At 41.5% G+C, this 63,852-nt stretch overlaps 1 protein-coding gene across 1 annotated transcript; it reads right to left on the bottom strand.

The window, feature by feature from the left end:
• Positions 1 to 17,449: 17,449 nt before the first annotated feature.
• On the bottom strand, positions 17,450 to 45,373 carry LOC108803170 (steroidogenic acute regulatory protein, mitochondrial-like). The gene is made up of 7 exons (XM_018575012.1): positions 45,273 to 45,373; positions 39,237 to 39,350; positions 24,201 to 24,334; positions 23,567 to 23,725; positions 21,758 to 21,942; positions 20,745 to 20,838; positions 17,450 to 17,691 (listed from the first exon to the last, which is right to left on the bottom strand). Exons 1-7 carry the CDS (start codon positions 45,334 to 45,336, stop codon positions 17,590 to 17,592), a joined length of 852 nt encoding a protein of 283 aa, XP_018430514.1. The 5' UTR covers positions 45,337 to 45,373; the 3' UTR covers positions 17,450 to 17,589.
• Between the last annotated feature and the right edge of the window lie 18,479 nt (positions 45,374 to 63,852).

Raw genomic sequence — 63,852 nt, 5'->3', positions numbered from 1 at the left:
ATATATACATATACATATATATCTTTGCCAGATCTGTCACTGTCCACTTTTTTTTCTATGTAATATTGTATTCATTATAAGCATTGTTATACTGAGTAATCATAACTGTAGCCTGTATCCAGACACAGAGCAGGACAGATGTCTTGTCATTTATTTAGAGGATCAGTCTGCCCATAATTGGTATTTCAGTTCATGTTTGAAAGTTCAATCACCCAACAGTTTCTTATGTTTCTGAGAATTCCAAGTATATATACAGACAGAAATTCACTGATCCGGATTCTCACATCAAATGTAGCAAGTAAAACTTGCATAGAGCACCCTATTCCAGTCCAATTAAATGGAAAAAAAATGTAGAAGAGAGTATGAGTTACTATTACAATATGAAGAAACCACAGGATTTAAATGTTGTTATCCTCATCCATCTTGTAAGATAGCTGTTATGCATGTATTTGTAAAACAAGTAAAAGATTTGTAATATGGTGTAGCTTGTTAATAGTAGTCAGATGCAGACAGTCCTGGATTTACTTCAGTAAAGAAAATACAATGCAGGCTAAATTTCAAAGATATCTTTTTTTCAACGCATTTTGGACTAAGCTTTGGAAGGAATGGAGCTTGTTCTGAAATCACAATGAAATAAAGTTTTCTTTAAAGTTTAGCTACACCAACTATACCAGTGAAACCTGCCGACAGGAGGAAGCTCCACGTTTGCACAGCCACCTTACAAGGTGTGGATAACCGTATTTAAATCCTGTTGTTGCTTCATACTGAGATTGTTACTCTTAGAAGCCCTTTTCCATGTACTCTCTCTATACATTTGTCAGAGGGCTTTGCTGGTGAAAGCTCTTCTTTACCTAAAGTGACACTAAACTCAGGAGATAAATCTTAAAAATACATTCAAGGACCGTAACTATTAACAAAAATGTATCTTATTTGTGTATCACTCAGCTGTAGATCCTCAAATCATCTCTGAATTGGTGCTGACACTGTCCTTCCTTCTGGAGAGTGACTACTTTTGTTCCCCATGGTCCCTGTGTGTGCTGTAAAGTAGCTACTGCTCCAAGCTTGCTCCTGTGATGGACTACAATCTCAATACAAATTAGTAAACTAAACATGAGAGTGTAGTCCATCCTGGGAGCGAGCTTGGAGTGGAGGCTACTTTACAACACACACAGGTACCAGGGGGAACAAAAGTAGCCACCCTCCAGAAGGAAGGATAGTTTTGGCTTCAATTCAGAGATGATTTGAGGATCTACAGCTGAGTGATACACAAATAAGATACATTTTTGTTATAAGTTTGTTATTATTATGTATTTGAATGCATTTTTAAGATTTTACTCCTAAATTTAGTGTCACTTTAAATATGTTCATACCTGCCCTGGCAAGAAAAAAGATGTTCCACTCTCCCTGTTGGATTCTTAACGTATTTTATGTAACATAGAATTTAATAGAAGGAGTGGGAACACCCTAATGTGGATGGAGGCACCCAAAACTCCACAATGGAGCTGTTAAAAATCATTGGGTGATTCAGCCCTACTGTACTGTCTCTACCTGTACTTGGAATGTGCATTTTGGATTGACTGAAATTTTAATAGAAGGGGCCATTATTTCTATCTATTTGGGGACAAAAACATGAATGTTAAACGTAATCCTGATTTCTGCATTACTCGGCATTGTTCAAAAACACCATGTTCTAGATTTACACTGACAAGATCACTATAATGCTGAACTCAAGGCAAACATCTAAAAATATATATGGAAGTTGTCTTCTGTTTCTGTTCATGCAGTCCTATGATCTACAAAGCCGTAAAAGTATAGCCACCCTGGTGACCTACTTTTCTTTGCTGAAGTTAAGCAACACAGCTAGACCACCTCCCTGTCCCCATCTTCTGACTGGACAGGAAAGCAACAGCGACAGACTACCGAGGTCATGTCTCTGCTCTCTACCCCTATCTGCATTTTCTTTGTTAGCACAAATAAATGCAGCATGCCTGACTGGTCCCAAATACTACCCCTCTCTCTCCTAGTTTCTAGTGTTAATGTATACAAGGAATTAAACTGAAATCAAGTCAAATTTATATATATAGATAGATAGATATAGATAGATATATCTATCTATCTATATGTATATATATATATATTTATCTATCTATCTATCTATTAGCATTATGTAAAATTTGTTTAATGGCAAAAAAAACCTTATCTGCACTCATTGGTGTTTTTTAATATCTGCCTGGAGTTCAGTTTTAAGTAATCTTGAATATACCTTGAAAAGCGAAAAACTAGATGGTATTACATTTTTTTTCTCTGCTGATGAAATTGAAACATTTCTATTAGCACTAAAGCGATCCACCAAAGATATTTAAATTAAATAATATAGCTGCTGTAGGATCATACATTGTAGCTGCATAGTACACTGTAATGTCTCATAGCTCCAATATGGTTTTCTGAAAGGATGTAATGTATATATCATGTAGTAAACAATGGACCATTGCTATTGCAATACTATTGCTAATAGCCAGTTAACTGTTGTATTTAGTGTTCCTGCTTTATTGTATTTTCTGCATAACATTTATTACTTTAAAGACATATTTATTTCTTAAGACTGCACTGTTTATTGAATTGCCTGTCTGCATCTTCACTATGTATGCTGTATTGTGTATTTTTATGAATGTTTTGTATTAAAATTTCATAATCCCAGTGTGAGTGCTATTGAATGGACTAATGGAGCACATATTCTTTGGTACAGAGGTCCAGCTGACAAGCTTTCATTTAGGACTTTACATCACAGGAGAACTATTTTTATTTGATGGAATAAAATTGAGGCTGTGCCCTGTTATTATCATCGGGAGTGCAATTATTTTCTAGTAATACAGACAGCCCAGAGTTTCTTTATATTCATAGATACATATTTGGATACTTTTGAAAATTATAGAACAGGTGAAGATTTCAATGAACAAGAATCCTCATGGAATACAGATACAGACAAAATAGTCATATAGGAAGATGTTAAAGTAGTATTAAACTCTCAAACTTTTTTTCAATAATGAATCCAGATTTTAAAAAAACATCCATTGCCCAGCAAAGTATTTCTTTCATTTTTGACAAAGCACTTATGTTTCTAAACAACTCCAACTCTCTCAGCTCTGCTTCCCTGAACTTCCTGTCCAGTACAAGATGACAAGGAACAGCTTTGTCTCCAGCAGCAATCCATCTACTAGCTTGGTGAAGGGAGGAAGGGGTAGTAGGGAGCAGGGGAGTGGTTTGCCTTGCTGTGCCTGCATGTTTGTGGAGACACACACAACTTACAAGGGTGGCTCCATATAACTATGTAAGGAAAAGGAGAGACCCAAAAACAGGATATCAGGACCAGTACTTAGGGGACCAGCTGATTCTGCAACTTTTATTTGCATGTTTGCATTGTTGTTTTGGATAGAGTGGGGAACAATTACATTTTTTTCAGGTTTCTATTTCTGTCTGTGTCCCCGCTAGAAAGGTGTTTCTTGCTCCTATGACACCTGTGCCAGAAATGGAGGAAGCAGCTGTCCCTGGGATAGAAAAGCTCAGAGAGGATAATAAAAAGATTGTCAAGCTCTACTCTATAACCCTTCCACACTATATGTGTTTTTGTTTATGCCTGTTTACCATTTGAAGATATTTCCCAGCACTCTCTGCCTTAAAGCAGACCTTTACCCATATCTTTAAAATAACAACAACCACACCTTTAGAAATGCTCAGTAATGACAATCTATAAACACATATGTCTAGATAATTGCAGGCTTTGCATTCTTTGCATACCTTATTTCCCATGTTTTCCAGTCTTCTGACAGTGACCATGTTTATTAAGGGCAGATTACTAGCTCTGCTTTTACTTCCTGGGTTTCTGGCACATGTGACTAGACATGTGACTAGGACATGTGACCATGCATATCAGCTCAGGGGAGGAAAATGCCTTTCCCTGAGATCTCATGAGATTACAGATGAGATTTCCCACCAATGCTCTGCTGGCGACAAGGCAATCCCAGTCTACATTGCTTTGCCAAACTCAAGTCATGTTGCCCTTTTTAAAGCAGGAAGTGAATGCTCTGCAAGTGTAAGTATTTCAAAATCACAGCATTTTACACCTGACATGTCTATGTTATTATTAGGCATCATACACAGAGGAATGCACTGGAAGAATTAGATTTTTGAGGGTAAAGGTCTGCTTTAAGAGGAAATCAGGGGCCCCCAATAGGAATACAGGTATTAAAAACACTATATCAGAGACTCCAACCCCAACCCATTCTATCCAAAACAGGAAAAAAACATTTTGGCTGGTTTTGAGTTTTGAAACTGGACACACTAAACAATATAATACAGAAGATTCTAAAAAAAGGACAGTCATTTGGCATTCTGGCAATACAGGACCGAGTTGAAAGAAGGAGTACTTGAAAGCCAGTGAAGAAGACAAAATTACAAAGATCTCTGTTGTAGCCAAAACAAAGTGAGAACAATGAAGTCAATCAATTTAAATGTCCTTTTAGTCTTTCAGAGAAGTGTAGAAATGTCAAGGCCTACCTGCTCAAATATTCAAGATAGAAATTCACTCAATGTACTGTGTAAAATAAATATCAGTTTAAAAAAAAAAATGAGATAACATATAAAAATAATTAACATTAGAAAAAAATAGTTTCTTGTAAAAGGATGAATTCATCACAAAGAGAAACAATGGTTTCTCTGCTTTAGATGAGGCAGGTTTCTATCCATCACGTGGTCCTAGCACCAGGTTATCATCAGGAATTAGCATAAAATGCAAAAAAAATTTGCATTTGGGAAAAATTTGCTGGTGCCTGGGATAAATGCAGGATGAAGTACACCACTGGAGCTGGCGGTGCCATCCCTTTTACTGCACCTTTCTGATAGTGACAGTACAGTCACTTCTCCACCCTTCTACTCAATGGCCTCATCCAACGACACCTCTGAACCACCAGTACCCTGCAAGTGTCAAAGAGCCTATACAATAGCCCAGGCAAAATGTTATAACACGGTTTTGTCACACAGCTGATATGCCTGCAAGACAGGAGCCACACTTGACCAGAGACCCTGGCAGCTTGTTCCAGGAAAGGTCATGCCTTTCCAATCTGCTAGCCACCCTTTGGTAGTGAAACACACGAACAATGTCTGGCACATGTTCTGAGCAGTAGTTGCTGGTCAGGGACCCTAGCTTCCAGGGTGTTTTCAGTAGGCCAGAAAAGTGTACGGCTACTTTAGGTGGTCCTACCCAGCAAGTATTCGCCTGGCTGAAATGTAGTGGCAACATAAGCTGTCTGACAACTTCCTGATATGCTCTACATCCACGCCCTGGAACTTGATGTTGGCCATGCTGCAGTGGCCAATAACAATTATTTGTGCAAGTTAAGTATTAATACAGGCTTTAGGGAGCTGGGGTTCTTTTCACCACATTAGTGGCTCTTGATTCAAGCCACGTGGACTATCTTGTCACCATTAGAAGAGTCTTAGGGGGTGATTTACTAACCTAAACACACGCACTAGGTGCGTGTGATTTTTACACAGCAAAACGTATTTATCAACCAAAAAGTCTCTAAAAGCATATTTCCACTTATGCCATATATGGAAAAATCATGCACATGATGCATATATAATGCTGCTTCACAGTTTAGACAAAAATGGTTAGCTCATGCATTTACATTCCTGCATTCATCAACACAAGCAACACAACATAGAGCTAATTTACACAACATCACCTTGTAATTCATGCAGGGCTTTGCACAACACACCTGCTGGGTGTGTACACACTACAAAGGTGTCTAGATTCCACCAATAGATCATGCTGGGAGGGAACACACTACAGAGGTGTATACTTGTTCGTGGCGTGTTTATAAGGTTAGTAAATCAACCCCTTAGTGTTATTAGCAATGAGGCAGGAAAAATCAATACAACCCCTGTGATGTTCCTGCTGGAGAACAAACTGCATATTGTAATATACTGAGCATTGGAGGCATAGCACCACGAGGAAATGAAGGATTTTCTTCTATCTCACAGCCAGCAGGATCCTTTGTCCAATGCCCCCATCCCTGTCACGCAGAGGCAGCAGGATGCAGAGGAGGAGTACAAGGAGGAGGGTTGGTGTGCTGGCGGTAAAGAGCAGGAGGAGGGTTGGGGTGCTGGTGGTGAAATCTAAGGGAAAAACTATGCCACCATCCAAAAGTGAGCACAAATTTCCCCACTCTGAAGATGTGCAGCAAAGAAACAGTTTTCTGCATTTCCTGATGGTAACTGGATCCACCACCCTTTAGGTATAGGGGAAGAAAGAACATCAAATGAGAAAATGCTGGCCTCCCTCCAACAAGGTGGCCTTGGTTTCACACTAGTGACTGAACAGTTAAAGCTGCCTTTTGTGTGTGGCATGTCACCACACACTTCTGCATAACAGTGGGGTGCTCCAAAGCATTATGTCCCCCCATCCTAGATGCCATGACATCTAGTAAATCCTCTTTATTAAAAAAAACTAGGTCTGCCAGGCTTAAAGTGAGAGTCAGAGGTTCTGCACAGTAGTAGCTTTTAGATTTTTTAAACATATATGAACATTTTAATGTTAATGTCCTAGGCTTAACCAGCACCTTATCCCTATTTAAACAATATGTTCCTTGCAAGCTAAGGCTGTCAGCTCAGCCACTGGCCTTGCAGAGGTGATAATGGCAAGAAGGAGTTATTTTGGAGATATTTGCACGTGTTCTCTGATGTATCCTTGGTCTCTTCTGACCATTTGGAGGAAGAAAATTGGAAGCATATTGCAAAAGGTGGACACAGATTCCAAATGAGTTGGAAGTCTTACTCAAATAACTCAATAAAAAAGAACAGTAAATAATAATTAAAACATACAATAGAATTGTAAAGCAGATCAATGAGAAATGTTTTTTTATTGAAGCAATCAAATTTAAAGTATGTTTATCTGTATTGAACTGAAACAGAAAATAGCCGACATAGACAGTGGATGCACAGCATGTTAGCAGCTTTATTAAGCTGGAATTTCAAAGGGAGAGGCAAGACATGTTTTAACAAGAAATATAAATCAGAGTTTATTGTTTCCCAAACAATAGCCCTAAATATTTTGCATTCAATGCTAAATACATAAGAAGATTTATTAGATCCTAATTTAAGAGGGAGAGATGAGGCAGGTTTTATTCTGAAATAAAAGTTTGAGTGTTTATCTCAGGTGTATTTAAGCGACAGCAGAGTTTAATCTCCCATATATTTATGGCTACCAAACAAACTGTTACCAAATCTTGGAAAACCCCCATGCTCAGTGATCTAAAAGTCAAAAACTGTACCACTGACGTGATGGTCAACGAGCAGTTAACTGCACTCTTGATGGACTCTCATGTCAAATTTGAGAAGGTCTGGGGAGCATGGATCTCATACACAGGCCCACGACATTTTGACCCAACTCAATTAACTGTCTAATTGGCCCATACCAATTATGCAGCATGAGCTCGCTGGACCTACATGAGCCTGCACTTGCTTTATACTTTTCTTTTCCATTTTAATCTTTACTTAGCCTTACCTAGCCCTATCACCCTCCTGTGTTAATCCCCTACCCCTTCCTCCAGTTCAATTAAAATACAGGTGAAACTTGAATAATTAGAATATCGTGCAAAGTTCATTTATTTCACTAATGCAATTTAAAAGGTGAAACTAATATATGAGATAGACTCATTACATGCAAAGCAAGATAATTCAAGCTGTGATTTGTCATAATTGTGATGAATATGGCTTACAGCTCATGAAAACCCCAAGAACCCCAAATCCACAACCTCAGAAAATTAGATTATTACATGCAATCAATAAAACAAGGATTGTACATAGAACAATATCGGACCTCTGAAAAGTACAAGCATGCATATGTACTCAGTACTTGGTTTGGGCCCCTTTTTCAGCACTTACTGCAATTACTTTTGCACGATGTTCTAATTATTCGAGTTTCACCTGTATATATAGCCCCTGACTATTGGGATTAGCCTCCCATGGGTCAGGCAAATATTACCTGTAGGACCAGATCCAAGGCCCCTCATAATTGTGGCCATGTTTGAAACTTGTGCAATCGTTAGACCGATTGGGATATCTGTATTATACATGGGACCATCTCATTTGTTCGTTAGGTCTCAATCTCAATGTAATTTGTTCTGTACGAATTAATATGGCTGCTGCGTCAGCTACGTTTTATAATGTATTCCTGCACTCTGTTATTGTTCCTTATACGAAAAAACCCAATACAAATTTTGTGAGTAAAAAAGTTTGAGTGTTTTATTTCAGTGAATACAACCAGGAATATTGTACAGCCTCAATGAACAATATTTAAGCAGTAGCAGGCATGTTTTGATTTGAAGCTTACTTTTGTTTTGCAGAAGTTAATCCTGAAATTTTGTATACAGTAGATTACATTTTCTGAATAAAATACCAGCCAGGTTTTAATCAAGAAATCAAAATTACAGTGTATTGATGTATTTCACAGAAAAAAGCCAGGCACTGTACAGACTTGATGTATAATTTAGTAGCCTGCATTTTCAAAGGGAGAGGCCAGGCAGAGTTTATTATGAAATAAAAATTAGCGCATACTGTTCAAGCCATTGCCAGTGGCCCAACCTAATGACCCTATAGTCCACTGAGTCCACTCCTAACTTCAAACAGTGGATTATATGGCTTATGTGCATTTTTCATTGGCAGATGCTGAACCTGTTTACCCACTTCTAGCTACATGTGCGGAACCCTGCCTCTTCCTTTAGGACTGCCTGACAATATGGACACAGGGGATTGCCTAGCATTATTAGCATCTAGTTTTCTTAGCAGCTACTTTAGTTGTGAGCCGTGTTGGAGTATGACTGTTCAGAATATTCCTGAGTTGAGCAGAAAAGAAAGACACCCCAAACACCTGCATCACACCGTAGACTCCAAAGGTTCTAAGAATTATATAAAAGGGTTAAAATTATAAATAGTACACTAATCTGTACTGCACAAGTATGTAGTGATGTGCTCCAAACAAAGGGCAGCCTTGCCTGGGTTAAAAACAAGTTCACACTGCTGAACCCCCCCAAAAAACGACCCTAGCAAATTATATTAAAATAAAATATAACTTCCTCAAAATAATAAAACTCAGGACAAAAAACCTATCCTAACACACTAAATCTCAACTCTGAAACACAAGTCTTTTTTGAGGGGTTACTTAACTGAAATTAAAAAAGATAAATATGAAAACGTCCAAGGCTTCTGGGAACTCTGACTGTGATAGGGAGGGGGTGGGAACATAAGAAGACCCCCTATGATTAGCCCTTCTAAACCACAGACAACAGTTCAGTGGCCAGAAAGTGCACTGTGGGCAATTAGTTGCTATAGACACGAACATACATATAAAAAGCTTACAATCTACTTCATAGCAGAACTCTGGTGTTTTGAAATCTCATGAATATGTACCTTTTTTCTTGGGGTCTTTCGGACAGTCACATAATTTCTTTGGGTCTTCTTTCTCTTCTCTCTATGGCAATGATGGGCTTTCTTCAATACTGCAGAGAGTGGCATTTGTTGTAATGATGTCAGCAACATCCTATACAGTATTGCACTGTGAGAGCATGTTCCATGACAGCCTGGGTTCACAGAAACAGTGGCAGAGCAGGGTTTCTCTGGACTACAGCACTGACAAGGCGCCTAATGAAGAAAGCTGCATTTTTTTAGTGTTAAGACACTTGCTCAAGATATTGAAAAAAATAACATCTGCCCTAAAAGAAACTTGTAGTGTGAGGGGGCTAGAAGTTGCCATTGCTTGCCTCTTCTGGATATACAAGTTGCTTGACTATCATGCTGTTTCAATGGCTTCAGTACTTTCTAAGGCACTGACCTGATACAAGTATGCAGATCAAAGAGTTCTAGCTTCCCTCTGACTTGATGATTGGCCCAGATCATTGACTCAAGAAGTAATAAGGACAGAGACAGCCAGGTAACAAGCATTTTCAGAAGAAAGTCAACAGTGACAGTCCCTCCTGTTTCTCTCACTACAAGTTTCCTTAAAGAAATCATATCTGCCAACATCGGTACAGAACAGTGTAGAACATTCTTTAAAAAAAGTTATCTTTAAATAAGTGGAAGATAGAGGTTATCTGTGTGACATTGAGTTAATGGATTGTAGAGAAGATGCACTTTGATGTTCCATCAATGAGGCGTGTGATTGCTTTGGTGAATGGCATAAGTCTGCGCTGTAAAATAAGCCGTGAAACAAGATACATTGAAGAAAAGAAATTTGTTTTTTAAAATCTGCCGTTCCTATAAACGAGTCTGCTCATCATTTTAGCAGTATGCCATGCATAAAGATGGGTTATCTTCCATTAATATTACAGGACAATATCACTATATCTATCGTTTCACAACATTTCATATTACTGGAAAATTCCGTTAATTTACTGTGCATGGAATAATGGAGCTGAGTGAATGCAGAAATTGATTTTGTTAGAAGCATGGGTAAACTACATTGCAAGTGTTTTGCTAAAAATATAAATTGCTTTTGTTTTTAAAGTGACTCTGTTGCTAAAATGAAATGTTTAATAACAGATCTTGTTATAAAGAAAACATACTTACCTATCCAGCTGCCTGTGCTACTGAATGCTGCTCTAATCCAGAGAAACTCAGTGGTTCCTCCTGCCAGTTTTTACATCGAGACATATATTATATAGTAGTAAGCTGAAAGTCCACAGGAGGAGCCATAAAACTCAGTAAAAAAAAAAGATTAAAGTTAAAAAAGCAGAAATATAAAAAACATTTAGGGAGTGATTTATAAGCTGCATTAATGTCACTATGTTTAGCCAAGAAGCATATGAATGTCCATTGCTCCTCAGCTCCATGTAATGGCCATAATGCACCGTGAATCTTGTTCGCATAGCTGTTTGCTATGCGGTTTGAGTTGTGGTTAGTTGTTTTTAATCTGTAATTATGCCCACTGAGGAAACAGAGATTGCGGCATTAGTGTTTCTGTAGAAGCTTTCTTTTTTTTTCTAAACATTTTTATTGATTCACATCAAGGAGTAATAATAATGCAGAGCTTTTTAGTACAGAGGTGCACATTACATAATATAATGTATTTTACCAAGGTAAACAGCATGCAAGAAAGGCACTGTTATTACATACGGGGTCAATTAAAGATCTGCAGTAGAAAGTAAAACATAAACAAAAACAAAAACAAGTTTCATACATGTCATAGCCGTTTACATATAAAATCTGTGGACAGAGTACAACGATATTGCTCAATGTTGTCATGGGTCTAGATTATGGCAGATCTAACGGCCAAGAAGGATTGCCTCCGATCTATTATGATTACGTCCTGAGAGATGTGGCTGGACCCAGCGTCCCTCTTCCAGAGATCATAGGAGAAATAGCGACAAAAGGAAGAACAAAATTAAAAAGTATAAATAAAAATAAAAGACACAAGACAGTGCCCAGTCGTTATGATGTTTCTAGATTTGTCAAAATACAGTAAGTACTAAATTGGAAGGGAGACAAGAGACTTTTCTGGGCAGAAGGTGGGAGGACAAATTCAATGAATGGCAACCATCTGGCAAGGAAGGTAGACGCTTTCTATTGGAGGTGCATTGCTGCGTTTTACAAGGTTCTTTAACTGGCTAGTCTCCTAGAAAGGATTTTGCCAGGACAGGAGGGAATTAAGATTTACTTTTCAATGGGGTTAGAGGGCTGCAGCATGAAGAGATGTTGTGTTTGCTAACAATTGTATGAAATGTTTTCAGAGAGTGGCCTATTGTTAATGTGTTTCTGAGATATGGGGAATAGAAATCCAGGGGACTTGTGGGAGAGTAGAAATGTTGTCCCCTAGACAAAACCAATTTATATCAGTTGAATGGCAGTTTTAATCACCCGGTGATACCTTTCAAAGCCTTGAACTCTTAACCCTTATTGGGATTGTAATTTATCAGGCGTTCGTGATCGCTCAGTTCTCGATCTCGATCAGTTCTCTATCTCGATCAGTTCTCGATCTATAGAGCCGACATGTGACAGCTGCAGTGTCACACATCAGCTCTAATTATAGGGATGAGTGTATTTCACTCTCCCCATAATTCTCCTTTAGTTCAAGGGTTCCTCTGGAGTGAAAAGGTGGAGAAAGGCTCAAATAGTCTATATATCAGCAATAAATCTTTGCTCCATTGAGCCTTAAGCAGCAGGGACATCCTTGTGTATAATATCAAGGTATACCATGCCACAATTATGTAATCACACTGCACAGACTTGACAGTGTCAGGGGCTTTTGCCCATCAGGTGTGCCCATACATATTTTAATTTGGCCATGTCACAAGTTGAACAGTAGGGGTGTCAGGCTTTGGTAGTTATGTTAGTCTAAGTTCCGGGAATGGTTGGCCTAAGTAAGGGGGTAACATACATGGATACATGATTAAATAAATGATTTAAATGTCCATTTTACTTCCATTCTAGTATCATTTTGGAAAACTGCTCTAGAATACATATGACACCTGTTGATCCAATACTGTCCTTAGCACTTCTTAATTATACACATGAGAAAATACACATGAAACCCCATATTTGTACATTACATTATTAGAGAACAATTGCTATTACTTGCAATTCCTTTCTTCAAAATTTCAAATGTATCTTGAGTCATTTTTTTAATGTTTTGAATGGTCTGAGCACGGGTTAGAACAACTACCAGGTTTTTACTGTTGCCTGTGTCCCCCAATGTAGACATTTACATTCTTTATTTGTACTGGTGACTATTGTTATAGGGACAGAAAGTGACGACAAGTTTTATATTTTACAGTTGTCACCTGAACAGAAGGTAACAGAAAATCTTTCAGTGGGGACACCTGTTTCGTTGACAACTGTCCAACTCATGTTGAAGATATTTTCTCTCACTTCTTGTTGTGCCTCCAGGACAAAAATAAAGTAAAACATGTAAAAATGTAAATCTACAATATAACTAATAATGCAACTTAAGTTGCTCCATTGGTTGTAATCTATATGCTAAATTTCTAATTTCATCCAGTTTATAGAAGAACTCCAGGCAAAACATTTATTAACTCTTGCAGTGGGGCCACCCCAGCACTGCTTGCTTTTGTCTAGGTGATAAAAAAAGTTATACCCACCCAAACCACCAAGCCAGCTGCTTGCTGCTTAAGTCTCTGAAGCCTGTTGACTCCTCTGCTGCAGCATTGGCATTTTCCTCGGCATCCTCACGTCCATACACAGTGTATAGAATGTGATGATTAATGGGACTGTTGAAGTGGAGGGGGAGAGTGATTCCAGAGAACAGTCTAAGAGCAAGCCAGCTTCGCGGTTCAAGTGGGCATAACTTTTTTTTAAGCACCTAGACAAAAATAAACAGTTAACTCTTGCAGTGCGGGGGTAGCCCCACTGCAAGGATTAATACAAATGTTGCCTGGATTCTTCTTTAAATTGGATGTGTCACAGCTACTGTGTACAAAGGGCAACCTGATGATGCAGTGGACTAAAAAAACAGGCCGCCACGTTGTTACCTCAAAAGGCCATAAAAGTATCAGGATCCTGTAAAAAAAAAAATCATAAAGGCAAACATTGAAATCAAAAGACAGATTGCTACAGACAGAGAGATAGCCCCTCCCAGAAATTCTTTAAAGGGTAAATCAAGCTTTTGAAAAAAAATACATGCATTTTCATAAAGAAAAAAAATGCATTTATTATTTTTTCTGCATAGGAGCCAGTAAAGCATTGCAACTGACCATACAGTTCACAGAGAAATCTCACCTCTCCAATTCTCCGGCTGCATCCCCAGCACAAAGATCCCACAGGTGCAGGCAAAACAAGTGCGTGTTCACCTCTATGATTAAGCCTGATCAGTGAAACGTGCAAGAGGACACTTGTTGTATTGGGGAGCATGTCTGTGGTATGCACTTTTGTATTACAAATAAATATTGGATTTATTATTTGAAGATCCGATGGTGTGTGGCTATCTTTTGAGCTGAGCATGATCTGACCATGTTTTATGGTACACCCTGAATATGGGTGTAACATGAAACATAGTCAGAAAGGTAGACTTAGCCTTTAACCACTCGAGTACTAGCCTGTACTGTATATCTCTTTAGAAGGATAGCATATAATCTGTAAAATTAATTGAATGTGCATGGGTTGGAGTAGTACATGCTTCCATAACGAGGGCTAAAGGAAAGCATCCTGAAAGCTCAGCCAGGCTGAGATATGCAACTTACATACATTTTTTTAAGTTGGACATTTTGCCAATCGTATTATCTTTGGACATCGCTTATTTCTTATGGAACCATCCCTTTAGTAGAAATTGCACTTGTTAAAGTGCATTGGAATTCAGCTTATTGCCAAACAGAAATTTCCTTATGGGAGAAACTATGGCCCCCTACTTTCCTCCTTCGAGAATGATCTTAGAGATTGGCATAGAATCACTTTAACATGGCTAGACAAGATAAACATAATAAAAAGGAACATTCTGCCAATAATTTTATTCCTCCTCCAGATGTTCCCAATTCCACATCCTAAAACTTTCTGTATCCAACAGAGAAGATGTTTTAAGCTTTATTTCGAAGTGCACAAAACCTAGACTGGCCTTTTGAATCCTCACAAGGCCCAAAGGAGAGGAAGGCCTAGGGCTTCCGAAAGTATATTGATACTTTAGGGTGGTATCTTTAGAGAAATCCTTGGCTGACCGTAATTTTGCCTTTGAGCATTGGCTCCCTTATACCCATACACACAGCCTAGGACAGCATGAATAGAACCAGAGATTTAGATTTTGCTCCCTCACCTTCTCCCCTTGCCAGCCTGGAAGGGTTACCATGGTTCACCCAAGGAAAACACTCCTCTATCTTTAGGCTGTAGGCAACAGATGGAAGTTTAAAAAAAGATTAAACTTACACGTTCTGCTGGGGAGGATGTGGCCAGTGCAATTCATACCTCCTTTTATGATGCTATTTTACCAAGATCAGACTTTTCTGGATTGAGACCCATACACTAATTGTCAATGTCATTCATGATGACATGCAAGACAATCCACTACCCTTTTTATGACACGATTTCCCAATCCTAAAAATGTGCTGTTCTTGCCTACTTTATTAATGCTGCCAAGGGTAAAGCAGTTGACAGAGCACACCATATTATGGAAGCAAAGAAGTGGGTACATCTCTGTAAAGACAAATATAATACATTTTACAATATCTGGGCAGCAGGGATCCCCTTCACCTCCACTATAAATAAAGTGAATACTGATTAACTTGGGGTACCATGCAAGCCACAGTCACCCTCCATTGTACTCATTGTGGCCTCAGTTATCCTTGTTCCAATCCCTTTTGACCTATGGTTAAAATGGTAAACTGACCCCAGGGATGCTGCAGTCAGTGTTAAATCAAAAAGGCTGATTTACTAAAGGACCTGGGGATGTTCACACAATGAAATATGTGAAGATTCACTTCAATTATCCAATCATGTGCAGATGAAAAAAGTAAAAGGGATTTTCTTTCACATGATTGGATAACTGAAGGAGCTCTATATACATTTTATTGTGTGAGCATTCTTGAATCCTTAAGTAAATCAGCATTAATGTGTACTATAATGTTTGTCTGAAACTAAGGGGGTTATTCACAAAGCTACCGAAGGCAGCCGAGTGAATAACCCAGTCGAAGTGAAGTAAGCTGATCAACGTTCAGCTGTTTACTCCGGCTCAGTATGGCTGATTTCCATGGTGCCAAGCAGAAAAGGCAAATCAATGAAAATAGTCAGGAAAAAAAAGGTTGAACAAAATTTAAAAAATATAAATAAATTGTAAAATGTAAAAATAAAGATTGAAAAAATAATAATGAAAAAAGACAACTGGGCGGATGTCAGAGACCATCTGTTAGTGCGCATGCGCGGGGTCCTGTTTTACATACCATTTGAAAACGGACACTTGCACCCAGCTGTCATTTGCGTGGCTTACGGCAGGCCTTCTGGATTCCGTTCGCCCCGATTCAGGTGTCAGTTCGGCTCCGTCGAGCCGAAGGATATGCCTTCAGCTCAGTTGAGCCACTCGACCGCCTTTGGCTGCTGTACGGACTATAGTGAATAGCCCGTACAGCAGTCCTTCGGTTCGACCAAACCGAAGGGCTTCGGCAGCCGAAGAGAACCTAAGGATCAGCCAAAGCTACGGCTGGATCCTTCAGCTCCTTCGTGAGTAACCCCCTAAATGTTAAGAAAAGACACAAACACGATTTCTGTGTAACGCAAGTGTTTATTATTCATCAAATTACCACACATTCATCAATTTGCACACTTCTAATTTTATACTGTATTCGTATTCCACATTAAAAAAAAAAAAAAGATCATATTAAAATAAGGTTGGATGTGCTTCTAAATGCAAAAAAACAGTTATAAATATTTTAAAATAGTAAAACTCTAGATTTTTAATCCAGGGAGTATCTAAATGCCTAAGGGGCTCAGGAAGATTATTTTCTTGTTAGAGTAAATTGGATGATGCTTTATAAGGGTTTTTTGGCTTCTTCTGGATCAACTGAATGTTCTGAGAATGCAGGGATTTTATTGCATTTGTCTTTTGGTTGAACATCTTGGGCACATGTCATTTTTTTAACCTAACTGTATATTTAAACACATGTGTAACTAGTAGTCATTTGCCCAGCAATAACCATAAATTGATCAAATATTTTTTTTTTTTTACTGTGCGTTCATATTAGTATACACTGATACAGTTAGAAAAAGGACTGCTGTAATGGAGTCCATATGCTTTGGGATACAGTCACGCTTTCTAATCACATGCATGCATTCTAAGTATACAGCCCATGCATGTATCATTTTAGTTAGCTGTATATTGAAGGATTGCCCAAAACATTTAATGCGACTTTTTATACATTAATTACTTTTCACCCAATCTAATGTTTTAATGTCTAAGGTGAAATTAATTTAATAAACCCTCTGTTCCTTTAAAATGTCCCGTGAAGAGAAGTTTAATTTTCTTTCAATTTCCCTATATATGATTGGATGTTTGATGTGAACATAGACACACTTCACTCTTTAGTCAGCTGGGTCCAAAGTATGTGCAATAGAAACTGAGTGGTTTATTTTATGCTTCCTGAGTGCTCATTTAGAGACTGCTAAAATAATAGCTTTTCACTTTTCTACCCAGCATTTATATTCTAGTAAATTACCCCCTTGGCATATAACAGCCACAAAATATATTTTTGGTTCAAATGTGAAAACAAGATTGTGTCTTCATTGTGGGTGCTGAAATAGTCCCTCAAAGAGATGCTCTTACTCACAGTAACCTATAGTGCGTGGTCTCTCTTTGATCTGACATCTAACTTGCTGCTCAGGGTCACAGCATTGTTTTCGTGTGCCTTAGGACATAAGCCTGTGAGCTTGAAAGACATATTTAAGTGTATATTATTTTCCCTTGATTGCAAATCTGCAATATTTCCCAACAATAAAACTAGGTCTGAAGCTAGCTACATTGTGATATGCATTACACCTATATTAGCTAACCTTCATAATTCCTTTTTTTCACATTAACATTATACATATAATAAAATAGGGTGCAACTCAGATCTTCTCTACTGAAGACAGGTGTCTCCTCAAATGTGAGATAAAATCAGCCTGGGACTGGGACAAGACCCGCTCTGTAACTGATTGAGGTATCCAGCCCTGTTGGAAATTTAAAAAACAAAGCTTAAGTAGCTGATTTAGACAGTATTTTGAGTAATTATGTACCATGGCAATACTATAACAAATGAAATGCAACCTGTAATGTTAGCTATATACACAAGTATGCAAAGATGTTAGAGAGAATACTCAAGAAAAAACACTATTCAGCAGTGCTAAGGACTTATATCCACAAGTGGTATGAGCATATGTTATGTTTTTCTTTTATGTAACTATGTACTATTAGTATATGTTTAGCAAACTTATGTGGTTATAACAGCAGATTTAAAACCTGAAGGCAACTTAAAGGGTATGCGATCCCAAAATTGCAGTTTCACTCAGTGTACTAAAGTATTCATTGTAGAAGCATCCGCAATAATTTTATTATAAACTAATCTCTGTCATATGACTGCTGTTCTGCCTTTGGCATTAAGGAATTATAGGCTAACCTACATGCCATATCAAAATCTGCCACAAGATGGTGCTGAAGAAAAACATCTCTATTTACAATAGTATAGACTGTTTTTCTATGGTAAAACTCCCAGCACCCTTCTGCTCAAAGAGAAGGAAACAAGAGCATTCTGAGAATTCAGCTTCCATTTTAGAACAGAGGAGAAGAGAATCCACTGCCATCCTGAGCACATATCTGGAGGAAAGTGCCCACATTCCCCTAGGGCAGCATCACTGGTATTGATGGACTTGTTTTTCTCTGTATTTGTAAGTTGACATTACTGTATATAAACCTGTTTTACATATTGATTGCATGTTTCTATGTTTTTTTTACCAGTTTCACCCACCCTGTTATGTTAACAAAACATCAAGATTTCACTCAGTCTGGCTTTTTGCAGAATAGGAGGGTTTAGCTGTATTTCGAGCTATATACAGGCCACAGGGTATGTGTAGCAGGGACAGAACAATGCTATTGTTTAGATTATCCATGACCAGTGAGGGCAAAGGGTGGAGATAATTATGGTGAAGGCAACTATGCACATCTACAGTTTCCTTGTGGAAGTCTCTGTTACTCAATGTAGAAAAAGCAGGACTATGGGCATGTTGGCCTATCATGGTCACCAGAAAACTATGGAACACTAGGCTTGCTTGCATGTGCACATCATTCTGCTGTTCCTTTTAAAAGATGAACTGTAAATGTGTGTCCATATTACCACAGGTCTGAGCCCATGGATAGAAATGACAGAAAGCAACATGAAGCTATGGAACAAGGAAAGGGACTAGCAGAATTAGCAGGTATGTATGCAGCTTTTAAAACAGTTTTAACGTTATTTCATTTTTTGTGTCCACATACACTCCAAAATTGCTGCCAAATGTTTAACTAGCATTGGAGCACTTTTTCTCTAGGCCTAATAGGTCAGTGATTCTCCCTTGGCCTTTTTGAACGTCACTAATAAAGAACCAAACATGTAAGATGCAGAGGCGTGAATAGATGTCTCATCCTGAGAAGCCATGTAATGCTCTCTTAGTTCCAGTCCGCTAGCTACAGGGTTATCCAATCATTAGACATGTGCGATTCGTTTCGTTCCGAATCGAAATTCGGATGAATTTTCGGAAATTCGGACATATGTATCTGAATTCCGAACTACAGACGGATGTATCTGAATTCCGAACTACAGACATAACGAATGCAAACGAATCCGAATTTCCATTTCCGAAATTCGGTAGCGGTAGTTCGAACGTTCGTTTCGTTTTCGGTTCTTATTCGTTTCTTATTTGTTTCGTTCGTTGGAGCAAAGTGACATTAAAGAAGGAGAAAAATATTTTTCCCCCTCAAATGTCACTTTGCTGCAAACGAACGAACGAAACAAATATGAAACGAATAAGAAACGAATAAGAACAGAAAACGAAACGAACGTTCGAACTACCCTACCGAATTTCGTCCGAATCCGAATTCCGAATCCGAATTGACTTTCCCACCCGAATCCCGAAAAACGAAAATAACACAAATCCAAATTTAAAACAAAACGAAACTAAACTAATTTTTTGGCAGTGCACATGTCTACCAATTATATCCAGACGGAGAGCGATTCAATGCAGGTAAATATCTGGCAGCAATGGTTTTCCAGACAGAAAACAACATGAAGGGCAGGCCAACCTAACGTCACTTTCTGACTTCAAGGCAGCTTCAGTGTGCTGTTGTAGTTATATAAAATATGTATCAATCCCCATTCACATATGCTGATGAATAAACAGTACTGCAAATATGCTGCTTCTATGCTGCTTCTTCTTTAAACCACTGACTTACCTGAAAATTGTATTGTTTGGTGGCAGTTTAAGCCCTCATTCACACTGTAATCGGCTCGCACGTTCAGCTCCGTGCAGCATGCAGGGGCGTACTGAGCAGCTCCCAGGAAGGACAGATGTCCTGCATGTGATTAGTATGCAGCCTCCGTCCTTCTCTATGGGACTATGTAGCCATATGGTCACCTCAAGTGCAGGTCCGTAGGGGTGTGTGTTTCCTGTCTTGGACGCAGACAGGATCCACAGATGTGCAGGTCGGGTGAGCGCAGGGGGGCGTGCGGCCGCATTGTCCCATAGAGAAGGATGGAGGCTGCATACTAATCACACGCAGCACCTGTCCTTCATGGGAGCTGCTCGGTACGGCCCTGCACGCAGCACAGAGCTGCATGTGCGGGCCGATTCCTGTGTGAATGAGGGCTTAAGCTTTTGGAATTGGTAACTTATTCTGAGGGAGATTCTGAAGTGTATTCTGCAGAAGTTTTAGCATTCAGCTAACAGACACTGTTAGTAGGTTTGTGTTTTACAAATATCCCTTCTCATAATTGGGAAAATTAAAAATTGCTATAATGAGAGGTACCTATTCCACCTTTCTCCCTGCAGTGTAAAAAAAACATGCATGCTCAGAAAAGCCATATATATATATATATATATATATAAGTCTATGTAAGTATCTTTCAATAAAAAAAAAATAGGTTAGAGGTCCAATTTTCGGCAAATTTGTCCACTATCAGTTGATTTTGTCCAGCTTCAGAAATATCAATATGAAGTGCAGAGTTAATGAATGAACACATTTACACTCTTACCTTGAGATCTAAACTTAGAAGCCAAGTGAAGTGTGTTTTCCTCCTGTCACCTTCAAGGGGCCGTAAAATAATACAGGTGAGTTCAGCTTCTGCCCTGCAGAACAAACAAAGAGGCTAACAGTATAGCATACATACCTTACAGTATTTGTCTTATAGCAATATTTTAAAAAATAAGGCTGCTAATTTTTTATTTGCTTGGCTAGTATGGTAAGGTTTAAAGTGTAATTACAGTCCAATTGTTTTAGCTATATGTTGTATGGAAAGGGTTAAAACCTCTATCAGACTTGTATTGCTTTGTGTAATAGAAGAGATTGTATCCAGAAAACTTTTACGTTTATCTAAAGCAGGACAAGACATTAAGGAAGCAGTTGTCACTGGGACAGAAACACACAGACTGTAATATTGACCTTACAGAGGTTGTAATTCTTCCCCTTTACTGAAAAATTATTTCCCAAGTTGGAAGTTCAGATACAGCAGGGTTAGGCAACCTCAGCACTCCAGCTGTGGTGAAGCTACAAATGCCATCATGCCTCTGCCTATGGGAGTCACGCTTGTGGCTCTCAGAGTTTTGCAATGCCTCATGGGATTTGTAGTATCACCACAGCTGGAGTGCCGAGGTTGCCTACCCCTGGTTTAGAGCACAGAGAGGTAGGGAGCACACTTGGCAGAGGGTCCTTGACATGGCCGTGTGATTTTACATGTACAGTATTTGCCAGTTATGCAACAAAATCCAATATTTTTAGCCTAAAATCCTACAATTTGAATTGTCTTTTTTGTTTTGCGAGTGTGCTGGGGAATGTTTGCGCTACTCCCACTGAAGTGATCTAAAGTGAGGGGATATCTCCCCAACAAAAAGTGAGTGTAAATATCCCCACTGTACTAAACAGACCACTTATACAAACCCTGCAGAGGTTCTAAGCATTCACTACTGTACCAAAAACAAAGTTTTTTTCTCACATTGAGCTTTACCCTCTAAACCTTATTACAATATCTGGCCTCTGAAACATACATACCTAATTATTCCTTTTTGTGGCGGCATTAAGTGTGAATGAGCTGCAGTTCCAATGAGGTATAAAGAGGATCCTGACCTGCAGCAATGCTGCACACTGACAAAGTCTCTCTGGCTGACCATATGTACCGGGATCTGTGCTGTCACTTCTCTTGTGAGTAGTGTGTTCTTTCCAATTCTTTGAAGGATCTGCAAATAAGATATTTCATTGATGTTAGCTTGCACATATTGACCATGATGATTTTATATTACTGAGGGTATCTTTTGCTATCTTCCCTACTCATCTTCTTTACATGTGAAATAATTATGAGCAAATAGTTTTGAATGGCAAGTCAATTAGCAAATCAACACCTTGTAAAATTGTCATATGAATCCTGCTTCTGCCTAGAATCTATGTCCTGCCATGACCATAGTCAGGAGCCTTCCACATACTACTAGACACAGCAAGGTGATTGACAATGGCAAGACAAAGGACAGTAAAATGATGTCACCCTTTAACCATCTATTACTCGTAGCTACATTGTTGAATATGTGTAGAGTTCTTAGTTACATTTTAGTCATGTAAATAATGCCCAGTTAAGGTTTGTAATTGTAAAGCAGAATTAAACTTTCAGTTTACATCAGCTTCCAGGTACATCAAACAAAATGTGTGCCAAGTCTTTTAGTGTGTTTTCTTTAGAAAGCAGGCACAGCTTCATCTCCTGTCAGAATGCCCTAGAGAAGGACCCTTGCTCTCGATGTCGAAGCAGTGGTCTCCCTGCACACCTGCTAAGTCAGACTTAGAGCTCGACAATCAGCGGGGAGAATGAGATTTGCTGATTGGTGAGCTCCAGCTCTGATTCAGCAGGAGATGTGTCCGAGCTCTGCAGAGAGACCAATGCACCAACACAGAGAGCAAGGGTCCTTCTTTGCAGTATACTGGCAGGAAACAGGCTTTTCTACTTAGGTTTTGGCTGCTTTCTAAAGAAAACAAACTGTAAGACTTTGCACAACTTTTGTTTTGGTGCACCTTATCTGATTTTAACGTATGTTTTACTTGGACTTTTTAGAGACACTAAACTCAGGATTTAAATCTTAAAAATACATTCAAGTACCTTAACTTTTAACAAAAATGTAGCTTATTTGTGTATCACTCAGCTGTAGATCCTCAAGTCAATTCTGAATTGGTGCTGACATTGTCCTTCCTTCTGGAGGGTGGCTACTTTTGTTCTCCATGGTCCCTGTGTGTGTGTTGTAAAGTAGTCACCGCTCTAAACTCAAGCCTTTAATGGACTACAATCTCAGGTTTAGTTTACTAATTTGTATTGAGATCAAGGGTAGCGAGCTTGGAGCCGTGTCTACTTTACAAAACACACAGAGACGGGGAACAAAAGTAGCCACCCTCCAGAAGGAAGGACGGTGTCGGGACCAATTCAGAGATGATTTTAGGATCTACAGCCGAGTGATAAACACAAATAAGGTGCATTTTGCTTAATAGCTAAGGTACTTGAATGCATTTTTAAGATTTAAATCCTAAACTTAGTGTGTCTTTATGCTATGCATGTTTGGAGTCAAACTGTTCCTAGTTTATGTGCTGTATATGTATGTCCTTCGACACCCATATTAATAAGCCCCTTGTCTGACATGAAGATGTTAAAAGCAAAAGACTCCCTTAAGGTCTGAACCAGATTCTTCCATTTATGGCCGGACAAATTCATACCGAATAGATATTATTCTATGCTAGGCATGGTTATGGTAAGTACAAATAATAAACTGAGGCATAGCGCAGAATTTGGTGGTATTGACAGATCAGGAATATGATGAACATTATTACCTGTACTTTGCTGATGTTTGGGTTCCACTGGTCCATGTGTTCAAGTTCTTCAAATAGCTGAGTGTAGATGTGTTCAGGTGGTGAATCAATTACAGCTTCTACACGAAATACTTTTCCTATCTTTGGGAATGCTTTACTGAGAATCCAATCTCCATTTTTCTGTATAAATGAATTGTCACAGTATTAGCTGTTTTTGAGTCGGCTCTGATTACTTGGCCTTCAACATACATAACAATAATGCGATATACCAGCTAGTAGCTATAAAAATAAACAAGCATTAATTTATCTAGGTGCCTTCATTAATTTATCTAGAGCATGTCTACATGTATTTTTTAATGATTAAAGTAAGAGAGTCAGCATGATAGCCACATGATTAGCAATTTCAGAACAGGTCAGCAACTTCAACCTCCATGTTTTTCTAAAGACAGCTTTCTTTTGAGTTAAAATCGGTTTGAAAAGTTGCGGGGGCCAAACAGTATATCCTACACTGACTCTGCCCATCATTTCTATGACTGGAAGGCTGCATTAATCCTGGATCAATGGGTTTAGAACACCAGGAAAGCCACAGTACCACCCAGGAAGGTGTATAGATAGGACACCCGATCATCACGTGTTAGATTACTGGTGCATTTACCTGTTCAGCCTGCCAGCCTTCCTGTTGCAGCATTGACATTGCTTTGTGAAGTGTTTCCTCAATTTGATTTAAATAGAACTTATCTCTGCTGGATAGCATGGCAGTCTTTTCAAGGTCGGGATTGGCATTATTTCCTATGTAAAGACAAACAAGTTTCATCCATCTAATATTACATCTTAAATATGTTTACAGTTAACTTACATATTAAAATATAGAAAGCAGTGACCAGTAATGTATCATGTTTAAATGTCACTTATGATTAACATCACACTAAGAATAAATCATCTTAAGATGTACAATGTGGAAAATATTTATTTGATCCTCTGGAGATTTTGTAAGTTTGTCCACTTACAAAGAAATGAAAGGTCTATAATTTTTATCATAGGTGTATTTTAAATGATAGAGACAGAATATCAACCAAAAATCCAGAACAAAACACGATACAAATGTTATAAATTGAGTTGCAGTTCAGTGAGTAATATAAGTATTTTATCCCCTACCAACCAATAATAATTCTGGCTCCCGCCGACTGGCTATGTGGTACACAGATTAGTCCTGTCAATTTAAGAAGGTGCTCCTAACGACAACTTGTTATGTATATAAAAGACACCTTTCCACAGAAACTATTTCTTCCATTCAAACCTCACCACCATGGGCAAGACCAAAGAGCTGTCAAAGGACGTTAGGGACTGTAGATTGTAGACCTGCACAAGGCTGGGATGGGCTACATGACTATCAGCAAGATGTTTGGTGAAAAGGAAACAACTGTTGGAGTGAAGTGATTATTCGCAAATGGAAGGCATACAAAATAACCATCAAACGCCCTTGGTCTGGAGCTCCATGCAAGATTTGGCCTCATGGGGTAAGGATGATCATGAAAAAGTGAGAAAACAGCCCAGAACTACACTTACCAAACGTACAAAATCTGCAGGGGATCAAATATTTATTTTCCTCACTGTAGATTGTTAGTTGGAGTTTTACAGGTCTGTTAAATACACAAGAGTTCAGTCAATTGACTGTTGGCTTTAATATGCATACAGGACACATCCTGCTCATTTCTAGTTTTTATCCAGGCACGCTTACCGCAAACCAGTCCACCTTAGTCCCTTTTTTCAAATCCAATCAAGGAGGTCAAGAGGATTCCCTTTTGCTTGCCTGTGTGTAATGTAGAACATGTATTCACAAACACATCTACTGCAAGCTCCTTGTTGTCTCTCACATACAGGGTGCCTGCTGTATCAGTGCCAGTACTAAGAAGTTTTTTTACAACTGCCTATCAGGTTCAACATGACTGGTGATGTGAAAATCATTGTGAGGAAGTCGCATGATACACATGTGAGGTGTTCTGTGGAATCTTGCTGCAGTGGATAAGAGAAAAAGTATCACCAAATGGTTTCGCTTATTTCCTGGAATTGCATTCTAATACTGGGCACACACCCTTCAACCATCGCAAGACTTTTGCCTTGCGATGCTTGTAAGGTACTTAAAAAAACGTACGATCTGCCTATCTTGGACAGGCAGATCGTACTTGCGATGATCGCAAGCCGCGCCCCCCTGAGGGGCGGGCTTCCGATGACCGCAATGCCGAATGGGCAGTGTGCGCTTGTGCACACCTGCCCGTTCAACTTTTATCGTACGAACATGCTACACACCCGCCGAACATCGTACGATGCTCGGCTGGTTTTCGAACATGTTCGTAACCTGATCAGACTTCTGACTGACTGGCCACAGTGATAACTAGAAATGTGTTGAGTAGGGATGCACTGATACCGATACTAGTATCGGTATCGGTGCCGATACAGAGTATTTTGGTGAGTACTCGTACTCGCCCAAATGCTCCGATACCTAGCACAAGTACTTCCTGTATCAGGAAGCCGGGCAGCGCATCATTACACGCTGCCCGGCTTCCCGATTGGTCAGGAAGCTAGCAAATCCGGAAGCCGGGCGCCGTGTAATGACGCAGCGCCCGGCATTCTGATTGGCCGGGAAGCCAGCGCCATGCTCCCTCATCATCTCATGAATCATAATATTAAGAAAGTGACCTTAAAGCATTAGTTTGTATTGCTTTAGAAAAAATGTAAGCTGTCCCTTTAAAAAAAAGTATCGGTAATTGGTATCTGCGAGTACTTGATCAAAAGTATCGGTACTCTTACTCCGTCTTAAACAAGTGGTATCGGTGCATCCCTAGTGTTGAGTCATCTTTTTTTTTTTAAGAAATCTCACTACAGTACATCCATTAATACTGTAGCCCATAGTTACCAATCACAGTTAACCTGTCCAATGCTGACAATATATATTTGACAATTGTTTGCATATATATGTTTGCAATTTGGTGACTTTCCATCTGTTTTTATCCCAGGCAACAGATGACCTACAGATTCAATCACCAGCCAGGTTTAAGTCACAATGTAAGTTGTCTAAAAAAGGCCTTTTAACTGTCATTGTGGTGCTTTAGATCAATTTTCACTGCAACTTTCACCATTTGGCCTCTCAAAACTAGGAGCCAAATGTCCACATATGAGTAAGATTGCTGTGGCTGAAAACTGATGGAAAGCTCCAAAATCGCCAAGTGAACGACCAATATGAGCTGCTGACATTTGAATTAGGATTATTTGTATCGGTGTGATCCACTCCATATACCCTTGTTATTATGTAAACTCATATATACACTGTAGTAAAAAATAATTTTTCATGTGGTATGCAAATGCTTCATGAATTTGGTGGTTTATCCTCCCAGTCTATGCAGTAATCTGACATTCAATATCATTATGTGCAGTTAAACTATTTATGGCATAATCTCTGCCAATGACAGCAATTTAGTAGCAATTTTCTAATGTAAAACCAAAACATTGTATACATTTTAGGGATGTGTAATGTCTGTGAACTTGACCATGGGCAGTCCACTGTTCTCCATTGCAAACCTCAAGTCCTTACTGCTTAAAAAACAACATTTGTGCAGCCAAAATCTAGGAGTGGTTAATGTGCGTGTAAATTACCTTTAATATCATATGCATAAACATGAATTATTGTTACTGAAAGGTTCAGCCAATTCTTCCTTCAGCTGTAATATTAGCTAAAGAAAAATCAGAGCTCTAAAGAGTAATTTCATTTTCTGCTTGGCCAACTGGTCCTGCTCCAGGATTTTCAAGCTCTTGAATTCAGTGTGATGGAAATCAAAAGCAGCAGCTACTGAAAGTTGTCACCATAATATAATTGTACACAGGCTGCTCTTACAATCTACTAAATTTTTCTACTTTCAGATGCCGAACAAGAGTGCTAGCTGCATCACAGATGTGTCGTCTCTTGATACCATAAAGGGCTGATTTATTAAAGGCATTGAGAATCCATTACTGTAGCTGTGTACACTTTGAATACTCATTCATGTGCAGATGAAATAAATCATAATTTTACATCCCTGAACAATTGAAATGAATATTTATACAGGTTATTGTGTGAAGATTCTCAATTCCTTAAAGTGGAATGCCAGGAATGATGTTTTATGGAAACCTATGTTGGTCCAGCTTGGCTCAATGTAAGTATCCATATCTGATATCCAGAGGGGAGCTGGGGATGCTGAAAATCACTGTAGTAGTCTGTGTTGCATACAGTGATAGGCTTGATCTTCTTGGTGCACCTCCATCAGCTTCTTCTTTGCACAGGTCACAGGGAGGCACTCGCTCGGCACGCCACCATTCATCGCATTGTATTTTTTCAGTGAATACAATGTATTCTCTGATTGGATGAGGTGACATGATCCACCCCTCCTCTCTACTTCGTCCACTCAGACAGCACAATCTATTCAATTAAATAAATACAAGACATTCTCTGAATGCTGGCAGTGGCGAGTGAGCGACTCCCTGTGCTTAGTGTGCTGATGGGAAGCCACTGGAGCCTCAGATGGAACAGATAGGTCTCTATAGTAAACTATAGGAGAATAAGAGCAAGCAGTAGAAAATATTTTTGCATGATCACGCTATTTCCAGTTATGTGCAACTGATCGCTGCTAAATGCTGCTGGGCGCTTATACAAGTATTTTTTAGTGATTGATAAGTATTCGTATTATAACTATTCTTATATTATTACAGTACTGTGATTAAGATGCTGAAACATTCCATGTAGCTCTGTCCTTAAAGCAAACCTGTGTTTTACCCATTCAAGGTAAAGTGATAGGTTTGCTTTAATCCCCCACCCCCAAAGCATATACTTACCTCACTCCATGTGACATCACTGGGCCCATCAGTGTTGTCACATGGGTAGTCCATAGCTCTAAGTAGACTTGTTGCATATACAGGTGAAACTCAAATAATTAGAATATCGTGCAAAAGTAATTGCAGTAAGTGCTGCAAAAGGGGCCCAAACCAAGTACTGAGTACATATGCATGCTTGTACTTTTCAGAGGCCCGATATTGTTCTATGTACAATCCTTGTTTTATTGATTGCATGTAACAATCTACTTTTTTGAGGTTGTGGATTTGGGGTTCTTGGGGTTTTCATGAGCTGTAAGCCATAATCATCACAATTATGACAAATCACGGCTTGAACTATCTTGCTTTGCATGTAATGAGTCTATCTCATATATTAGTTTCACCTTTTAAGTTGCATTAGTGAAATAAATGAACTTTGCACGATATTCTAATTATTCGAGTTTCACCTGTACAGGATTTTCCTTTCTCTCCCAATGGCTAAACAGAGACACGAGAGAGTGAAAGGAAAGTATGTGTATACTGCAGTGGCGGACCTAAGGAACAAAGGGCCCTGGTGCAATATTTTTTCTTGCCCCCCCACTTCCCGCTCCCAAGGGAGAGTGCCAGAACTGGATCTCACTGGCATATATATAGCTCTGACATATACCGCAGTACTGTACAGAGAACACTGAGCCAGTCACATCAATCTCTGTACAGAGGAGCTTACACTCTAATGCAGACTGTCATCATCTATCGAGGACTACAAATCCCAGCAATACATTATAAGGCAATGCAGAATAATAGTATATAAATTTGGTACATACTCTGCTCTACCTCTCTGCCCTGGAATGCCGGCCTGATGTCTTGTGCAGAGGGCATCAGGATGGGTGCGGAGGGCCTCAGGAGGGGTACAGATGGTCTCATGAGGGGATGCAGAGGGCCTCAGGAGGGGTACAGAGGGGGAGATATGCAGACGGCAAAAGCACTGTAAGCAGGTGCTCGGTAGTTCCACAGAAGGCTGCTGCACAAGACCTAATGCAGCTGAATCAATTTGAACATTTTTATTTCCGAGCTGCAGAGGTCAGTTGTGACGAACAGTACAGAGGTATAACGCAGAGTAGAGAGGTCAACGATGTAACGCAGAGTGCAGAGGTCAGCGGTATAATGCACAGTACAGAGATCAGGGTGTGACGCAGAGTTCAGAACTCAGCGGTGTGACGCAGAGTACAGAACTCAGCGGTGTGACGCAGAGTAGAAATCTCAGCGGTGTGACACAGAGTACAGAGGTCAGCGGTGAAACACAGTGCAACGGTCAGGGTGTGACACACAGTGCAGAGGTCAGGGGTGTGACACAGAGTACAGAGCTCAGCGGTGTGATTCAGAGTACAGAGATCAGGGTGTGAGGCAGAGTACAGAGCTCAGCGGTGTGACACAGAGTACAGTAGTCAGGGTGTGATACAGAGTACATAGCTCAGCAGTGTGGCACAGAGTACAGAGATCAGCGGTGTAATGCCCAGTGCAGAGGTCAAGGTGTAACGCACAGTACAGAGGTCAGGGTGAGATGCACAGTACAGAGGTCAGAGGTGTGACACAGAGCACAGAGCTCAGCGGTGTGACACAGAGTACAGAGGTCAGCGGTGTGACGCATAGTACAGAGGTCAGGGTGTGACGCCCAGTGCAGAGGTCAGGGTGTGACACAGTACAGAGCTCAGCGGTGTGACACAGAGTACAGAGGTCATGGTGTGACGCAGAGTACAGAGCTCAGTGGTGTGACGCAGAGTACAGAGCTCAACGGTGTGACACAGAGTACAGAGGTCAGAAGTGTAAAGCCCAGTGCAGAGGTCAGGGTGTGACGCACAGTACCGAGGTCAGGGTGTGACACACAGTGCAAAGGTCAGGGGTGTGATGCAGAGTACAGAGTTCGGCGTTGTGATACAGAGTACAGAGGTCATGGTGTGACGCAGAGTACAGAGCTCAGCGGTGTGACACATAATACACAGGTCAGCATGGTAATGCCCAGTGCAGAGGTCAGGGTGTGACACACAGTACAGAGGTCAGGGGTGTGATGCAGAGTACAGAGCTTGGCAGTGTGACCCAGAGTACAGAGATCATCAGTGTAATGCAGAGTACAGAGGTCAGAGTGTGACGCACAGTGCAGAGGTCAGGGTGTGATGCTCAGTGCAGAGGTCAGGGGTGTGATGCACAGTCCAGAGGTCAGGGGTGTGACACAGAGTACAGAGGTCAGGGTGTGAGGCACAGTGCAGTGGCTGCAGCGGCCGAGGAAGAGCAGAATCTGTTCAGCTGTCACTACCATGTGCCTGCTTCAATGATCGAGAGCGGCAATCACACTCGCATAGAAGTGATCACCGCTGCAGTGGCCGTTTTTAAGGGCTCCCTCAGTCTCCCTATGCCTACAATCCCCAGGATCGGATCTCAGTGGGCCCGCCAAACCGCCCTGGGCCCCGGGGCGGCCGCACCGGCCCCACCGCCGGTAGTTCCACTCCTGGTATACAGCTATGGAGAACAGCATTGAGGTGTACCTGAAGAAACAAAGCACGCGGTTACTTTAAGGTTAGAAGATTATTTATTGGTGCCTCTTGCTTGGAGTTTTCTTATAAATAAAGTCTTAATAAATTGTGTTTCATGTTGTGGGATGAAAACAGGGGCAATGAAAACTAATGAAAGTAAATATAAAACTTTTGCCTGTCAGTTTTTAAAAATGATAAATATAAAGAATCTAAATGAGATATGGGTGATGACAACATTACTCTCGTGAAAATGTTACAGGAATTACATCACTACCCTCCAGAAACATAGGGGCACCCTTTATTTCCCTGGTGCCCAACCAACAACCCGTGTGGCTCAGCTGGTACTTGCTCTGAGTCCTTTGCACACCACAGAGGTCAGAAGGGGATGCATTCATTTGTAAAGGGGCTATAATGACAGTGATCTATAGTCATCCCATATGGCATTTCCCTAGTCTCTGACTATCTCCTGTAATGTGCCTTCATTCTCCAACCACACCTGTTGCATGTCTGCAGTCACTGATCATCTCCTGCAGTATGTCTGAAGTCTCCGGTAGTCTTCTGCCTTATATTAAATATTATGTGTTGTCCTTTGAAGCTGTCAGTGACCACAGTTAAAGGAGAAGTATGAGGTGAGTGAAAATCACTCATCCTCATAGGTCGAGCCAGCGTGTGACAATGAAACTGTCACACGTCGGCTCATAAGATTGGGAACAACAAAGAGCGCGGGGTTTATAGAGGTGTGAATCCAATGCATAGCTAAAAATATAACAAAATTTATTGCACATACAATAAATTATACATAATAAAATTCAAAATTGATGTAAAAATCCCCCAATATATTTTGATCAAACAATCATCCAGGATATATCAAAATCAACCAGAAATATCTTGTGTTACACATCCATTGTTACGAGCATAATCATTGCTAATGTCAAACTGTCAACTTTCTGAAGGACTGACACATCCGGGCCCGACGCATTTCACACTCAACTTCTTCAGGGGACCATAAGAGATTGATCTAATAATGATAATTAAATCCAATTACTTTAATGAAACCTTGCCAACTACATACATTTTCAGATTAAATCATAAAATGCAATTAACCCAGCATACATGAGACCCCCTTGAAAGAGCGGGCACCCAGTACTTACCAGAACAATAATGCCTGGAATGAGATAGGGGCTTATGGATCGGGAGGCAGCAGGGGGCCAAGCAAAGCCACCCCACAAACTCCCATCCAGAACCACGTCGGGAACACCGGGACTCCAAAGGGGGGGAGCAGCGGAGGACAGCAAAGAGGATAAATATCCTTTTCAAGTGCCTGTTTGATAAAAATAAGGCATTCCTATAAATATAATATAAGCAGCCAATCCAGGAGGTAGTATTAAAGTGACATTAAAGGATCATTTTTTTTCCCCTCCCCCCAATGTTAATGTCAGCACTTACCTTAAATTATGTCTCTTAATCCGTCCTCTTTCCTGTCCTTTTCAGCCTTCTCTCCATCGCTGCTGCGGGTCTCCGATCCAGCGCTGACTCCTCTGTCCTTGCTGAATTACCTTGCGTCTCTCCTCGTCTCCCGGCCGAAAATCCAAACTGCACATGCGCCCACCCGCCCCGAGAGGCTTTGTGGCCGCCCAAGAAGTTTCGGATTCTTGGACGGGAGCGCGTGGCAAAGACGGGGTAAGTTTAAACCGCTGTTAAAGAGTTTTAAAAAAAAAACTTTTTGCATATATGTACTGCTTGCTAGCAGTAGACATATGCAAAAACAACGGAGGGTTTAGAAACCCTTTAAACATACCTTTATCAGGGTTGGTTTCACATTCACCAATAGAAACAGTGATAAAATACAATTTTCCTTTTTATACCATCCATATAACCTATTCCTCTCACCTAGTTTAAAACTTACAATACGTGTCAAAAAATCAAATCCATGATCACAATGTGCCAATATGATACAGTAGTGTGTGCGTGAGAGAACAAGAACATGCCTACATGCATATACCCAGGTACACACATACACATGTGCATAGCCACACACGCACACACACATATATCTAAAAGATGTAGTGATAGTCAAGTCCGTATATCGCACTGCAGGCGTATATTCCCATAGTGTTTATATAGAAACTGTGAACATCTATAGCAATTAAACATAAATATTAATATATTTGTATGTATTTGTGAAGACAAAGTGAACCTTCTTTTATATAGCTTTAATCCGTGATACATAGTTTCCTTTAACCAGGTGCACTCTTAATCCATGATCCAGGAAAACTCATCAAGACAGGAGGGGAAGGGAGGAGAGACACAGGGCCCACAAATGCTTCCATGTCCCCCGAATCCCCAGGGCAGTCCCCTTTTTTTTTTAGAGAAATGGCAAAAAGTAGATCAGAGGAAAATAGGGAACCTGGACTCATTCCTGTTACCGACAGGAATGAAAAATTTCTGAAAGTGATAAATCTATCGAGCTATGAACCCTCTGACATAGAGATTGAGGTTTTGAGACTTGGATTTAGCTTTTGTCCAACAGAAAGTATGGATATTTTTGAAACTATCAAGGATTTCAATCTGTTTGCTAGGAATTTGATGTTTAAGTGTATCCATGACAAACAGCATCCACATGAATCAATTAGAGAAGATCTAGAAAGATGGCGAGGATACACAATTAGAGACTTTTGAGCTTTGCGGGATCTAATGGAGCCAGTGGAATAGATGATTTAGAGGATAAACCAAAGACATATAAGAGAAAATCTCAGAAGTTTCCTTACCTTTGTGCTAACCCTAATATCTGGGCTTTTTTGCAGCAAGCGAGTAGAGACTTAGAGGATAACTTGAGTCCCAAAGGGGATGAGCAAAATTTAACGAAAGAATAAAGTCTCGCAATAGCCAGATTGGAGAATAATAACAATATTGTTATCAAACCCTCTGATAAGGGTGGTAACATCATAATGATGGATTGTAGACAATATGAATTTATGTGCGAGAAAATCTTAAGCAGTAGGGAATGGTATAAGCCAATTACGAAACAGGATATTGATATCTTTAATGTTGAATTTTTGGCTATAATCCATCAAGCGTATATGAAATGTTTGACCTATATGAAAGAGGTCAAACATCCTAAACTCCCGTGTTTTTATGCCCTACCTAAAGTTCACAAGAGTCTAATTAACCCTCCTGGGCGCCCTATCGTGTCAGGTATCGGATGTTTATCAGAGCAGGCGAGAATCTTGATGGATGGATATTTGAGATCACATGTTATGTCCCTTCCCTCGTATTTGAAGGATACGGTGGAATTGTTGAAATTGGTGGAGGATCTGATGGTACCACATCAGTGTTAGTTGGTAGCATTTGACATAGAATCTTTATATGACAGCATTCCACACACAAAAGGAATTGAAATGATCAAGGGCTTCCTATACGAACGGCCTAGGGCACAGTGGGAGTACAATGACTTTGTCATCATCCTACTACGATTTGTTCTGACTCGTAATATCTTTGTTTTTAAGGGCACCCACTACCTCAAGGTGCAGGGGGTAGCAATGGGCACTTGTTGTGCACTATCATATACCAACCTGTACCTGGGAGGGTGGGAGAGAGATCTATTTTCAAATGACTCTTTACAGGATTGGCTAGATAACATTCTGATCTGGCGACGCTATATTGATGATGTCTTCTTTGTATGGACAGGTACTAAATCGGGGCTTGAGGAATTTGTTGACTCTTTGGCCAGTAATGACATTAACTTGAAATTTACAACTAATTATAGTCAGAAGGAAATCACGTTTTTAGACGTAACAATCGTATTACAGGATAACAATTACCTCCTTACTAAGCTCTACCGAAAGGAAACAGCAGGGAACTCCATTCTGCATGCAACTAGTGCAAAAGCAAGGAGGATAAGGCAACATCACAGAAACAAACAGTAAAAATGATCACTAAATACTAGGGCTGTGCAAATTAACGATTAATTTCTCGATTAATCGTTAATCTTTTTGATCGATTAAAATTTTTTTGATCGATGAAACATTTTTTGAAACTTTCTGCACGAGCGCCAGCCAAGGCATTGGCCTATACACATACAGCACAGCAACGAAGTAATAAAATGAACCAGGATCACACTAATCCAGCACGTTACACACTCAAGCGGCGGCCATATTGAGTGGGGCACGTGAGAATAATAACGTGCTGGATTAGTGTGATCCTAGTTCATTTTATTACTTCATTGCTGTGCTGTATGTGTATAGGCCAATTTAGTTGGATCTGTATGTGCGTTATAATTAATCGAAATTAATCGATTAATCGATTAAAAAGAATTTTGATTAATCGAACACGAAAATTGTAATCAGTAACAGCCCTACTAAATACTTGAGGCATCTTTTGACGAATGATAGTACAATACGGAAATACATAAAAAATACTCCCGAACTGGTGTTTAGAAAAGCAAAATCGATACGTGATAGAATAACTCATAGATTCTATACACCACCCACTTTGTTCCAATTGCGAGGACTTGGGTTTTCATAGATGTGGGCATTGCAATTACTGTAAGTGGTTTGAGGAGGGCAATGGTCAACATTGGATACTTAAACATACAGTGAATTGTCAAACGAATAACGTTATATACTTGATGAGTTGTAAGTATGGGGCCTACTATGTAGGAAAAATGTTTAGACTGGTCTGGAAAAGAATCTATGACCATGTGTATGTCATGATACTAGTGATGTGAGCCCACAGTGCAGGCACGGATGGATGGAGCAAAAGGAGAGCCGGATAACGAGCCAAGGTCTGGACGGGCAGCAGACAAATGTAATCAGGAGAACTAGCCGAGTCGGTACACAATAGATCAGTCCACAAGAAGTCAGGTTATAATTGCACAGAAGGGGCTCAGGAACAAGTGTTGCTCCAGAAACTGGTGGGATTTAAATAGGGAGACACATGGGAGAATGGACAGGAAGTAGCAGGAAGGAAGGTAAATTAGCCATCAGGTGAAGCGGCCGACACCCAAAGCTGCTAAGTCAGTGCAGCAAGAGCAGAGCACAAGCTTGTGGAATCACAGGTGCCAGCTGACCCACAACAGCAAAAACTAAAAAAATATATGCTGTGAGGATTCGCTCCAAACGGTAGACCCTTAAGGACACCGCCACTCGCTTTTCACTTTCAGGGCTTCTTTGCCCACTTTTATTAACTCAAAAATTGATTTCAGGAAAGTCCTTTAACAAAAAAAACATCTGGCCACACAGGCTGTTTTCAAACACTAGCCACACCGGCTTGTCCTTTGGCCTCTTGCCACACATGCATATTGCCACACAGGCTGCTCGTTTGCCACACAGGCAGATTGCCACACAGGTGGATTTCCACACAGGCTGTCTGCTCCCCAGTCCACAGTCTGGTTCTAGGGTGGGGCTCCTCACTTAGGAGGCTGGGACTCCTTGTAGAGGCCCTAACAAGCCAGCTAGCTTCAGCTGGGCTTGTTACCTCCAAGCCTCCAGCCCTCTCAGCACTTCCCCCCTAGAGGAAGAACTTCCTTAATACAATTGAATACAGACATCCCCATATGCCTGCTGCCACAGTGCAAACAGAAAGACACAGATCAGCTCCGCAGCTGATCTGTGGCAGTGTGTCTGATTCAAAATGGCAAATTAACAACACCGATAAGCCGTCATACAGGGATCATATCTATGAAGATGGAAGAGGGGGAGATATTTTTGCAGACAGAGGCACTGTGGATTTTCAGGTTAAAGTCCACCGTCCCTCCGGGACTTAATGAGGTGCTCAGTTTTATGCCTTTTTTATGAAGGGGTATTCCTTTAAACTAATTAAAAAATACCGGACACACTAGAATGATAGGACATATTTTTGATGAATGCTGTGCTCTGAATAATTAATGTAAGAAGATAATTTTTTACTATTATAGAATATCAAAAAAAATGTAAATTGAATCATTAATAATAATGTTATAAACACTATGTAATTGTTCACCTGGTTAATTGTGGTTATTTTCCCTGTGGCTGAGCGCTCCTTGGATTGTGGGACCCCTTGGGTGACATTGGGTGACATTCCATACAAGGCCCATATTTTCACGGTATTTGGGGACATGTAAGGGACACTAAGGGAGGGGTGTAGGGATTTATTGTGTAGAGTGTATTAGTATATATAGAGGTGAGTCTAGATAGGGGGTTTGATTGGGGGAGGGGGAGGGCTGGGTGTGATTCACGGACTACCTTTGATCCACAATTACAACCACCCATTGCATGGGAGGACTGACCATGCACCTGGTTATAGGAAACTATGTATCACGGATTAAAGCTATTAAAAAGAAGTTTCACTTTGTCTTCACAAATACATACAAATATATTAATATTTATGTTTAATTGCTATAGATGTTCACAGTTTCTATCTAAACACTATGGGAATACACGTGTGCAGTCCGATATATGGGCTTGACTATCACTACATGGGGTGACATCTTTTAGATACAGTATATGTGTGTGTGCGTGTGCGGCTATGCACATGCGTATGTGTGTACCTGTGTATATGCATGTAGGCATGTTCCAGTTCTCTCACGCACACACTACTGTATCATATTGGCACATTGTGATCTTGGATTTGATTTTTTGACACGTGTTATAAGTTTTAAACTAGGTGAGGTGAGAGGAATAGGTTATGTGGATGGTAGAAAAAGGAAAATTGTATTTTATCACTGTTTCTATTGGTGAATGTGAAACCAACCCCGAAAAAGGTATGTTTAATACTACCTCCTGAATTGGCTGCTTATATTATATTTATAGGAATGCCTTATTTTTATCAAACAGGCACTTGAAAAGGATATTTATCTATTGTGGCCACTCCCCATTCATTACGGTACCTATAGGACTGGCCCTAGAAAAGGTGAACTGGGTCATCTTTGCTGTCCTCCGCTGCTCCCCCCCTTTGGAGTCCCGGTGTTCCCGACGTGGTTCTGGATGGGAGTTTGTGGGGTGGCTTTGCTTGGCCCCCTGCTGCCTCCCGATCCATAAGCCCCTATCTCATTCCAGGCATTATTGTTCTGGTAAGTACTGGGTGCCCGCTCTTTCAAGGGGGTCTCATGTATGCTGGGTTAATTGCATTTTATGATTTATCTGAAAATTTATGTACAGGTGAAACTCGGAAAATTAGAATATCGTGCAAAAGTTAATTTATTTCACTAATGCAACTTAGCCGTCTACCAGGAGATTTTGGAGCACTTCATGCTTTCTTCCGCAGACGAGCTCTATGGGGATGCTGACTTCATTTTCCAGCAGGACTTGGCACCTGCCCACACTGCCAAAAAATTTCTGAGATTGTGGATCTGGGTTTTCATGAGCTGTAATCATCACAATGATGACACATCACGGCTTGAACTATCTTGCTTTGCATGTAATGAGTCTATCTCATGTATTAGCTTCACCTTTTAAGTTGCATTAGTGAAATAAATGAACTTTTGCACGATATTCTAATTTTTGGAGTTTCACCTGTAGTTGGCGATGTTTCATTAAAGTAATTGGATTTAATTATCATTATTAGATCAATATCTTATGGTCCCCTGAAGAAGCTGAGTGTGAAACGCGCTGGAACCGGATGTGTCAGTCCTCCAGAAAGTTGACAGTTTTACATTAGCAATGATTATGCTCGTAACAATGGATGTGTAACACAAGATATTTCTAGTTGATTTTGATATATCCTGGATGATTGTTTGATCAATAAATATATTTGGGGGATTTTTACATCAATTTTAAATTTTATTATGTATAATTTATTGTATGTCCAATACATTTTGTTATATTTTTACCTATGCATTGTATTCACACCTCTATAAACCCCGCTCTCTTTGTTGTTTTATGGTTAATACAGGGGGAGAGGTGGCAATCAGGGTGCTTATTTTGAGGCAACTCATGAATTTGTTCCTCAATACATCGGGAAGTGAACGAACACATACCGCCGCTCGCTCACTTATCGATCATCTCCCTACAGAGAGTGCCTGCAGGGATTCCCCCCTCTCTGCTCCGATCCTCCAGCGCTGACTGGCGGAACGGGAGGGGGGGTGGTGGGTACAGCTGGCTCTGCCTCTAGATACCGCTGTCTAGAGCCCGCTGTCACTCACGCAGCTGGGTGGATCTCGACAGTAATGTAGCTCGTGATATTCTGAGCTTTGGGTCACGGGAGGATGCTAGTTTATGTCCTCCCATGACTCTAAAGAGAACCATAGATCTCTTTTAAGGCCCCTTCCATCTTTTAAGTTGATAACCACTGCTTCACATAATACATACACCAATGTGCATTCAGGGAATGATTTGATAACTAATTACCTAGTTTCATAAATAGAAGTTTCTGCAAGGAGTGAGGTAAACAGTTGTTGGTTTTGTTCAAGATGATTTTTGACATTTCTTTTCCAAATGCGCCAATAGCAGGTCGCTGAAGATCTAAAGACAAGTAAACAAACAGCATTACGACACTAATCATACCTATATTATGTCATATTTTTTTCCGGCTTATTTAGTGTGTTTTTGTGGTACATTGGTTTTTAGCATGAAATAGGCTTACAGGCACCAAAACTAGTTTAAAAAAGGGTTTTCTATCAGCCCTTACAATTAAGCTGTAAAAGTGAACTCCTGGATTTTCTAAACAAATACCCTTACAGTGGGCTCCTAATATAGTGCCCCGCCCTCCCCGCACTGGAAAGGTTAAAGTCTAGGGAAAGAGGAATGAGGTGTAATACTTACCCTATTCCTTGCTTTCCCAGCCATCCATGCTCACCTCTTCCCTCTGACACTGCAGATTGTGGGCAAGGTCTTGGTATCTTCACTTACAATGCCAGACTGCTGCTCCTGCATTAAAAGTGATGACATGGGAATGCAATGGCCATCCAGAGCACCAAAAAGAAGATGCTTTGCAGAATCGTTCACTACAGCGTAGTGAAAACCTCCCGGTGTGAGGAATAAAGTAAGTAGTATGCCTTATTCCTCCAACCCTAGGCCTAATGAGCATTTAAACCTTTCAGTGTGGGAGGGCACCACTGCAAGTTAATTTTTTCCGCTCCCTGGAGTGGGGGCTTTTAATTTTCCCCTAACATTTTAATTAAAATCTTCAAAAATATATATATACTGTGTATATGTATATGTGTATATATGCAGTGGCAGACCTAATAACCAAAGGGCCCTGGTGCAAAATTTTATCTTGGGCCCCCCTCCCAAAATGGAGGGGGGGCACGGGAGCGGATCACACTGCCCCCCAGCGGTCTCTAATGTTGCAGTAGCATGCTGGACTTACCTGAGACCCTGCAGAGCACACCATAGATCCTGCATAGCCCCCCTGAGACTCTCTATGGTGGGCTCTGCAGGGTCCCAGGTGGGCTGGTCTGGTTGTCGCGGTCCCTTTCCCTGTACCTCCTCCGAACTCTTCTTACCTGCTGCTGCTTGGGCCTGGCCTCCTCCACCCCTTCCCCTGTCACCTCTGCCATGCCACCCCGGTACCATTGATACCCATGTAAGAGGCCCCCCAGGCTGCTCAGACCCCTCACATGGGTACCGGCCATACCCCCCTGATGGTGGTGTTCTATCAAAGTTTGTGACTACATTAGAATGTGTGACCAGTGACGTGGTCACACGTTTTAACATAATCCCGCCCAGTTTTTCGGCGGTGGAATAGTGATGCATTCCAGCGCTTTCTCAGCTGTTCCAGGGCAGATCGGCATCGCAAATCGCATGTGCAGGAGAACCGATCTGCCCTGGAACAGCCGATCAGTCCTAAAATGTCACTTCTCTCTGACTGCGAACTCACATTCCACCGCACTCAAAAAGTCAACTTTGTGAGTGCGGTGGAATGTGAGATCGCAGTCGGAGAGAAGAACCGATCTGCCCTGGACCAGCCGATTGGTCCTGAAATGTCACTTCTCTCCGACTGCGATCTCACATTCCACCGCACTCACAAAGTCAAATTTGTGAGTGCGATGGAATGTGAGATCACAGTCGGAGTGAAGTGACATTTCAGGACCGATCGGCTGGTTCAGGGCAGATCCGTTCTCCTGCACATGCGATTTGCGATGATGATCTGCCCTGGAACAGCTGGGAAAGCGATGGAATGCTTCACCTATTTCACCACCGAAAAACTGGACGAGATTACGTTAAAATGTGTGACCACGATCACCGGTCACACATTCTAACGTAGTCTCAAACTTTGATAGAACAGAGGCCCTGTTTGTAATAATTTAATCAGACAAATAGATTATAATAGGGAGCATTACAGTGTAATATTCCCCATTATAATCCACTTGTCTAAGTACATGAAATAGCAGTACACAACCCTCCCACGACCCGCGCGCGCCGCTCGTACTCACCCAGCCAGAGGATCGCAGCAGCCAGGGGTTGTTGATGTGTGCACTGCAAGGGGCGGGGCGTGTGACACACATATTGCAGGACCGGACCCCACTGAGGCTGTGGGGGTGCCCAGGACCGGACCCCACTGGGCCCCTCCACAGCCTCAGGCTCCGGCTTCACCGGCGGTAGTTCGGCCACTGTATATATGTGTGTATATACAGGTGAAACTCGAATAATTAGAATATCGTGCAAAGTTCATTTATTTCACTAATGCAACTTAAAAGGTGAAACTAATATATGAGATAGACTCATTACATGCAAAGCAAGATAGTTCAAGCTGTGATTTGTCATAATTGTGATGATTATGGCTTACAGCTCATGAAACCCCCAAGAACCCCAAATCCACAACCTCAAAAAAGTAGATTATTACATGCAATCAATAAAACAAGGATTGTACATAGAACAATATCGGACCTCTGAAAAGTTATCTTGTATATCAGTGTACATTTACTGTCCGATCAAAATAACTCAACACACAGCCATTAATGTCTAAACCGCTGGCAACAAAAGTGAGTACACCCTAAGTGAAAATGTCAAAATTTGGCCCAATTAGCCAATTTCCCTCCCCGGTGTCATGTGACTCGTTATTGTTACAAGGTCCCAGGTGTGAATTGGGAGCAGGTGTTTTAAACTTGGTGTTATCGCTTTCACTCTCTCATACTACTGGTCACTCGAAGTTCAACATGGCACCTCATGGCAAATAACTCTCTGAGGATCTGAAAAAAAGAATTGTTGCTCTACATAAAGATGGCCTAGGCTATAAGAAGATTGCCAAGACCCTGAAACTGAGCTGCAGCACGGTGGCCAAGACCATATAGTGGTTTAACAGGACAGGTTCCACTCAGAACAGGCCTTGCCATGGTCGACCAAAGAAGTTGAGTGCACGTTCTCAGCATCATATCCAGAGGTAGTCTTTGGTAAATAGATTTATGAGTGCTGCCAGCATTGCTGCAGAGGTTGAAGGGGTGGGGGGTCAGCCTGTCAGTGCTTAGACCATACGGCGCACACTGCATCAAATTGGGCTGCATGGCTGTCATCCCAGATGGAAGCCTCTTCTAAAGATGATGCACAAGAAAGCCCGCAAACAGTTTGCTGAAGACAAGCAGACTAAGGTCATGGATTACTGGAACCATGTCCTGTGGTCTGATGAAACCAAGATAAACTTATTTGGTTCAGATTGTGTCAAGCGTGTGTGGTGGCAACCAGGTGGGGAGTACAAAGACAAGTGTGTCTTGCCTACAGTCAAGCATGGTGGTGGGAGTGTCATAGTATTGGGCTGCATGAGTGCTGCCGGCACTGGGGAGCTACAGTTCATTGAGGGAACCATGAATGCCAACATGTACTGTGACATACTGAAGCAGAGCATGATTACCTCCCTTCAGAGACTGGGACGCAGGGCAGTATTAAAACATGATAACGACCCCAAACACACCTCCAAGAAGACCACTGCCTTGCTAAAGAAGCTGAGGGTAAAGGTGATGGACTGGCCAAGCATGCCTCCAGACCTAAACCCTATTGAGCATCTGTGGGGCATCCCCAAACAGAAGGTGGAGGAGCGCAAGGTCTCTAACATCCACCAGCTCCGTGATGTTGTCATGGGGGAGTGGAAGAGGACTCCAGTGGCATCCTGTGAAGCTCTGGTGAACTCCATGCTCAAGAGGGTTAAGGTAGTCCTGGAAAATAATGGTGGCCACACAAAATATCGACAATTTGGACATTTTCACTTAGGGGTGTACTCACTTTTGTTGCCAGCGGTTTAGACATTAATGGCTGTGTGTTGAGTTATTGTGAGGGGATAGCAAATGTACACAAGCTGTACACTCATTACTTTACATTGTAGCAAAGTGTCATTTCTTCAGTGTCGTCACATGAAATGATATAATAAAATATTTACAAAAATGTGAGGGGTGTACTCACTTATGTGAGATGCTGTATATATAGTCAAAATGTTTAGTTTTGCACAGAGTAATAAATAAATTGTTTTTATTTTAGATGCAGTTAAAGTTAACACTGAGACATCTTTAACTTGACCCTAAAAGGTAACTCTCAACCTAACCATAACCCTTGACCTAATGCTAACCCAGAAAACTTAAGCTAACAATGCCTTAAAATCAAAACTTTAAATCTGACCAGAAACATTGCAATCCACTTTAAGAGCCTCCAAAAAACGTGTGGTGTGAATGCAAATTGAATGGAATGTTTAGTTAGGCCTTCACATGATTTCTTAAATCTGAGGCTGATGTAACATTGGATATTCTACTGTTGTTAGCTACCATGTTGCTGCTGAGTGGTTGCTAGTGACAGGATCTCTCATGTAACATGGCTCTATATGAGATTGTACAACCAGAATGTAACATGTATGGCTAGTTTATACATAACACTTCAGTTTTTTGCACTTTATGTCTCTTCCATGCTCTTTACACTCATATCACATACAGTATGTCCATTGTGTTTTTTGGGGATCAACACCCATAGACTATTTGCTAGTTTGGACTGCCATGACTCTCTAGAATTGGGAAATCAAAACACTTTGCATTCTATGACACTGCATGACAAACACTTGTTATAAAGTGTGACACACTATCGATATAATGGTAGATACTTAAGCATCTTCCACAGTTTAATGTCATAGGTTGAAGCTGTCCCAGAGTTTACTATGCACACTGAAGCCTCTTTTATTCTATTTAGTTAATTCTATCTAATAATACCATTGATGGTCTTATCTAATACTGACATACATAAAGCAACAATAATATGTCACGTTCAGGATCCCTGGACAACCCAAATCAATTACCATTTCAAAAGTTGCCAACATTCAGAAAACTAAAAGGTTATTGCCTATTGGCTGCTGTCATTGACCACACTTTGTATATTATATTTTCCCTTATAAAACAATCTCAATAATAATCTTTCTACCATACAGATACTGTATATCTTCTATACTCACAAAATTATTAACATAGATATTAAGCACGTGAACTTGTGAAATCATATAATGTATAATGGGCCACTGGCCACAAAACAACTTTGTAAACCACCACATTTCACCTCTCTGTTTTCTATTTTCATTTTTTTAGAGCTGCCATTATAGGTCCCATCCAATGTAAATATTGTTTTGTTTACATTGTCTGTTCGCTGTCTGCACTGACCAAGACCAGAATATAAAGAGACACATTTGCAGACCAGGAAGAGGAAGAACAAGGAGGGCAGCAGAGATCTTTCTATCTGTACATTCTGATTGTCACAAGTGATTGTCAGAAATGACACGGCATGGCAGATAGGCAAGCCTTAGCTTAGTTAATACAGGGACTGTTTTTATGCAAGGGATCAATATCTGCTCCATCATGAATATTTGAGTGCACTTAAATATATAAACCATCATTTATGGCTCTAGCCATTAATAAGAGTTTGATTCAAAAGAGGTATAAGAAGATGATGCCTTCCTTGTGCCTTTCAGTCCCAGTCTGCAAACATGTTTCTCTCTACATTGACTGTTGGTCAGTGCAGACTCCAGAGAGGCTGATTCCAAACAAAGCAATGTTTACACTATCCTGGACATGTAATGACAGGTCTCAAAGCACAGAGAAAGAATAAGCAGAAGTTTATTTTATATAGCGCTGTCAATTACTTAGCACTTACACACTGTACATTCACATCAGTCCCTGTCCTCAAGGGGCTTTAAATCTAAGGTCCTCCTTTCATATGCACACTTACCAGGGGCAATTTAGACAGGAGCCAATTAACCTACCAGCATGTCTTTGATGTCACTATATATATTAGCAACGCTTATATTTAAAAAAAATAAACAACAGTTATCCAGTAAATAAAATGTACATTGCATAATAAGTAAAACATATCTTTGCTATAATGTCAGACATCTGATACAACTCACTGTGCTTAGTCATACAAAAATAATACATATTGTAGGCCTGCACAGAGTAATAAAAGGATAAGAACAATATAGAGTACCTGTCAGGCTGCGGAGAGGTTGATGAGAAATGCCACAGCACAGTTTGAGAGTCGCAGGGAGCATAGTTGGTGGGATGAGATGTGCAGTCCGGCCTTCCGAGCTGGAGAGGCTTTGCATTCTACCCTCTCCTATCTTTATAGTTATCCTGAAGGACAGCACCTGATGATAGGCAGCAAGTTTTCAGATAGAAAAAAGAAATGGAGAGAGTCCAAGGACAAAGAAAGCTCAGAGGGATCTACGAAGAGAATAAAGAAATTACTTATTAGTTCTCAAGCCAAATGATTCATCTTTACTGTACACATCTGCGTATAAAGTCTTATCTATCGTTAAGACGTTAATGTTGCCCAAAGGAACTGTACATTCAAATATGAACATTTACAAAGCAAACATATCTGCATATATATTTGATGGTTATAATATATTTATTAATATAAATCCAGATAGTTTAGTCAAGTAACAGAAATGTATTAGCAACATAAACAGGATCAAATACAAAATGGGAAAAACTACTGTTACTTGCATATAATGAAGAATCTAAAGCTGACCATACACCTTGCACCATACCACTTACACCATACACCAAGATTTTTGTTGCTCATCAGGCTGAATGAGAGGAATTACCTGGTTTCCCCATCCATGCTACAGGATCTCCCCTGCTGTCTTGAGAGGATGATATTTACCGTGAGAGGTATCCATTATATGGGATCCTCAAAATGATTTGATTTAGGCATATTTATTTATCTATATGATGGAGGTCATGTAATATTGACTTGTTTGACTTGTTTATGCACGCAATCTTTTAAATGGCTAATTTTAGCTCTATCCATTGATATTGTACTTCGTTGTTTTGTTTCCTAACCCTGATAAAGGGGCAGTTGTGAGCCCCCTGTAAGGTGTTGGGTATTATCTACTTACTTTTTTTCAAGATTAATAAGTCTATCCTGGACCAACTACAATGAGTGGCCAGATTATTATGACCACCCCATCAGTACTTTGTTGGGCGACGAGATAACTCCACGAGATGACTTTGTTGGGCCACCTCGTGACTCCACGAGATGTTGAAAGGTGATGCGAGGAATCAGACACTGCACTGTTGCCCTTCTGTTGTCTTGTACCAGTCTTGCCACTCTCCGTTCTGCCCTAACATTGACTAGTCGCTGACGGCCACAATTCGCACGTTCAGACCCAGATTTTCGGCTGACAGTCCACTCTTTAAACACATTAACAATGAGCCCCTCTTGAACATTTAACGAATTCTGCTGTTTTGCTGATACTCGCTCCATGGCTCGCGCCAACAATTATCCCACGTTCAAAGGCTGTTAAATCGCGTTGTTTACCCATACCTTCAGAAAAAAATCACTTGTACTGTTGTGGTAAACAACCTGCTTCCCTATTTATAATGGTCTGGCCCTCTAGCAACTTCAGCGTGAAATTATAGCTAATTATAGCTAATTTGCCTACAAACGTCAGGTGGTCATAATAAACTGGCCACTCAGTGTATATTTTTGTGGTGCTCTCATTCTTCCTACTGCTTTGGATTGCTTTAGGGACCCATGGGATATTCTGGATGATAGGGAGTTGCCTCTTGAGACTAGAGATCACACTTGATTACATGTATCATTCAAATGTAATTTAAACAGTGAAATTCAACCTAACAGGTAATTATTAAGAGATGCACAGGTGGGACTAACAAAATGTTGATCCGTTTGTCAAATCATTACCGAAACTATTACATTTCCCGTATTTCATTCCAGAGATGTAAACAAAAACAAAGTGTCGTATGTGTGATGTCAATTAATGTCACGCACGCATTTCAAGCCATGCACCATGCACTCTAAATTCACCGGCGGGAGGAGGACTGAGAGTGAGAAGAAATGGGTGGGGAGGGGAGAAGGATTGTGTAAGAGTTGGAGAAGGAGTGGGTGGCAGGAGAAGGATTGGGCAGAAGGAGGAGGACTATGGAGGAGCAGGACTGGGTGGGAGAAGGAGGAATGAGAGGGAAAAGGAGTGGGTGGGAAGAGGCGAAGGATTGTGTAAGAGATGGGGAAGGAGTCGGCGGGAGGAGGAGGACTGGGCAGAAGGAGGAGGACTAGGGAGTAGGAGGACTGGGTGGAAGGAGGAGTAGGACTGCGTGGGAGGAGGAGGACTGGGTGGGAGGAGGAAGACTAGAGAGGAGAACAACTGAGAGAAAGGAGTGGTTGGGAGAAGGAGATGGATTGTGTAAGAGATCAAAAAGAGTGGGTGGGAGGAGGAGGACTGGGCAGAAGGAGGAGGACTACGGAGGAGCAGGACTAGGCGGAAGGAGGAGGACTGGGTGAGAAGAGAAGGAGGACTGGGTGGGAGGAGGTCTAGGAAGGAGGAGGACAGGGCAGAAGGAGGAATATGACTTGGTGGAAGGAGGAAGAGGACTGAGTGGGAGGAGGAAGACTAGGGAGGAGGAGGACTGGGCAGAAAGAGGAGATGGAAGAGACACCTTCAGAATTTTCGGACCAGCACGAGGACCCAGAAAACTGAAGAGGCAAGCCATGCCACCAGAGGGGGTAAGTGTGTGCTTGTATGTATCTGCATGTATGTAATACGTACAGTATGTGTATGTAGTCAGTGTCACGGAAATGGTGTGTGTACCTTGCTCCCACCTATCCACCATTCCAGTGACACTGACAGTGCACCTGGCTGCCACCTATAGGCACTATCAGTGTGACTAAAATGGTGGATAGGTAAATCAAACCTGTGAGACTTTGCTTCTCTATATATTGGCCACTGTTGGTGCCTTTCAGAAATCGTTTTACCACCAAGAAACTGATGTCATGGACTAAGGTTAACATCTGCAGTGTTTTCTTATTGTACAAGTGCTTGTGCATCTTCCAGCAAAAATACAGCCTTGGAATTGTGTCTAGTAATCTTTCATAGCTGTATATTGGGTTGAGAGACAAAGATATAAGACAGATGCCAATTTCTGTTCTCTCTCTCTTTCCCTCTTTAAAGCGGTGTTATTGGTTGTCACTATATTAGCAATGTTTACTTAAAGAGCATCATATTGTACAGTTGCTTAATTATAAGAATAATTGACACCACATGCAAAATGTATTAAAGGAGAACTATGGGGTCAGTGTTTTTCCCCATAGTTCTCCTTAGGGTAACAGGAGCGTCCTCCCATTACCCTAAGCTCAGTATACCGCAAGCTACAGCTCGCGATATACTGAGACGCCGCAGCCGGAGCGGATCCCGATGTAGATGACGGGATATGCCCAGCTGCGTGAGTGACAGCTGGCTCTGCCTATCTAGAGGCAGAACCAGCTGTACCCGCCCCCTCCCCCGTTTGTTCCGCCAGTCAGCTCTGGCAGATAGGAGCGGGGAGAGGGGAATCCAGCCCTCCCCCTGTCACGGCTCTCTGCCTGCCATACCTGGCATGTGTTCGCTCACCTCCCGATCTACTGAGCCGACCTGTGACAGTCTCATTGTCACAGGTCGGCTAGAACTATGAGGTGAGTGGAAATCACTCATGTCATAGTTCTCCTTTAGGTTCTTGTATGGTGTGCGTGTTGTCACCTAAGTAGAAAAAAAAACAATGTATTGTTATGATGTTTTTAAAACATGCAATCTTTGTATATTTTTTCATTTATACAGGATTAACTATTTTAACCCTTGCTAGTATTCAGTCCATTAGGACTTCAAGGTTTGTTCTCTTTTCAATGCTTGTTAAATATTACTTTTTTACATAAATTATTCAAAAATATACCATACTTTAAAACTTTTGTACAGCAGACACTGAGGTTAGCCATAGATGTGTGGGTATCTACCTAGAACTCACCACACATGTTCCAATCTAACTGTGCAACATTCTTTAGACCCCTAGTGCCCAACACATGTCTTTTCGGATCTCTCTGTGTGGCTCGCCAAGTGCTGAGCACTTTGCAGAGTGGCAGTGGGATGCCGGGTGCTGGGACGCTCCTTGGGTCCCTGCACCCAGCATTGAAATTACTCCAGTGCTATCAGGTGGAGTGTTCTCTACCTGACATCAAAAGTATAGTCTTGGCCCGATGTCATCAGTGAGAGAGCAGTACTGAGAGTGGGTATCTGGTAAGTAAATACTAAGAGGGTTAAGAGTATTGCCACTGACCATCAATGCAGGAGTAGAGTTTCAGTGACACTGACAGTGCACCTGGCTGCCACCTATAGGCACTATCAGTGTGACTAAAATGGTGGATAGGTAAATCAAACCTGTGAGACTTTGCTTCTCTATATATTGGCCACTGTTGGTGCCTTTCAGAAATCGTTTTACCACCAAGAAACTGATGTCATGGACTAAGGTTAACATCTGCAGTGTTTTCTTATTGTACAAGTGCTTGTGCATCTTCCAGCAAAAATACAGCCTTGGAATTGTGTCTAGTAATCTTTCATAGCTGTATATTGGGTTGAGAGACAAAGATATAAGACAGATGCCAATTTCTGTTCTCTCTCTCTTTCCCTCTTTAAAGCGGTGTTATTGGTTGTCACTATATTAGCAATGTTTACTTAAAGAGCATCATATTGTACAGTTGCTTAATTATAAGAATAATTGACACCACATGCAAAATGTATTAAAGGAGAACTATGGGGTCAGTGTTTTTCCCCATAGTTCTCCTTAGGGTAACAGGAGCGTCCTCCCATTACCCTAAGCTCAGTATACCGCAAGCTACAGCTCGCGATATACTGAGACGCCGCAGCCGGAGCGGATCCCGATGTAGATGACGGGATATGCCCAGCTGCGTGAGTGACAGCTGGCTCTGCCTATCTAGAGGCAGAACCAGCTGTACCCGCCCCCTCCCCCGTTTGTTCCGCCAGTCAGCTCTGGCAGATAGGAGCGGGGAGAGGGGAATCCAGCCCCCCCCCTGTCACGGCTCTCTGCCTGCCATACCTGGCATGTGTTCGCTCACCTCCCGATCTACTGAGCCGACCTGTGACAGTCTCATTGTCACAGGTCGGCTAGAACTATGAGGTGAGTGGAAATCACTCATGTCATAGTTCTCCTTTAGGTTCTTGTATGGTGTGCGTGTTGTCACCTAAGTAGAAAAAAAAACAATGTATTGTTATGATGTTTTTAAAACATGCAATCTTTGTATATTTTTTCATTTATACAGGATTAACTATTTTAACCCTTGCTAGTATTCAGTCCATTAGGACTTCAAGGTTTGTTCTCTTTTCAATGCTTGTTAAATATTACTTTTTTACATAAATTATTCAAAAATATACCATACTTTAAAACTTTTGTACAACAGACACTGAGGTTAGCCATAGATGTGTGGGTATCTACCTAGAACTCACCACACATGTTCCAATCTAACTGTGCAACATTCTTTAGACCCCTAGTGCCCAACACATGTCTTTTCGGATCTCTCTGTGTGGCTCGCCAAGTGCTGAGCACTTTGCAGAGTGGCAGTGGGATGCCGGGTGCTGGGACGCTCCTTGGGTCCCTGCACCCAGCATTGAAATTACTCCAGTGCTATCAGGTGGAGTGTTCTCTACCTGACATCAAAAGTATAGTCTTGGCCCGATGTCATCAGTGAGAGAGCAGTACTGAGAGTGGGTATCTGGTAAGTAAATACTAAGAGGGTTAAGAGTATTGCCACTGACCATCAATGCAGGAGTAGAGTTTAACAGCAACTGACCACCAATGGAGGGATGGTGGGTTAACAGCACTGTCACAGACTATCAATGCAGGGAGGTGGCATTACTCCCAACATCAAAAGCTGAGAAAGAGGGACAACATAAAAAGGAGATAATATGTGGTGGAGAAGAGGCTGACTGGTTCTGGATCACATAAGCTGGTGTAGGTGATCAGGGGGCTAAAGACCAGCAGACCAGACTCACTTCTGCAGTAACATATTGCTGGCACACAGATGGGAAGAACGGGACTTTAAACACAGGGAGATAGGAAGCCTCAATTACCACTCTTGTCGCTGCCAACCTATCATTAAGAGTCATGCATAGCATTAGACTTGCTTCTCTTGTCCTAAAGGGTTGCATTTGCAGCGCTCTTAACTCTGTTGACAAGGGTAGACTCCAGTCAATTGGTTGAATGTGGCTATGTGACTGGTTGTTTTTATCTGAGGTCATTATGCTACTAGCAATTATCTACTACCAGTTGCTGGAGCAAGATTTCCAGCACCTGGAAGTGGGACATGTTCTGGATGCCAGGAGGTTGGTGAAATTGCAGGACAGTTGCATGGGAGTATGGGACAGCTAGGAGCTATGAAGCGATTGAGGGAGGAAGGGGTTAATAGCACAGCCACTACCCATCAATGCAGGGACAGGGTTAGGGAGGCTTAAAAGCATTGCCATTGGAAGTGTCAGGGGTCGCACTTGAGGCCCTCTATAAATTTCAAGTTGACCACCACTGCTTTAGACCTACAAAAATCTATGTAGGATGTAGGCCTGCTTGAGTGGATACAAATTAATTGTGTAGTTAAGGCTGGTTCTCATATCCCATAGTTTTGGTAAATCTCACAGAGGTTGTGCAAAAATTATATTGTCAGATTGTAATGTGTATGGTGAGCTTTAGAACAATGGGTAATCATCAGAGAAGTGGCTTTTTTTCACCTCTGACTCTGCATTTTTCTACTTGAATAGTGACTAATCAGGACCCATCCATAGGTAGAATTTCCAACAGGATAGGAAACCCCTAGTGGGTGAAGCCCACCCCAGTACCCCCACCACATTTGGCCAGCCTAACAAGACCCCTGTGTGGTTGAACAGAGAAAGTGACAGATCCTCTTTGTGGTGACATCAGGGGTCTATTAGAACCCTAATGTCACCTATGGACCTCATAGAAACTATTGTTAACTGTAAGTGTGCTGATCTCCCTCCAGTGCAGCCAGAGACACCTGCCGGTCCCAGGGCTCCAAGAAGGTCAGCAGAGCCTAGGATAGCTGGCAGCAGCATACAAGTGACTGGGTGGCTGTATAGCTGCCAGATCACTTGCTGGTGTTCGCTGCAAACAACAATCACAGGTGTTGGCTGCAAACAACAATACCAAAATCATGGCTGCTACTTGACTACTGCTTTATCTTGATTTTAAGCACCTAGTACAGGATTTATATATATATATGTACGAGGTTAAGGATTAGATTTAAGGATACATTTAGGTGGTTATTCACTATTGAGCCAAATGATACAGCCGTAGCTTCGGCTAATCCTTCGGCTCTATTCGCAATAGTCTGTACAAACGAAGTGACAGCTGAAGTGGGGCGAACAGCCTGCCGAAGGCTAGCTGTTCGCCCCACAAATGACAGCTGGGCAGAGCTGGGCAGGGTTTAGGGTGATCTCATGGCTAGCTCCGCCCAGTTGTAATGACAGATTAAACAATAACAACTGGGCAGAATCCGCCCAGTTGTTAGTCATTGGCTGGGACCTGCTAGAAGACTCTAGCAGGTCCCGGCCAATAGGAAACAGTTGGGCGGAGTTAGCTGTCACCACTAGCTCCACTCAATTGTTTTTTTAATTTATTTTTCTTTTCTATAAAATAGTGTTTTTTTTAATTTTCCTATTTTTTAAAATAATTTTGCAAATTTTTTTTACATTCTTTTCACTTATTTGCTATTCTCGGATGCTCGGCGGCATTCAATTATTCACTCACTGCCGTTCAGCCCCTATGAGAATAGGGGCGAACGGCAGCGAGTGAGCTGCCGGAGCTTCGGCTCAGCCGATCCTTATGTTGGATTGGCTGAGTCGAAGTCCTTCTGCACTTCGGCTCAACCTACATGCATAGCATGGATGTTCGGCTGACCGAAGGCAGCTGATGTACGGCTGAAATCAGCCTACAAGCCAGAAGTGAATAGCCGAACAGCATTCGGCTCACTTCACTTCGGCTGGGTTATTCACTCGGCTGCCTTCGACAACTTTGTGAATAACCCTCTTTGTGTTCAGGTAAATTTAGAAAATTACATTTTGTATATTTTCAGGACTTCAAATTTACTTTTTCATGCATGATAACTTGGTTTGTTCGGTGTACATTATGTTGGTGTTCAAAATGTATGGGCCAAAAAATACCATACCATATGTAATTCACCAAAAAAAGTATTGTAATGTATGTATATATATGCCGACTGCTTATACAGTATTATGCAGACAATATTGTGGGGTGATTTATAAGTATGGCTAAAGCCTTAATTTTAATCTTGTACTCCTGTTTGTCCTTCTACACTAGACAAAAAAGCCTTCAACTTTATCCTTCATTATATTCATTTGCTTTTCACTGAGATCATTTAGACATTTTTGAAGGTGATCCTGTACAGAGAGCCAGAAAAATTAGAGCTACATCACTGTTCATACTACACCATGCCCAAATGTCTGCAAACTATTCAAAACTTAGTGTGGATGCAACTTATAGTAAATCTTTCATCAACTTAAAGTGTTGCCTAAGTGGAAGCACTAAAATATGTCTGCCAATACCTCGTCTCCACAAAAGCCATATCTGTGCCCCAATTGAATTTGCTTTCATTTTGTTATGGGGAACTCAACTTTTTGATATGGTGCATAAATTCTGCTCACCTGCATCTCTAAGCCCTTCTCACGGCAGACACTTGTTTAATGAGACTGTCTTGCTGGCTTGGGGACTTTTGTGAACTAGAGAGACAATACCTGACATCTGGTGCGGGCCTGCTTTTAGCTTCATTTTTAGATTCAGACAGAGTAGAGGAAAGGTTCACTATAACACCTGCATAGCTCCATCTTTCAGATAAGTATATGCAAGAGGAGGAACAGAAATAAAGATACTGTACTTCAATGAGCTATGTTTAGCTATGTCTGTGCCCCAATTGAATTTGCTTTCATTTTGTTATGGGGAACTCAACTTCTTGATATGGTGCATAAATTAAGCTAACCTGCATCTCTAAGCCCTTCTCACGGCAGACACTTGTTTAATGAGGCTGGCTTGGGGACTTTTGTGAACTAGAGAGACAATACCTGACATCTGGTGCGGGCCTGCTTTTAGCTTCATTTTTAGATTCAGACAGAGTAGAGGAAAGGTTCACTATAACACCTGCATAGCTCCATCTTTCAGATAAGTATATGCAAGAGGAGGAACAGAAATAAAGATACTGTACTTCAATGAGCTATGTTTAGCAATTACTGCTTGCTTTCAAACGGCACATGCTTTAGGGCAGTGTGACCACTGGGTGGTATTGTTCAGCTGAGTGCTGGACAAGTTTTTATTTTGTTTCCCATCAGTATATTTTCATTAAAATGAGCTATGATTTTTGCCATACAAACAGCTATCTTGCTGTTACCAATAAAACTGTAACTGTGGAGCATATGAGTTCCCAGGCTGAGGCATAAATGGTCCATGATTTGTATGCATTGCAGATGAAACCGTTTCTCTGTTCCAAAACAGAATTTAAAGAGATGGACAATTTTTGGATCTATGGTCATCCTTTATGGACTTGATGAACTCAATATCGTCACCATTATTTTACATTTAACATGCTTTTTCTACAGGATGGATAGGATTGTTTTGCATAGTAACAACATACTGGCTGAGAGACTTGACCATTAGAAATATATATGGTAGCACGTGGTCATGTAGGGAGCCGGAAAAGGTCTTGTCCTGGGTTTATGTATGGCCCAGGTTCTTGTCCTATACCTTCCCAGATCTTTAGTCAGCCCCTGGTTTTATGTAAAGAATGTAAACTTAGACACCCCCAAAATAATATTCTAATAACATGTTAAGGTTCTCTTAGTGAGGACACATTGACACTCTAAGCTAAACAGGTAACAAGAGGATCAGCAGGGAGGCTAGGTGTTCACCATAAGGTGGAATAACTCAGCAATAAGCCAGAGCTCAGGCCAGGTTTTTATAGCCAGGGGAGGTAGTACCACCCCCTGGTCACCGAGGCAACCAGGAGGCTTCCCCCCCCGGGAACCAATGGCAGGCGAGGAAGATGGAAGGTGTGTACTGGGAATCTCCCCCAGCAAGGCTCACACCTGATAGCCCGATGACACAGGAGCGCTATGCTCGAGCGATAGCCCGAACAGAGGTAACACCCACTGCTTCCTGACAATTGCGTGCGTGTATTGTGTGTCCTGTATTGCGTGTGTGTATTGTGTGTACTGTATTGCGTGTGTGTAGTGTGTGTACTGTGTGTGTATTCTGTTTGTATGTGTATTATGTGTTGTATGTGTGTATTAGGCCTCATTCACACTGGGCACACACGTCCATGTGGCGTGCACACCTGTAAACAGTTGTTCCCGGGTGGGAGAGGTGCTGTCTGTGATTGCGCGCAGCAGCCTGTTCTCCTCTATGGGAGGACACGGATGTACACTGTCATCCGTGTCTTATGGATCCTGTCTGCGTCCAAGTGCGGACACCTGTACCTGCATAGATGTGCAGTTCCGGTGTCCGTAGGACATCATACAACCGTGTCCTCCCATAGAGAACAACAAGCTGCTGTGCGCAACCACACGCAGCACCTGTCCCTCCCGGGATCGGCTGTTTACATGTCAATGAGAGAAATATGACTCCTATGACTTACCCGTTACCCTAAGGAGAACTATGGGGTATCTGGCATCAAAATGTTTAAATTCATGGTAGCTATAATGAGAATGTTTTTGATATTGATACATTTGTTCTCTGCGTCAGGATTTTGTTGGTTGTAGTTTTCAAGCAGGGTTCCTAGGGCAGAGAACAAAGAAAATTGTGTAATTGTGCTAACCAAAAGGGCCTATTCACACGTTTGCCTGCATTGTGGTGTCATATAGCCTAGGTGCATTAAAGTGACATTAAAGGCAAACCTTTTATTCCCCCTCCCCCAATGTTAATTAAAGCACTTACCTTAAAGGAGAACTATGAGATGAGTGATTTCCACTCACCTCATAGTTCTAGCCGACTTGTGACAATGAGACTGTCACAGGTCGGCTCAGTAGATCGGGAGGTGAGCGAACCAATAGCGGCGTTCGCTCACCTCTCGATCCGGTCACGGCTCTCTGCCGTGACAGGGGAGGGGCTGGATTCCCCCCTCCCCGCTCCGATCCGCCAGCGCTGACTGGCGGAACGTATGGGGGAGAGGGCGGGTACAGCTGGCTCTGCCTCTAGATAGGCAGATCCAGCTGTCACTCACGTAGCTGGGCGGATTTTGACATCGATGTCGGGATCCGCTCCGGCTGCGGCGTCTCAGTATACCGCGAGCTGTACCTCGCGGTATACTGAGCTTAGGGTAACGGGGGGACGCTAGTTTGTGTCCTCCCGTTACCCTAAGGAGAACTATGGGGAAAAACACTGACCCCATAGTTCTCCTTTAAATAATGTCTCTTAATCCAATCTTCTTCTTCTTTCCTGTCCTTGTCATCTGTCCCTCCCGCACTGCAGCGGCTCTCCGATCCAGTGCTGACTTCTCTGTCCTTGCTGGCACTTCCTGTCCCACAGTGTCTGCATTTTGGAGCACTTCATTCTTCCTTCCGCAGACAAGCTCTATGGGGATGCTGAGTTCATTTTCCAGCAGCACGTGGCACCTGCCCACACTGCCAAAAGCACCAAAACCTGGTTCAATGACTGCGGGATTACTGTGCTTGATTGGCCAGCAAACTCGCCTGACCTGAACCCCATTGAGAATCTATGGGGCATTGCCAAGAGAAAGATGAGAGACATGAGACTGAACAATGCAGAAGAGCTGAAGGCCGCTATTGAAGCATCCTGGTCTTCCACAACACCTCAGCAGTGCCACAGGCTGATAGCTTCCATGCCTTACTGTGTGTGTATTCTGTTTGTATGTGTATTATGTGTTGTATGTGTGTATTAGGCCTCATTCACACTGGGCACACACGTCCATGTGGCGTGCACACCTGTAAACAGTTGTTCCCGGGTGGGAGAGGTGCTGTCTGTGATTGCGCGCAGCAGCCTGTTCTCCTCTATGGGAGGACACGGATGTACACTGTCATCCGTGTCTTATGGATCCTGTCTGCGTCCAAGTGCGGACACCTGTACCTGCATAGATGTGCAGTTCCGGTGTCCGTAGGACATCATACAACCGTGTCCTCCCATAGAGAACAACAAGCTGCTGTGCGCAACCACACGCAGCACCTGTCCCTCCCGGGATCGGCTGTTTACATGTCAATGAGAGAAATATGACTCCTATGACTTACCCGTTACCCTAAGGAGAACTATGGGGTATCTGGCATCAAAATGTTTAAATTCATGGTAGCTATAATGAGAATGTTTTTGATATTGATACATTTGTTCTCTGCGTCAGGATTTTGTTGGTTGTAGTTTTCAAGCAGGGTTCCTAGGGCAGAGAACAAAGAAAATTGTGTAATTGTGCTAACCAAAAGGGCCTATTCACACGTTTGCCTGCATTGTGGTGTCATATAGCCTAGGTGCATTAAAGTGACATTAAAGGCAAACCTTTTATTCCCCCTCCCCCAATGTTAATTAAAGCACTTACCTTAAAGGAGAACTATGAGATGAGTGATTTCCACTCACCTCATAGTTCTAGCCGACTTGTGACAATGAGACTGTCACAGGTCGGCTCAGTAGATCGGGAGGTGAGCGAACCAATAGCGGCGTTCGCTCACCTCTCGATCCGGTCACGGCTCTCTGCCGTGACAGGGGAGAGGCTGGATTCCCCCCTCCCCGCTCCGATCCGCCAGCGCTGACTGGCGGAACGTATGGGGGAGAGGGCGGGTACAGCTGGCTCTGCCTCTAGATAGGCAGATCCAGCTGTCACTCACGTAGCTGGGCGGATTTTGACATCGATGTCGGGATCCGCTCCGGCTGCGGCGTCTCAGTATACCGCGAGCTGTACCTCGCGGTATACTGAGCTTAGGGTAACGGGGGGACGCTAGTTTGTGTCCTCCCGTTACCCTAAGGAGAACTATGGGGAAAAACACTGACCCCATAGTTCTCCTTTAAATAATGTCTCTTAATCCAATCTTCTTCTTCTTTCCTGTCCTTGTCATCTGTCCCTCCAGCACTGCAGCGGCTCTCCGATCCAGTGCTGACTTCTCTGTCCTTGCTGGCACTTCCTGTCCCACAGTGTCTGCATTTTGGAGCACTTCATTCTTCCTTCCGCAGACAAGCTCTATGGGGATGCTGAGTTCATTTTCCAGCAGCACGTGGCACCTGCCCACACTGCCAAAAGCACCAAAACCTGGTTCAATGACTGCGGGATTACTGTGCTTGATTGGCCAGCAAACTCGCCTGACCTGAACCCCATTGAGAATCTATGGGGCATTGCCAAGAGAAAGATGAGAGACATGAGACTGAACAATGCAGAAGAGCTGAAGGCCGCTATTGAAGCATCCTGGTCTTCCATAACACCTCAGCAGTGCCAGGCTGATAGCTTCCATGCCACACCGCATTGAGGCAGTAATTGCTGCAAAAGGGGCCCAAACCAAGTACTGAGTACATATGCATGCTTATACTTTTCAGAGGTCCGATATTGTTCTATGTACAATCCTTATTTTATTGATTGCATGTAATATTCTAATTTTCCGAGATTGTGGATTTGGGGTTCTTGGGGTTTTCATGAGCTGTAAGCCATAATCATCACAATGATGACAAATCACGGCTTGAACTATCTTGCTTTGCATTTAATGAGTCTATCTCATATATTAGTTTCACCTTTTAAGTTGCATTAGTGAAATAAATGAATTTTTGCACGATATTCTAATTATTCGAGTTTCACCTGTATATATGCAAAACAACCTGAGAGTTTAGAAACCCTTTAAGGCCTACTGTGTATGTGCTTTAGGGTGCCATTCAGATGACGCTTGACCAGAACCTCGGCAAACGCATCTGTGATTGCTCCTCCTCTCTTCTTGCTCCGATGCTCTTTCACATAGAGAAGAATGAGGAGACGTTCTTCACTGTATGATAGATCACCAAAGCTAGAAAAGAGGCAGGGGATGTAGATACACATGCAGCTGAAGGGAAGAGGCGGGGATACCGAAATAGCCAATCAGCAAGGGGTAACCAAGATTTACAGGGGAACAGATTTCAACACAACACTGGCTCCCTGACACTGTGCTGCACGCCTGCGGACCCCCTGGTTAGACACCATAGCCCAGACAGCGCTGATAGTCGCACGGCCCACCCGAGTGTCGCACAGCCCACCCGAGTGTCGCACAACCCACCCGAGAGTTGCACAGCCCGCACAGACCACCTGGAGACATCAGGGTGCCAACCCAGAACAGCACAGAGTATGTAGCTTCATATTATTTTAGTATTGCTGTAAAATGTGTTGCTGGGACTTGTAGTTCTCTATAGCTGGTCTCCTTACTCCCTCCCCTGACAGCCTCTCCTTGCTCTCTCCTCTATATTCTCCGGAAAAACAAAATTGCTGTGCGTGACGCTAGAGTGTTCGGGTTTCGCTTGAACCAAAGGTAGCAACCCTACGTTCGGTACACATGTTTGATATAATTATATAGCCCTATCTGTCCTCTAAAAAACAATATATAATATGTGTGGGTACATTTAGGAAGAAAGTATATTACTGCCGTGGAAGAATCACACAGCAAAAATGTAAAAAGTGTGTCAGTCATTTATGAACAGAAACTGAAAACTAGCTCAGTCATGAAGGGGTTAAAAGGGCAACAGAGTTTTTTTTCTACTTTCCTTGCATATGACTTGATTTATTTGAAGTGAACACAGTTTTTGCAAAACTTTAATTAACAGGGCCTCCAGTATATGCAATAAAAACTCACTGGTTTCTACTGAATGCTTTGTTTATAATGATTGCAAAATAATTGCTTCTCATTTGCTGGAGCATTTCACAGATTAATTGTTCCCGCTGTATTTGGTAAGCTGTGATGCTGCAGTGCTGTTTAGGCAAAAAGGTGGACAGATTGGGGAAAATGGTGAAAGTGTTTTGGCTAAGTCAAACCTGTTGGTCTGTGCCCTTTTTTTCTGAAGGCAATCTGATTTTTGTCTGGCTAAAGGTGGCCATACACTCTACAACCATCGCAAGACTTTAGTCTTGCGATGGTTGTAAAGGGATTAAAAAAACGTACGATCTGCCTATCTTGGACAGGCAGATCGCACTCTCGATCATCGCAAGCCCGCCCTCCTGAGAGCCCGCCCTTCTTCGACAGAAGACGTGCGGCCGTACAGTAGAAACGGTCGCACGTCTCCGTTCACACTGCTCGATTATCGTACGAAAACCCGATCGCATACGATTATCGTACGATAATGGTGCAGTGTATGGGCACCTTAAGGACAATATAGCAGTGCCCCCTTTGGTCATTAGGTTGAGCTGATTAGAATAGTTCTCAACTGTTCCTCATTTGGAGGGATTGTCTCTCTTTGGAACAAAAACCCTGTATTCCTCTTTCCTCTTCAGTTGAACCTCTTTTTGACCTCGGGTATAAAACTCTATAAACATGTATTATTTAACTATAAAAAGTGTTTTACTGCTCTAAATATTTTATCTAACCATTCAATTATTCCATTTGTTATTTTGGAAAGCCAAAATAAAGGAAAAGTAGAGTTAAAAAAAAGTAATGTTTGTGTCAAACCAATAATTTTTCCTCATGGTCATTGTCATGCACGGGCATGTCCTTTGGGTACATATTTCATTCTATATTGTGTCCCTCTTTCCCATCTCACTTGGGAGCTCTTTGCATGTAGGAGTCTGTTTGTTGTCCCGATCTGTACAGTAAGGTTTGGAGGAAGGAATTTGTTTTATTGACTGAGATGCCATCATGTAAATGGCATGGAGTTCTTGAGTGCTAGAGACTTGTCTGTATTCGCAACAGTGCTCCTGTCTCTCAAAGGAGACAGTTGGATCGTCTCAAATTAAAGTGACCTTGAACTCAGGAGTTAAATCCCAAAAATGCATTCAGGTACCTTAGCTATTAACAAAAATGTATCTCATTTGTGTATCACTCGGCTGTAGATCCTCAAATCAAATCATCTCTGAATTGGTGCCTTAAGGCTGGGTTCACACCTGGGTGTTTTACATCGCTGATCGAAGCGCTGTAGAACGCCCAGCAAGTGAAATGCCATTATTTCCTATGGGTATGGTTCCCACCTGGGTGTATTTCAGCGCGTCGGAACGCGCTGAAAAACGCCCTACGCCCAAAGAACTACAGGAGCTTTTTTGGGGCGTATTTCCACGTGTATCCATTAGGATACAGCCGGATAGCCCTCGTAAACGGGCGTTTCGTGGACCACAAATCGCGGTAAACACGCACGTCCTGAAACGCGAGTCATATGCTCATATGTCGAACGCCCAGGTGGGAACCCAGCCTTACTGTCCTTCCTTCTGGAGGGTGGCTACTTTTGTTCCTCATGGTCCCTGTGTGTGTTGTAAAGTAGCCACTGCTCCAAGTTCGCTCTTGTGATGGACTACAAACTCATGTTTAGTTTACTAATTTGCATTGAAATTGTAGTCCATCATGGGAGTGATATTGGAGGGGTAGCTAGTTTACAACATGCACAGGGACCATGGGGGAACAAAATTGGCCAACCTCCAGAAGAAAGGACAGTGTCAGCACCAATTCAGAGAAGATTTTAGACTCTACAGCTGAGTGATACACCATTAAGTTATGTTTTTGTTAATAGTTAAGGTTCTTGAATGCATTTTTGAGATTTAACTCCTGAGTTTAGCATCACTTTAACAAAGTTGCAGCTTGTCAAATGCTAAAAGGATTGTGTTTTGTTATATGAAATGCATAGTAAGCGCTCTTTTGAACTGTCTGTTATACCTGTGCAGTACAGGGTTTTCAACACTCACACTTACATTGGCCTTGCGGCTTTTAACATACTCTCACAACTCTTTTCTTTGTGCTTAAGTGGGGTGACCTATCATGAACATGGTCCTATAAAAGATTTTTTGTACATTTCAACATTGTACATTCTTATAATTCTACCTATAATACCTACAAAGATGAAATGAAAATGCTACAAAACTCGCACAGTTCTAGCTCATTAGGTATGGCACCAGGCCCAGTTTTAGTGGAGATTAGCATCAATAAAAATATATGTGTAATTTGTGTCAAAGCCTGTAGATGGGAGATTTCCCAGTCCCAGAGCAGAAATGAAGATTTGAAGTTTGTTGATCTCATTTATCTTGTGCAGAGCTCAATCACTGTCATTTCTCAGCAGTGGCTTTACATTCTTTAACCGTTGTCTGGTGAGTTATGTTATATGCCCATGACACCATGTAGTAGCGAGGATTACGGTGGAATGTGGTGTTAATAGAAGTCTTCTCATTGACAGGATATCATGTTGCCACCATTGGAAGACTTTTGCTCTGTGTTTAGGGGCTCCAATAAGTGTTGTCTCTTGGCATGGATTTTCACACCATCTCATATTACTGACAGAAATGACTTGTACCTCAGAATGGCAGTGAAACAAATGACCTTAGCAGTGTTTCACAATGTCTATCTTATTTGAAAAACCAATTATTATTGCATTGCTTTGCAAATCACTATACATTTTTTTCATTGACCTATAGTCCGTAACATACATTGAAATTTAGTTCCGACATGCATTGTGCTTGTGTATTTTTGTTGTAAAAAACACCTGTAAGCACAATGTAAAGATTAGTACTGTTGTTCATCATTTTGCGCCATCAGAACAAATAACATTCATACATTTTCATAGCTACTTCTTTCACTCTTTAAAGAATCCCGCATAATGCATTGTACTTAGATGTAGCTATGGAACTAGAATGCATAGGGCAGCAAGCACACAAGAGCATACTCTTAGTAAATGATATGAGGCTATTCCTATCAGCCAGCCATGCTGGTGCACACTTGAAGGGACAGTTGATGTTCCGATCTCGGCACATCGCACTGTTTACTTTATCTTTTTAGAAGTTTATAGAAATGTCACAACTGCAGTTTCAGTTCTATTCACCTCAGTGGTATGCAGTACTTTTTTTAAGCACACACCACCAAAATGCTGTCGTGTGAACTGACCTAATTGAGAACAAGGCAAGGTCTTGTTTGTATGACTGTCACATGTTCTCTTACATCAGGATCACACTCCTAAGTGCTCGCTTACAAATGCCATCCACTGTTACTTTTCAGAACTGTCCATATTTGTAAAAACGTAATTTCTACATATCATTTTGAATATCCAGTCTGCATATAGTTTATATCTAAAAAAGTTAAACAAGACAGGGCATAATGCATACTGAGCCTGATGAATGGGACCCTGCACGGCCCCAAAACATTGCTATCACTGTGACAATATGCAATATGCATCAATAAGACGTTTGCTTGACCTATCTTTTCTGTGTACTGGTTACATCTTCTCCATTGATCCCAGTGGCACCATCTGCTGTCATTTCAGCACCCATCCTTAAGGGGTTTCCGGTAAGGTGTGCAGTAGACTACTCTATGAACATGCATTTTCCATCACATATCAGCTGAATGTGCTGGTCACAGTGGTCTTTTTTTTTGGTAGCAAGAACCAACGTTTCTGGTATTCATCCTATTTCCCTTTATAATTTATTACAAAATATACAATTTTATGTAGGCTAGTAAATATGATCGCGATGCATTCACACATAGTAGAATAGTCATGTCTAGCCTAGCTTTATGGTTATTTCCAGATATGAAAATGGCAGAGTCATTTCAGAAAAAGCTGAATGGAAACCTAGG

Source organism: Nanorana parkeri, unplaced genomic scaffold (assembly GCF_000935625.1).
Source record: "Nanorana parkeri isolate BGI_ZX_2015 unplaced genomic scaffold, ASM93562v1 scaffold51, whole genome shotgun sequence".
Taxonomy (NCBI): Eukaryota; Metazoa; Chordata; class Amphibia; order Anura; family Dicroglossidae; genus Nanorana; species Nanorana parkeri.
This window is presented reverse-complemented; position numbering and strand designations above follow the sequence as displayed.

Excerpts from the sequence above, each read along its gene's own strand:
- LOC108803170 (XM_018575012.1), bottom strand. The coding sequence starts at position 45,336 with ATGCTCCCTGCGACTCTCAAACTGTGCTGTGGCATTTCTCATCAACCT. Across the intron at positions 24,335-39,236 it reads ACTTCTATTTATGAAACTAG|GAAATAATGCCAATCCCGAC; the intron begins GTAATTAGTTAT and ends GTCTTTACATAG. Across the intron at positions 21,943-23,566 it reads CAAACATCAGCAAAGTACAG|ATCCTTCAAAGAATTGGAAA; the intron begins GTAATAATGTTC and ends TCTTATTTGCAG.